The sequence below is a fragment of the Cynocephalus volans genome, chromosome 13 (assembly GCF_027409185.1).
Source record: "Cynocephalus volans isolate mCynVol1 chromosome 13, mCynVol1.pri, whole genome shotgun sequence".
Lineage (NCBI taxonomy): Eukaryota > Metazoa > Chordata > Mammalia > Dermoptera > Cynocephalidae > Cynocephalus > Cynocephalus volans.
The window spans coordinates 52,497,988-52,570,076 of record NC_084472.1 but is presented as its reverse complement, the minus strand read 5'-3'; the positions used below and the strand labels follow the sequence as shown (position 1 = coordinate 52,570,076).

Sequence of the window (72,089 nt, the reverse complement as noted above, 5' to 3'; positions counted from 1 at the left end):
GACAGCCAGAAAGAAAATGGGGACCTCAGTCCTGAAATCACAGAGAACCACATGAGCTTTGAAGAGGGCCCTGAGTTTCAAATGGAGCATAGCCTCGGCTGATACCTTGATTTCAGCCAAGTGAGACCCTAAGCAGAGGGTCCAGCTAAGCCATGCTCAGACTCTTGACTCAGGGACACAGCGGGATATAAACATATGCCATCTTAAGCTGCTAAGCTCGTGGTGATTTGTTATGCATGCACCCCAGATCCGCAGATGACCAGTCGCATTCCAACAGGGGCGTGGGAGGGAGCAGGGCTGAGCAGGATGGGGGATGGGTGGCCTGCACCCTGATGACTGGGAGTGTGAGTATGTAAAGAGGAGGTCACCCCTTTGATAATCTTGTCTGTTGTTTCACAGTTTGCTTTCACACAGCTTCCTTTAACATCTGCTCATCATTGTCTGCCATCATATCAACCTATTACCTTTAAAAAAACTGTTGCGAAGGGACCAGGTCTAGAGGATGTGCTCCAGAACAGCAGCTGTTCCCCAGGTTCTCGCTGCCCTCTGTGCCCTTCTCTTCTTTTCTCCCCGCCCCACAGCTATGCCTCCCAGACCTGGGCGGCCTCAAATGCTCAGGGCCGTCAGCCTTTGTTCCATTTTGAACCCCCTTCCTGTGTAGCGAGGTCACAGTTTTGATTCAGTTTGCATCTTAGATATCTAAAGAGAATGGAGTCTCTTAATATTTTGTTTCTGATCTTCAAAAATCCCATCCAGCTGTGTTAAGGGACAGGATAGAAACATAGTTTTATCATTTCCTGATCTCTTGGTCTCTTGCTGTTTAAACAACTTGTTTTGGGGAAATAGCTGCTCTTTTGAATTTCCTCCCCTCTTGTTCTTCCTCCTCAAGTCAGTGTCTGCTTTTTTGGAGGATGGGAGTGAGTTGAGTAGGGGAGGCATATAAGGAAGTGTTTCAGGTCAGGTTCTCTGGGAAACAGACTCGGAGACACCAAAATCTACATGCAGGAGATTTATTGGGAAGTGCTCTTGGAGTAACCCTCTGTGAGGGGTCAGGAAAAAGTCGGCCTGCAGTTTAGGGGGAAGTTTAGCTCAGGAAGAATATGTTAGGAAGACAATTTAGTCACAAATCCAATCCATATTCTCCAATACAGCCCTACCAATAAAACTGATTTTAAAAAAGAGTTTGTTTCATTTTTGTGCCTTATTTCTCTTTTAGTTCTAAACTCAGTAGGAGAAAACAGGAGTGTTATTTATTGGTCTCCTGAAAATCCAGCCAGAGTGGTTGGGTGAAGACAGTGATGACAATAACAATAAGAATGATGGTAGGAAGACCATTTACAGCTCGGAGGGCTTACTCCAAAGTGCTTCTGTTAGGGGACATATTTGTGCCACTCGTTGATACTAATACCAAGCTCTTCCTTTATGGTTTCAATTTGGCAGCTCTTAGTGTCCTTTAAAAATTCATTTTCACAGGCACCTTGAGTACACACAGCCAACGGTGAGATCTTACCTGCACTTCTATATGCCTCTGCGTGGTTTAGGAAGTCCCAAATCACTGGTTGTCAGCTTAATGGAGTTCCCCACATGTGTCCTAGATGGAGTTCCCCAAGGGTGCAATGGAGACTTAGAAATACAAGCATGTTCTGAGAGGCCATAAACTACAGCATCTCAGCTGGGAATGTGTTTAGTGGAGACGTTGGAAGGGCATTTGAACTGGATCCCTTCGCTTCTACCCAACGTGGGCTTCTTAGCAATTAGGACTTCTGTCGAAAGAACACAAGAGTGGGAGTCCCAACCGGTGAGTACTAGTCTAAGCTCTACCATCGACTGAAGAAAATGCCCTGGATCTTGCCCCTGGAGACAACCTGAGGAGTGTGTGACCTGTGTGACCAGCAGCAGGTTACTTGATCTCTCCAAACACCAGCTCCTTCATCTGTAATGTGGGGGTGATTCTAGCACTTGCCTCATAAGGTAATTGGAAGAACAAGATGAGATACACCAATGAAAAGTGCTTAGCATATATTCCTGGCATATCATGTACACTTATTATTATTTAATTAATTAATTAATTTTTTGGCCGCTAGCCAGTATAAGAATCCAAACCCTTGATGCTGGTGTTATCAGCACCATGCTCTCCCAAGTGAGCTAACCGGCTGGCCCTCAGCTGTTATTAGATGAGTTAGCAGATTTTAAACTCTTAGCATTTAATTACTCAATGTGAGTAACAATGATAATAATAATACCTGTGCTACAGGTCACAGGGAAAAATGAGATGAATAAATGAATAAATGGAAGAGTGTTTTTAAAGTGCAAATGTAAAGTATCACTGCTGCTATTGAAATGAACATATGTGTTTCAAGCTTTTCTAATATAGGACCTGCATAAAAATGAACTTCTGTTGCATGACTGTGACTTATTTTATTTTTTTATTTCACTGTTTTTGTTTTATTTTGTTTACTTTGTTCTCCATTATTCTATTTGGCTCTTCTTTCTTAAAAAATTTTTTTATTGAAACATAAAGGATTATACGTATTTGTGAGGTACAGTGTTGAATATCAATACCTGTGTACAGTATGTGATGATCAAATCAGGATAATTAGTATATTCATCATTACTAAATGTATTCATTCTTTGTGACCCTTAACCAATTACTCACTAGCCACCTTCCCCCTCCCCTTTTCCCACCTCTAGTAACCACGGTTCTGGTCTTTCCTTTTGAAAGTTCAATGTATTATTGTGGTTGTTGTATCTTTCTTTCTTTCTCTTTTATTTATTTATTTTTTAGCTCCCACTTATGAGTGAGACCTTGTGGTATTTCTCTTTTTGTGCCTGGCTTATTTCACTTAACATAATTTTCTCCAAGTTCATCCATGTTGCTGCTAATGGCAGAATTTCATTCTTTTTTATGGCTGAGTAGTGTTCCATTGTGTATATATATCACATTTTCCGTATCCAATCGGACTGTGACTTATTTTAACAGACAACAGCACAGATGGTTTGGTGTTACTCATGTGTCTTTTTGCTCAAGCTCCAATCTGGGGGCAGTAGCTCTTTCTAATCGAGAACAACTGGTTTAAGGAAAATGTGGTGTATACACAATCACAACGATGCATTGAACTTTCAGAAGGAAAGAGCAGAACTGTGGTTACTAGAGGTGGGAAAGGGGGAGTGGGAGGAGGGTTAGCAAGAAACTGGTTGATGGACACAAGGAATGATTACGTTTTGTAATGATGAACATGCTAATTATCCTGATCTGATCATCATACATTGTACACAGGTACTGATATTATACTCTACTCCACAAATATGTATAATTATTAAAAAAACAAACAAGAGAAAGAATGTGCACCTCTGGGGAGCTGCTTAACATCATTCCAGAAGGGTCTCACTCAGGGGCAGTGGCTGATAGCATTTCAGCCATCAACATCTCAATATTGAGGCTCTGCTAATTAGCATACTGAGTACCAGCAGTGGTTTTAATGGGGAAAATAGTAGCCTGTTATTATAAGAAGTGTTAAAAACAGACTCTGGTGACTGGTAAAATTGAAGATATTTAAGATAGATGGGTCGCAAAAGTCCTACCCTGTTCCCTTGCATCTGAAGGTTATAAGACTCCAGTAACCCCTTTTGCCTGCCCCATAGGGGAATGCACAGGAGGCTTGATCCCTAAAAGTTCCTATGTTCAGTCCTTGGTCTAAGAGGTTACTTGTTGTCTGATGCTGCCCAAATCTGCCTCTGGAATGTTGCTGGGTTTATCTGGAATGTGATTAGAACACCCGATAACAGAGACCTCAGACTTCATTGAATGTACACAGCAGGTGGTATGTGTGGTTCTGTGCCTGATTTACTACATAAAACATGTTAAATAAATATTTATATGTGGCAGTATGTGGTCTTGGACTAACTTTCTTTAAAATCTGGCAGGGAGTTGTGAGGAAGTAGGTAACTCTTGCCGTTTTCAAAACCTTTGAGTCCTAGAGTAAATAAAATGCACTTAAATCATTTATAATAATAGAAATAAAAAACCCCCAAAAACCCTTTGAGTGGCTACCATTAAATTCCAAAAAAACCCTAAGTGCTGTGCATGACCAAATTGGCTTAGTTAGTTTATGACAATTTTTATGAATAATTATTTCAGGGCAGAACATGCAAGTTTACAAATTCTACTCATTACACTTCTATTGTCAAGGCTAATTGTTAAGTACTGGCTTATGACTTGGTATTCACTGGCATGCAATGCCACAAGTACCATGATAGTCTCTCTCCTTTCACTCGGGAATCCAAGTTTAATAGACACTTTCATGTACTTTCGGGTGGCCTTTGAGGCTGACGGTCCTGAACTCAAATCCTAGCTCCACTATTCTGTTATCTAGGGCAAGTTACCTAACCTCTCTGAGCTTCACATTTCTTTTATAAAATGTGCTATGGTTTGAGTGTCCCCCAAGCTCATGTTGGAACTTAACACCCAATATGGTGGAAGGTAGTGCCTTTAAGAGATGATTAGATTGCAAGAACTGTACCTTCGTGAATAGATTGATCTGTTCGTGGTGTAATGTATTGATGGTTTAATGGGTTATCATGGGTGTGTTTCTGATGGCTTTATAAGGAGAGCAAGTGAGGTGGTGAGCTCTGTGGCTCTTACCATTCTCGCCATGTGATACCTTGGTTGTCATGGGACTCTGTAGACATTTCCTACCCAGAAGCAGACCTTCACTAGATGTACCCCCTGGATCATAGACTTCCCAGCCTCCATAATTGCAAGAAATAAATTTTGGGTTTTTTTATAAATTACTCAGTTTCAGATTTTCTGTTATAAGCAACAGAAACAGTAATAGAAAATGGTAGTTATCTTTAATAGCTCACATCCATTTATTTCAAGCTGCTTGATACTCACAATAACTTTGTAAACTAGCAGGGCAGTAATATATTCTTATATTCTTATCCCCAATTTATAGATGGGAAAACTGAAGTTCAGAGAATTTAAGTGACTTTCCCAGAGCCACATATTAGTAAGAGGTGAACCTAGAGCATAAATTAAAATCTTCTGACTTGAACTCTTGGTATCTCTCCCAAACCAGTACTAGAAGTATAAATGAAAATATGATTCAGACATCCAAATATTAACATTCTGAAAAACATACTGTACATTGGAGATCAGCTGCCTAGGGGCAGGGATGTAATCTACTCCCACAAATCTAGATTACTTGGCCATGCATTGAGTTGTGCTCAGCAGGGTTTAGTAATAAAAATGTGGTACTTGGAAATCTTAATGAAATGAGAGAAGCCTTTTTTGACCAGTCCAGTTTGGCATGATCCCCATTTCCTTTGAATTCTTGGCATTTTTTTGTTTGTGTCACTTATTTGGAATATAGCTCATATGGCTTCACAGCAGAAGTGATTTGGTGGAATACAGTTTGCCACTCCCGCCAGAGGAAGCACACCTTACCAATCTCTAGGTCTCCATGGTGCAACACTGAGTGACCAGTTGCATGGGATCCACTCTGATGGATCTGGGTCTGAATGCCAGTTCTACCACTTAGTCCTTATGTTGGTGTGCCCCAGCTTTCATATTTGTGAGGAGGGCATAATGGTCCTGCTAATGTACATGCCCTGCACAGCAACTGTTCAGGCAAGGACGGATGATTCGGAAGGTGACAGCACAGTGACCCTCCTAGGTTGGCTCTCACCATCGTTATTAATTCCAGAAATAATTGCTTAGTGAACCGTGTGAACTGACCAATGCTTCCTCATGCTTGATGGGTCTGCGTGGATTTATTTCTGCTTTTAGTTTTCTTTTTGCAGGTGATTCACCCTCTTTGAAATAGCTCCATTTTAAGGGAGGCAGAGTCCAGGGAGGATATAAAAGCAAGAGAAAGAATTTGCAAGGGCTGTGGCAATAACTTAGGGCATTTTGACTAAAAGATACTCCACACCCTCAAATGGCTTTAACCAAAGGCTGGAAAATGGCCTCATGTCAACGAGTTCCCAAAGCGAGGAAGAATTTTCCTTCAGTAAGCCCAATCTGTCATTCACAGAGACTATGAAATTTCTCTTGTTTCAGCTATCCTGATGAGACTCAATTGGAATCAGAGATCCTCAGCCTTGACATTTGCTGGCTTTAGCCACTGTTTCACTGATTCTTCCATAGGATGACAATAACATGATCCTCCTTTTGACTCATGCATGTGACCTCATAGGGAATCTGTACAAAGATGAGGTTAGGGTGGGTTATCTCCAAAGTTTTAATGAGTTAAGAATAAGGTAGTCTTTATGGGGCATCCCTAACCTTTTGTGATTTATAGCAAGGATGACAGATTTGTTGATTATAAAATGTACCTTGCATCCTGTCACAGATAGAAGGTACAGTCTCACTAAATGCAGCAAATTTACTGTTCTTTATGAAACCATGAGATGCAGTAAGGAAAAGTGTGCTTAATTCTTTACATGAAAAGAGAAAGAAGGCAACTGAGCCAAGGTCAATGAATTAAAGCAGTTTATTTGACATTAATTGCAGAATTTACAGCACTACCATTTAATGATAGGAATAAAAATAGAAAGAATCCAGTGTAAGCGATGTTGCAGACAAAACATCAGGACGGGAAATGAGCAAAATTGAAAATGCAATTAACATTCAAAGAAATCTTCCAAAGGACTGGGAGTGTACCAAGGGGTGAGCATCCCCTTGATGAAGTGTGATCCTCATTCCCACCAGGATCTCAGGGCAGACACCGAACATAGACCCTGTTGACCATCCCTGGAAAATCTTTCAGCACGTCTGACAACGTGTCTGAAATGGGTCAAGATTTGGGTAATAATATGCTTTGGAATATAGCTCAGGGTGGAAGGAAAATAAGAATGTGGATTAGTGTGTGAGTTTTCTTTTTCCAAACAGAAAGGAGTGCAAAATTTAGGGGTCTGTTCTTCTGATTTTAAACATGAGAGGTGATGTCAAAGGGATTGACTAAAAATAACAGTTTAAAGTCTCCTTTGATTTTCTTGGAGAAAATACCTGTAAAAGCAAGGAAACAGAACAGGAGATGTGCACGTGACTCTTTGATCCCTCGCCCTCTTGGAATCTGGGTAGAGACATGTGATAGGTAGTTGGGTTTCTACTAAAGCACTGGGTTTCTGCAGCAGCCACCTAGAAAGCAGATGGAAGATCACGATCTTTGACAAGGAGGCTCACACTCTATAGCCATCTTCCAATGGTTTAATGGGTCTCTTTTCCATTTTGAAACTTTAAACAGAGTTGGGGCAAATTTTTCTCTCTTTTCCTCCTCTTCCCTTCCCTCATTATAGTCACCTTTAAATACCATAAAGCAACCAACAGATGAGAAGAAAGAATTCAGGCCCCGCCGGCCAGCATGTAAAATTAAAAGGTGTTTTTAATATCAAAAATTAACACATCTGATGCCAGGGTCTAAACTGAGAAAATAGCCAGGACTGATTTAGATCCTGAGAAGAAAACTGAATGAAAGAGAAGACACTGGAACGTGTCTTCACTTGCTTTGGTAGAAGGATAGTTTCTCGTGTAAGAATTCACTGACCAAAAAAGAATCCACAATACCTGTGCTAATGATATATTCATTCGGGTGGAAATATTTGAATAGGAAACATGAAGCAATTGGCCAGGCTCTTTCTCTATGGTCCAGGAAAACACCTTCTTCAAGGAAAGTAAAGGATGAAGAAAAAACTTCTTGAAATATTGGTTAATCCCTAATTATCTTTGCCCATGAAGTTCTTTGGCATCCTAGACCTATGGAGAAAAGACTGAACTGCTCTAGAATTGAGGGGAAGAAAAAAAAGATTTGGTGATTGGAGATATGAATCAAAAGAGAAACCAACACCAAGCTTATGCCTGTATCATCTCAGTCCCTGCCTCTAAACTTCAGTGGTTCTTTAGTAATTTGTGCATGAAGTTCATCTTGTTTCAGAAATTTCAATATGCCAGGTGTTTTACAACCTTTCGTGATAAGAGGTTTGCTGGCACCATTTGAACTGGTGTTACACAAAACACAGTAAAGAAAAAAAAAAACTTTTATCTTCAAAAAGTACCAGTTAACAATATGACTACCTATCCAATAGCTAGTCTTAGGATACTTAACATTTCTTCTTAGGTAGCAGGTTCCCTCTCATAATATGGGGGGAAAAAAAGAAAAGAAAAAGAAAACTTTCCTAGACAGTAAACTGACTCTTAAGCAAAATGCCAAATTGAGCCAAAGAGAGGAGATGGGGAAAAAAACCCAACTTCTACAAATTTTTGAATAGGACTTTCAAGCAGAGATAAAGTAGGCATTGACAGGCTTTGTTCTTGGTTGGTTCAAGCACTGTGGTTCAGCTTGTTACCTAAGAAACATCAATAGCATGAGCAATGTGCATAGCCCCCGGAGATGGGAGCAAGGCATGGAGAGACTGTGGGGTCTTTTTCCTCTTGAATTTTTCCAGATCAAAGAATTGGGAAATAGGTAAAATATAACTTAGAAACAAAACAATAAAAAACCCCATTCCATACCTTTCTTTGTTTTCCAAATAATCATCTCCAAAAGTTATAGATAGGATAGCTAAAGGGGATGCAAAAGATGGGAGGGAAAGGGGCGTCTGATTTGGAAGAGGCCACTGGACTGACTGGACCTGGACCCTTCAAAGCAGTTGGGCTGAACGAAGACATCCCAGGTAAAGCCAACTGGATATGCCAACAGAGCCTTGGCTGGTGGAGCTCAACCTGGGGAAAGGTGAGTGCCTGGAGGGTCCCAGAAGATTTGAGTTTGCTATTTTCGCTTCCCGGCCTTTCCTATGTGGGTTAGGGTCTGCCTTCATGCCGGCATGTGCTCAAGGCCAAGAGAAGTGTTGGGGTCCAGAGTGAGTGAGGTCAGAGAGTTTTGGCCCAGCTCTCTTTAAAGCTGACAGATAAGGAGATCTCTTCCTAGTGCCAAAATATTCTTTCTAGCCCATGACCTTCAACTTCCCAAGCCAGGCACATGTTCTCCCTTAAGGCCATGAGAGAAAACCAGGCCGAAGTGAGGTGTTTCCATAGTTCTGTGTTTCCAAGGAAAAGGACATCCACTGGCACAAAGCAGTGAGTATAAACCCTTTAATAACAAAATAACATTCACGATGCAGCTACTTCAGTTGTCTGGAAAACTCAGCTTACACTTGATTCAACATATCACTTTCCACAAAGTTAAAAAAAAAAAGGACATAAAATGGCATAACAAAATATACCTCAAATTTCATAAGAGAAGTCTTCTCGGCAAATCCTGGTGAGCCAGACCCAGATGTTGCCTGTAATGAAAAAGGCTGGGCACGCTTATGTCTCAGACACTCCTGTTTTCTTAGGATCAAAAATGCATTTCAACTTTGTAGATACTACAATATCTGCATCAGGAGGAATACTTTGTGGGTATGTGAGTGTAAGGAAAATTTTACTGAAACAAATATCGATTTGATTTATTGCAGAAGAACATATAAAGCTTTCTGGGAGATTAAACACTATTACAATCATCAACTGTCTTACAAAAGCCGATTTGAAAATTCTTGTATCCATTCCCATCTTTGGCAGATTAATGAGGGGGAAAATAAAGACTATATTACAAAGCTTTCATTATTACAATCTATAAAGCCAAATAAAAATGTTTTTTGTATTATTAATGAACACACACTCCCGATATATTCTCATTGACAGATAATGTGAATACTTTACTTTCAGTGATTTCCAGTATTTTGCATAGCAGACTGCTGCTTTCCCACAATTATTTCATAAGCTGCCCTCTCTTATGCAAAATAGTGTGCTTGGCAGTTAATTTGGCTTTATGTCAAGCATATAGTTTTGGAAAATAGGTATGAAACTTGATTATGGTTCTCAGAACCCCAAAATAAGAAAAAACAAGTTTGCCCAATCCACTGCAACTGAAAAATACTTTTTGAGATACAGAGACCTCAGATAATTGGTAGAAGTTAAAGCAAGATGGTTTTCTCCTAAACTGGGTTTCAAAATTTCTTACACTCTCCTTTAGAAGACAGATGTAGCACTGTGGGCAGGTAAAGACTAAGTTAGAGTCACCTCTGACTCTAGGTAGTAAGAGCCATGACACAGCTGCACAGGTGAAATTTGGGGGAATGGCCATGTATTTTTTTCTCAAATCACTGGAACAGCTGATGAGGATGTGCAGGAGAGTGCACAAAAAAGCCAGAGAAGAATTATTGATACTGATGCCTTTTGAGTTTTTGTTGGGAACTGACCTGACAACAAAATGCTATAAAAAATTACACACAGTCAAAAATAGCCATTCCCAAGCTGGGATCCAAGAGGACTAGAGCTAGATGAATTAGCATCTCCATATACATGGCCAGTTAGGTCTGGGGTCATGAACATAAAGCCAGAATAACTCCTTTTAGTGGAAATTAAAAATGCAGTGGTGAGTTGTTTTCAAATCCTTATCGGATACAGTGATATATCTGGGTTGTAAGGATCCCAATTTGTGGAATGCAAGTTGGCTAACTCAAACTTGAATGATCTTTCTCATTATAAAATTTGAACCCGATTCAATCTGACTCATTTTGAAATCCCAACAGAAGTAAAGGTATTTTCGAGGTGAGACATCTCCCAGTAAAACCAATATTACCACTGTCTGAGGCTGAACTGTGTACATTTTCACAGTTTAATGTATACACAACTGTTCCACAACTGCTAATAAACGATAGGCGCCCATGCATAAATAAAGTCCATTGAACCAAAGGGAAGATCTATTTCAAAATGAAAAATGTCACTATTAAGACCACAATGCATCACACTGCTAAATTTTTAGCCTCATGCATAAAATTATAGCACTGATTGGCAGTTGCTAATTATAATACTACACTGTTAACACAGAACAATTAATTGTTCAGACCAAGTAGCACGAATGTAGAAAATAATTATTTTTTCAACAGAGCAAATGAACACAGATTGTTTCTTCAGCAAAATATGAAACTGTAAACTTTGGGCTCATTCTGCAACTTTCCCCAATCCAGAATAAATAAAATCCAAAGGGGGGAAAAAAAAGGACATACATTTCTTTTAAGCGCACCTTTTTGTCTATTACAAAAGCACAACCTAAAACGTATAAAGCTTTTTTTTTCTTTTTTCTTTTTTTAAATCACAGTTACCAAAAGAAACAGTGAATAATTTATTACATACACTATAATAACATTACTCTAAACACTATTATCTATGAGGTATATCTGAGAAAATTCAGTAAGGAATTGCGCGGTCTGCATTGCCAACATGCCCAGGTTCATAGTAAAGCTTTGGAACCATGAAGAATTAGAAAAGGGGGAAGAATGGGGGAGGCAGAAGGAGGAGACACAGAGAAAGAACCTTTGGTATTAGTACAAATCTTGTTCTTTGCAGGGTTGCATTGCAAAGCACCACAGTACAATAAGCCCACCAATTGACTGTATGGAGGCCCAGTTGAAGCTGAGGTATTCACAGGAAGGATTAAAAAATGCACAGAGAGGTCCAGACTGGCTAAATCGTTGCTTTGGTTCAAGCAAGGCACTCGTCCCGTGGTTATGTCACACTTTGCAAGTGAAGCATGAGGCTGAGGGGGGATTGCTGAGGAGGGGTCTGCCAATTGGGGATGTTTGCTGTGTTCAGGCTGCCATTGCTCTTTCTAGGTTCTCTCTTGTAGGGGACTGGGGAGAGGAAGCCTGGGGAAGGTGGTTTGCTTAGAAAGGAGCACTCTGCTGCTCAATAGATTAGGTAATCTTTGTTGTGGCTCTCAGGTATTCTGAGAATTCTATTTCCAATAGGAATTTGGGAAGAAAACCAAAGCAATTTGCAGTTTTGAAGGAAGGCCTTAGAGGTTTGCCTTTGTAGGGAGACAATGGAGCTTTGAGCTTGTTTGGACAGGAGGGAAATTTCAAGTATGTTAGGATGGTGCTTGGAAACTTCAGAAAAGGATTACTGAGGGTTTCCTATAGTTTGTCAATCTGTTTCTAAATTCCTCTAGTAACTATGCTCTGCTGATGCGTGGAACTGATAAGATGATTGGTCTCTTTGCTAGTTTCTTTGTCTGTTAAAAAGCTCATCCCTGTACCAGCTAGCTATGAAAAGAAATAAAATAAAATAAATAAAAAGCTCAAAGACAACTACATTTTGTGGAATGCAAAATATGAGTACTGAATGAAGAGCCATATGGACTAGAGGTGCATCTTTGCATATGTCTAAAACCTACTTGGTCAAAAGCTGAGAAACCTTCATTGGCTAACACACAAATCATTTTGATGAGTGATTTAATCATTTAATGGAATGAAAGGAAACTTAAAGAAGGCAAATTCATTTCATAAGAAAGGAAAAGAGAGAAGCAAATTTAAGTAACCATTTCTTAAACTGGCATATCCAGTCCTCAGAAATTTTGGGATCATTTTTCATTTACAGTGAATAACCCTTTAGCATCAAATGATGTCAGGCTTAAACTTCTCTTATAAATATAGAATTGGCTTAGAAATGAAACGTAAAAACCTGCAAGTGAGAAGGAAAAGGAAAAAGCTGAACAGCTTCAATGTCCTATGTGCAAATGATAATCCAGATTCCCTTTCTTGATAAACACTGACTTAAAAATGTCCATGATTAAACTCGACAGGCCAAGGATCAACTTTCTCCACCCACCGAATTAAAAGCTTATGAATACAACTCTTCTTTATGGGGAGGTTCAAAGCGATCATACTGTTCGGATCCATATGTACCTCCCAGGGCAAAAACTCCTGTATGAGCCCTAATATTTGAAAGCTTCTCTGTTAAACCACCTTTATGAAGCAACTGATCACATGTGATTATGTTGACACACTAACTAGATAGGCACTGAAAATGTCTGGAACTATTCTTACAGGATGAAAATGTTACGTGATAACCTCCAGTCCCTGCTTATTGCTAAAGGATTGCCACTTTCTATTTGCCAATGTGTAATTATCTCAGGCAGAGGCAGCACCGCATGATGGGCAGATCATTGGTTCAGAAGCCAGGAGGCTCGTAAACCTTTGCCTCTAGATAGTTACTTGACTGGGATAAATATTTCACTAGGCCACAGGGAGTTGGACTAAAAGATTCCTAAGGTCCCTTCCAGCTCTCCTATTCAATGGTTAGAGTTTCTACGGTCCAGTATTTGCAAATCTTTACTGTTTAGCTCCAAAACAGGGACAGAGCTCATGGCTAGGACTGGAGGCCATTTCCAACCAGTTTTCTTCAATTTGGAATCAGAATTTAAGAAATCCAATTACAGCAGCATCTGAACTTGCATCTTGAACATATGGAGGTGACAGCAAACAAATGAGAGAAACACAGAAAATATCCCTTTCCAAATTAGCAGCCGCCGTCGCATAGATAATTACTTCTTTGGGGTATCTGAGCTGTGGCTGTACATACCATACGTCAGAGAGAATAGTTCAAATTATAAAAGAGCACAAGCAAAATGCAGACCGCACAGAGAAAGAAATCTTTGGTATCTTTGGTGTCATCAACACGATTAAAATTACAAATGGAAAAAGTCAGTGAGGTAGCCTTCTTTGGTTCTCACTAGAAATAGAAAGTTTTTCCTTTTTTTTCTTTTTTCTGCTTTTTTTTTCTCCTTTTTTGTTTTGTTGCTTTACACACACAGAGAGTTCATTCTTGGAAGCAGCTAGTGTAAGGGGTTCCTTCTTTTTGTTTATGATTTTTTAAAAATTTCTTTTTCCAGTTTCCATACAGAAGCCCTGAAATTCAGGTTGGTGAAGCAGGATCTTAGTTTGTTTTCTGAATACACAGGTTCAGGTTGAACGGTCATTGCTTGTCCACAAAATTTGCTCTGTTGTTCTGACAGCAAACAAACTGTAGTGCTTTCTGTTATTTTAAATAAAAAATATAAACTATACAGTGCACCTTTCACAGACGCTGAATAAGTTAAATAAATAAGTTACAATATAAAGGCTCTAAGGGCCCCAATAATTAAGAGGTGAAGTTTACCTGGTACCAGGTTGGGGCTGTGAACTAAAATTAAATAATTTAATAATTGTTAAACTATTTTAAAAGTTAATTCAAGAAGGAAAATTACCCCAAATTCTTTTTTTTATTTTTTGTAACCTGTATTCCTTCCCTGCCTGTAACAGAATTTCACTGCTTTATAAAGCACACTAAACTTCAAGAGTACTCTAAATAGGATCTTGCATCTCTGATGCACCATTGGTCTAGATTTTGATAAATAAGTACAAGGAGAAAAAACAAAGTAAGTAAGAATAGTTAAATAATTACCCACATCCTATACATTTGTGTAGTAGAAACTAATTTAAATAAATTAATTACATTAATGGTACTCAGCTTGTTGGGTCCTAACCCAAAGAGACAAGATTAAAAAAAAATAATATTTGGGGGGTTGTCTTCACTTTCTGACTGACAAAATGTATAACCTCTTTTGATAGTCTCAATGAAAATAATGTACAAAATTATAACCTCTAAAGCTTTCTCATGTTAAAGACCATTTAGATGTGACAAGCATGAAATAAAATCATCACACCCCACTGGCTAGCACAGCCTCCATAAGACCACATCACCATTGTCTCAACCCTGGAAACCAGAGCCCATATTCTCCCCATTGGATTGCGCTTTAATTTGCTATTTTTTCTTTCTTTTTCTTTGTTTTTCCTTTTTTTCCCTGTGTCCTTTTTCAGGTCTTTGGATTTAGCTTTAGTTATGAGAGATCCAGAATAAAGCTATTCAACCGAAGTCATCAAGCATAGGTGTCATTCTAACACAGGTAATTAAATAATATCCAAGGTTTCTTGAAAGTTGAGTTTATCTTAGGTGTGCCCAAATGAAAGTAATTCCACGAGTACACAGTGAAGATGCTGGGATACTTTTTTTTTCTTTTTCCTGCACTTTGGTTTACAACGAAACAATAAATAATGAAAAAAAATGTACATTGTAGAAGTACCACATACATGTTAAATGATGATTTAAAATTGATTTATTGTAGCTGATTACAGTATATATGTACCAAGCATCTGTACACACTTGTATGTACACAGTCTAGACACATATAGGTAAAGTGTGTTGCTGTAAAGACATCTATGAGAATATGTGTCAAAATACAAGTGTATTTCAAAAAGTTCGTGGAAAGATTTGTATTATCTTTTAATTCTATTTTTCCATGGACTTTTTGAAGTACTCTCTTATGTATCCAAATCTGTATACATTCAAGCTGACAGACTGTATAAGCAAACTTATCTACCAAGGTTTATGCTATGTGAAATTGCCTGCTGCTAAAAATGGAGCAGAATGGAAGACTTCTGTGGAAGGAACAAACCTGTAGCAATGTGTATTTTCTTATACACATTTTCCTCCACTAAAAAGGTATTAACTGGTTAATTCCAATCAACCTAACTCAAAAACCTATAAGAAAAGCTTGGACTTGACTCAGACTGTCAGAGTCATTCTGGTATCTGAGAACAAGGAGCAGTTAAAGTCCCGTGAGATCCACACAATAGCCCATCAGCCTCAATTATAAATTTTCTAGCTAAGTGAGATTCTGTATTATTTTAATAATTATTTTTATATTTTATAAGTATTCTGGGACTTTCTAAAACAAATAAGCAAACCCTTCCCCTGACTCCACAACCTTGGAAAGAAACAAATCATAGATAATTGGCATTGGGACAGCCATACTTAAAGCCAATGTCATTATCTTAATGAATTTATACAATCAACTGGGATGCTGTTCTTCCTTTAGTAAAGGTTTTTGTGGCCTTATTTTAAAACAAGAATCTCCTGCTGTTTCAGAGGTGCCTTGGTCTTAAAGGTACAACACTACTAAGCTATCCAGGTTTGCAGATAAATATAATGAAGTTATAGGTATACCAGCTCTATCCCTTCTTTCTCTACCATTTCCACTTACTCTTTCTGGTTAGGCTAACAAGTCTGAATCACACAGCATCAGCAACAACAACAACAGAAAGTCAGCTCTGATCTGTTAGGAGTCTAGAGATTATCATCAATGTATTTGCATCTGAGTCTTGTGGTCAACCCTGACCACATGCCTCATCTCCTTTTCTACACTTTTTAATTGAGTCCATTATCCTTCCACAACACTGGAACCCAGCCTGTTCTTCTTAGATTTAAAAAAAAATTCCAACTATACAACCTCCTGAAAATCCAAGTTCATCACAAAGGCATATACTGTCATGACACTTTGGTAATGATAATCAAACATACTCCTATAATTCTACCAACATTTTCAAAAGTGGAAAAGTTCCCCCCTTTACCCAGGTAAAAGTGTCACTGGTTTTTTAAAAAATCTGTTCAACTTTAATTTATTGGCACTAATAGGTAGGCACCCAGCATAGACAAGACAAAGTGGTTGATTACCTAAAAGGTGTTTATATTTGGTTTTGAAATACATGATTTAGAAAAATGTGTGTGTGTGTGTGTGTCTATCAGATTTACCTTCCTAATTTTGATTTTATTTTAGCTCAAAATGGAAATTAGCTTGGATTTCCTAATCCCACAATTGCCAAGAGCCTGTGGGAAAAGAGGAGCTATAGAGGCAGCTCTCTAATTCCTCCAGAGAAAGCACCATGCTGGGTCTTTCCTGGCTCCTGGCACACCACTGCCTGGTTCTAACTTGTACCTTTATGTGATGCAACCTAAACCCTCTCTTACCTTTTAGAAAAGCTTCTAAATATTGATGTTGAGTTTTTGTTGTTGTTGCTATTTTCCTTTAAAAAAGAAATGTACTGGCTCTGGTTTTTTTCTTTTTAAAAAATTTCCTGGAATGAAAAAATTATGTCCCCAGTACCAAAATCACATTGAAAACAAAAATAAAGCAAAACCTATTTATGGAGAGGAACGAAGAAAAATATCTTTCCACTAAATAGCTGTGAGCATCCAGATTTCTGTTGCCTCAAGAATGGGAAATTTGGTTGGGAATCATTCTTCATACTGTTCTTTCATACTGGTCCTTTCATTGTGGATGCTGAGGCATGCCTGGAATTTCTCTTGGATTTAGGAAATGGATTCTAAACTATAACCAAGTCCAAATGGTTATGTTCTCTGAAATTATTAACTTAAAATTTTAAAATCCTTGAGGAAACTCACTGAGTTAAATTCTATTACATTTCACTGTAGCACATTTTTTTCTTTCAGACTCCTAACAATTTGAAATTCTGCAGGGCTTAAAATTTTGATACATAAATGTATAGATACACATATGTATTTATAGATGCATGGAAATTTTTCTAAAGCAAGCACTTCTCTCTGGTATGACATCATCTGGTATGAGACATTTATTACAAGTCCTTGGAGAGAAATTCTTGTCTGTTTTTACTTAATGACATCTTTCTCTGATCACCAGAGGACTGGTTTGACCAGTGTTGAAATGTCGGGCCACAGAGGCAGCCTCTTTTGGGCTAGACATCTTCAGAGAATGCCAGAGACCCGAATGCTGAGATAAGTGTGTCAAAGAATGCCTAACCAAACCAAGCAGGCTCAGTTCCTTAATCTAATCTTGAGAAGAGCAACCATTTCTGTTGGCCACAAGTCACAAGGACTCATTTAGAAGTGTCCAAGTTGAGATTCATCTTTATCAATCCGTATGGGAATAATCCCCTGGTAAAATATGCTCTTTTCTCAGTCCTTTGACAAAAGACATATGGAGTAAGAATGAGGGACAAGGACACAAGGGAAAAGTCAAGGAACAATCCCCCAGGCAGGATGAATTACAAAAACCATGGAGAGCCACCCTCTTTCACGGCTCTGTGACTGCTGCCCTGCAAAGGGAGACCCACACAGTGGGTGCAAGCAGACGGCACAACAGACAGTGGGGCTCTCCAGGGGCAGGACTCTAGGATTCTCCCCAAAACCTGCTTTATATTTTCTCTCCAGGATTGAGACACTCCCCCCACCCCCCCAACAACACCACTGCCCCACCCCAATGTCAGCTGTGTTTGCACACAGGCTTGTCAATACAAATTGGTAATTACCACCCTGAGGAAACCTGATCAACCCATTGCAACAGGAGCTGTACTTCCCCTCTGAGAAGTCCTTTTGGTGGATCTACTCATGGAGGGGGATCTGGAACACCCTGATGGGACAGGGCAGCTCCTAGAGAACAGGTTTTGGGCTGGCCTCATATCCCATGGTGGGAATGGACCACTGTGCCTTCCCAGCAGTTACAGTAGATGAGTGCCCCACTGTCAGGCCCAGTTCTGGGCCGTGTCTGGTGGACATACCTACTCACCATCTCGATCATGGTTGAGGCATAGAATAGAGATGATTCTAAATACAATTAAAACTCATTTACAGCATGGATCCATTTATCAACACATTAAATGTTGAAATGCTTGAACTTGACTTTAAACCTTTCCCAGAAATTTTCATAGAAATCTGAATACTCCAAATCATTCACAGTGGCAAATTAACTCTGGAATGGGATGAGAAATTAGCAAAATTCTGATCTGAATGAATACTTAGCATGTGAAGCACTTGATAAAAACAAGACATGAATTTGGACAGCAATAATTTTGGGTTATCACCAATGTCAAGTTGATCTATATATGTATACATATATTATATATATCTTTCTTTAGAAATGCAACTTTACAGCTGACTTTTAAAAAGCTAATAGAAAAGTAGAAACTGGCAATTATTTTTACACGTGTTCCCCCTACCCTCAAATGAAGCCCTGTTAGGACATAGCAATCACATGAAGACGAGGCTGTCAATTCCTCTACAAACTCTTTGGTTCTGTGGCTCGGGAGAGGATATGTCACCAAGACCCCTACCCCTGACCCTCACTCCCCTTCCCTCCCCTGGTGGTGAGACTCTGAACATAAAAGGAACCAAGTCTAAGGGTTAAGCAAAGAACATTCAAGTGACAATATCATTCCCCACACTCTGCTGAGAGAGAAGAGAATCATTCAGTATCCCAGCATCTTAAACTTGGAATCCATGGAAGCTTTTGAGAGATTCCATGTTGGGGTAAGAAGCCATGAAGCAAAATTAAAGGGAAACAATAAAATCAAATAAATGACCCTTTCCTTTTGTTGTTCAGAGAAACAAAATTGATTACCTTTATACAGATCAATGGCGCTATTAGTATGTTAGCCAGGCAAGAGGAGATAACGAACTGAAACAAAAGGTGTGAGAAATCCTCATCTTTGGTATTGTAGCTGTTGAGGTTTCTGTTGCTCTGTTCCGTGTTCTTTTGAAAAACTGCATAGGCACAAATTAAAGACAATCTTCGACTTTAGGATTACATGAGTTGTCAATGAAGCAGCAGCCACTAGGCTCTTCCTTCTTTCTATTCTTGTCTCAACCCTTTCTTTAAATCTGCTTCCAAAAAATGTCCCAAGAGGTCTGTTTGAACACAGTGTGTCTTGCTGTTTGTTTGTTTGGTTTTTTTTCCTGGCGTGCTTCCTTCTTGTTGGTGGTGATTTCCATTGATTTACTGATGAATTTATTCATTTTAATGGGACAGTTTCATTTGTTGCAGAAGTAGGTGCAGAAAAAGTTTCTTTGGTTTCAATTAAGTGATTCATAAAAAAGTCAGTCTCAAGTGTCTGTAAAGAATCATTGCAGCGTTTGGCTTGCTTTGAACACCCCTATGGTGCCCACCTGGGGCCATTCACTGGTAAATATGCACATCATGACCTTTGCAATCTCCCAGACTTCTGTGGGCGCTCTTTCACTTGCTATGGGAAGGTGACAGCCAGGAACCAGAGCTGGCATGACAAAGCCACTCCCTGGGTGGCTTGGCTAATGTCCTTGGTATAGCTGGTCCGCTCAGCCCGACAGTGAGCCAAATGCAAGAACTGAATGCTATTCGGAGTTGCAGAGGTTTTCTGATTTCTAAAAGTAATCACAGTATTTTTAGGCTAGAAAATGGTAAGTAATACATGTCTTTGGTTTGCAGTATTCTGCTTCTTTGGTGTGCTGTGTTTTCTCCAGATTTATTCAGCTGTTTTGCAAGGATGATTCAACAATGGAAGAGATTTAGGATTAGATGACAGTCAAGAGTAACATGTATGATGCTTTGATTGATTTTTTTCATGCTAGAAAACACTGAGAACATCCCTACGAATGGGATGGATGAGGGAACAACCTAAATCAGAAAGAGAGAGAATGAATTATGTGGTGGTCATAATGCACAATAGGAGGAACCTGATGACCAAGAAACCAAGAAGGATACATCAATGATCTAAAAAAATCTAGATCTTTAAAATGCTGCACTTGCTCCATGTACCGTAACAGTTAAATTGGCCTCCTGAGTGTGCGTCTGCATTACGTACAAACAGAATTTGTAGCCAACTGCAAAATGTGCTTGAAGCCATATTCCCAACGATTCCCTAATGACTTCACAATAGGCTTCTTAAAAATCCAGATGCAGTGAATCCAGAACCTTCTTTATTTCTGTTTAACTTTGTTGTGCTTGATAATTTGAGCTCAAGTGAACTGATTTGGTTTTTGACGGATCCAAGACCATGTGAGATTTCCAGGAGGTAAAGAAAAGAAAATTGTAAACTGGATCAACTTAAAGCTTTCTAAACCATTCAATGAAAAGATGCCTGAGTTGGAAAAACAGGTCCTTGGATTTTTTTTTTTTTAAACTTCCATATTTAAAACTTGTGCTCAGTAATTACTGTTCTGATGTTTTTGATGTTATGGCTGTGAACTTTGGCGTACTGTGGTATAATGAGGCTAAGCACTTGGAAAGTAAATGAGGTCGTTCTTGTTGCTAGATTCTTCTCTTATTGAAGCATCTTGGAAGCCTAAACTCAGAGTCCTTACACTGGCCAAATTCCCACTCTTATTCATGGGAACTCTGACTACAAGAGGTTGACAGGAACCTAAGTTGGACTGTTGACATTTTAAGCAATCCTGAACTTGGTTGACACTATTCTGGAATTAACTCACTCCAGGAAGGCCCCATTTGGGTTTCTGGGATGCTTAGCATGCTCGGAGAACAGTGTCTGATTCAATGAGATTAATTTTCAGCTTACACTTGGACTCCATAGCCATTAAAAACAAACAAAGAACACCTGGCCTATGATTACAGCTAGAATAGAAGTTTCTTTTCAAGAGAATTGTGCTTTCAAATCACCAGTGAAGGGCCCCAGCTAAGAATCCGGTGTCTTTTTCCTTTGTGTTTTCTTTTGGTATTTGTTGTCCTCATGTGGAGGTGACTTGTGCCCAAGGGAGAGTCTTCCGTCATGCTTTGGTGCAAGTGCTGGAAGTGGCCGAGGAGCCCCCTGTGCTCAGATCGTCCTGCCACTTCTCCAGGCTGCGGCGCCGGGCATTCATGAAGAAGTTGCTGACAGTTGTGAGCTCCAGGCCCAGCTGCTGGGAAATGGTGATCTGCATCTCCTTTGACGGGCGTTTGTTCTCCTTGAAGATGGCGAAGAGCGTTCGGCGCTGGAGGTCGGTAAACACCAGGCGGGATTTCTTCTGCGAGTTGTTCCTGTCTTTGTTGGGTTCTTGCTCTTTGCGCTTGCATGCTTTAAGGGAAAGAGAAGGAACGGAGTTAGTGGGAGTGTGAGACCAGCCCTCAGAAGGTGATCCACGACAAACATCGACAGATTTGTACAATGAGATGCAAACCATTAAACTTTATTGTGCAAATTGCCCAGCTGCCAATAACCAGCCCTCCCAGTTCATCTCCAGGTGATGGAATGCAGCAGTGCAGCAGTGGGGGATGGGAGAAAGGAGAAAAAAGGGCTGTTCTACATCGTCTGGTTTTGAACCAACTGCGGTTGTCTCTCTCTTTTATCCCCCTGCCCCCTCACCCACTCTTAAAATTCTTTATCTCTGCAATCAGGTGCCATGATGGAAGGGAAGGCTCTGGGTCCTCAGGTGGAAGCCTGCAGAGGCACCTCCTCTTTCCTGTGTGCCCTCTACAATCGTTTACAGCTGAGTTGCAATTACCTTCTAAAACTTAAAAGTGCCCAGTTTTTCAAAATCAAAGCTTTACCCATGTGACTCTAAAAATTGTTAAAAGAATGAAATCAGGAGTGACAGAATGATGGTATCATCCTGACCTAAATCCCCTCTGTCCAGACTTTCAAAAAATTAAAACAAAACAAATAATCCAGGGAGGGAACAACTATGAAAAAATTGGTGCACCCAATTCTTATCTGGCTAGTTTGAAATGAAGCCAGAACAAGGAGATGGGGGTGAGGGTGGGGGAAGAAGCCCAAAGTTACAATGACAGGACTTTAGGATGCTGGATTGGTCAGTTAGTGTGTGTAGAGTCTCTTTAGTATAGTAGGAATGTGTACCTAGGCCTGGATTGACATATGTAGCCAGGACATTAATCTACTTGTCACCACCTTCCCGTTAACCTAGGAGGCAGTGACCAGGTCTGTGTAATATTCCCAACTGACTCTTTTTGTAGGCGTGGACACCAGAGATGCTTGGGGCGGTGATGACAAATGCATCTTTGCCCTTTCAGGGGATTTGTACATGTCACAGGCAGATTTGGTCTCTCAGAAAAGTGACCCATGAGGGTTAAATAATATAGTACATACAAATTACAACATGAAAAACATGAGAACATGTTAAAATCACTTGAAAGAGACCCCAGCTCCCCCAGGGATGTGTACAGCTTCCACAGAGCTAATGGGGAAAGGAAGGAAGGAAGAGAGGACCAGATTGGGCATTCTCCTCCAGAATCAAATGCCACTGGATGTTCTGGCCTTCAGGCTGAGAGTCTCTTCTGAACTGATATCCCCCCAGGCTAGCATTCAGGATGCTGCTTGGATGCTTTCCCATACTTCTCAAAGCCCTGGTTTGTACATTTTGCTTGCTAGTCTTTGATCAGGGCATTTCCTACTCATTGTATTCTGCATCAGCATCATGTGCAGAGGATCTGCTTCAGAATCACTCTCAGGGGACACCCTTCCAAATTTAGGTCTTAGGATCTGCTGTGATCAGAAAGATTGCATCCTCTTAAAATTCACATGTTGAAATCCTACCCCCCAAGGTGATGGTATTAGGAGGTGGGGCCTTTGGGAAGTGATCAGGTCATAAGGACAAATCCCTTACAAATGGAATTAGTGCCTTTATAATGAAGCCTGAGAGAGACCCTCGCTCCTTCCACCATGTGACACAGTGAGAAGGTGTCATCTATGAACCAGGAAACAGGCCCTCACCAGATACTGAATCTGCTAGCCTCCAGAACCATGAGAAATAAATTTCTGTTGTTTATGAACTTGAGCTTATGGTATTTTGTTGGCTACAGCAGCCTGAATGGACTAAGACAGGATTTAATCTGAGGACGAACAATCATAAAAAAGTTATCCTGGAAACTGAATACCCCCCCTGCCCAACTGGCATGTCCCCTGGTGGATGCTATGCTGTGCCCCATGAAGACATGTAAAGTAACTGCTCCTGAAATAAGCAAAGACACTCAAAGGCAGGAAGAGGATCACCTTCGATGGGAAAACCGCTGGGCTGTGTCAGCCTCGTTAAACTTTCTTCCTGATTTTTCCTTCTTTCATTTCAAAAAATAAAAGTATAAAAGTAATCACATTACCTTCAAAAATTAAACACACACACACATCCACATCCACACAAAAACAATTTGTTTCCATCTTAAAGCCTGTTCCCTTGGGGGTTGGACTTTCTCTGATGACGAGAGCTTCCCTGCAATGGGAGCTCAGACAGAAAGGCCTGACACCGGTTACTGCCGTGCCTCTCACAAGTTTCCCGGGAATGATTCCTTCTTGGCTCATCCTTGTGAGGATCTCCATTTGTGCTGGATTATGAGGACTGCTGTATGGTAACCATAACCTCATCTTGAGACCCAGTCTCTCTTGCCTGATCTCAAGACTTCCACAGCAGCAATTCTAACTTTAAGGTGCACAGGAATGAATCACCTGGAGAGCGCATCAAAATGCAAATTGTGATGCGGTCAGCCTGGGGTGGGGCCTGAGAGTCTGCATTTCCCATGAGTTCCCATGTGATTTCAATGCTGCTGCTCCACATGGCTCCTTTTGAGTAGCAAGGGTCTGCCTGATTTCTAAAATCTTGGAGGAGCACGGTGATGCGATGGGAAGCTCTGGAGCCAGATGTGCTTGGAGTCCAATCTGAGCTCCTCCACCTTCAAGTCTTGGGACCCCACAAGTTTCTTAGTCTCTTAGTGCCTGCCTTCCTCATCTGAGTAAGGAAATCATGATGCTCACCTCTGCAGAGGTTTAGGTGGGACCACGCAGGTAAATGTTCACTTCCTGCCTTCCCTTTCATTGGCTTACCCCAGTAACCCTGAGGTAGGTAAACCAGGCAGAATTATTTTCATTTTAAAAGAAAATACACAGAGACTCAGAACATGTAAGTGATGAACCTGAGGCCACATGACAGGTTTGCTGCAGACCCTGGGCAAGGATCCACCCTTCTTCTGTGCAGTGGCACCCATGCCCAACTGCATGCTAGAGGGACCTCCCTGCAGGGAAGCCTCTGGGGCTTCTCCCCAAGAGATTCTGATTTTCACTATGTGGGGCCGGATTCTGCAGTCTGTGCTTTTACAAACCTCCTCAGGCCCTTCTGAGATATGGGAACTAGTGTGCTTGACCACACTGCCATTTCAGGTCCCTACACCACCATCCTGCACCAGTCTTCTGTGATACAAGGTGCCAAGGCTTCATCTGGAGGATTCTGAATAAACAGTGGTGCACGATGATCTCTTGGTAACAAAAGCTGAGCACATATCTTCTGCAAACATTGTCTGAGATCTTCTGTCAATTCATGCTCTTTTGGATTAACCATACAGCCCTCAATTTTCATACCAATATTGATTATTCTTCAGATGATGCTGTATTTGTGCTTTCAATAGGGTGATGGTCCACAGTACAGGTCCACACTGGATTGTCAGATTGTATTTGGTGAGATATACATATATTTTAAATAAGATAAATTTTTCAAGCCACTGGGTTCCCAGGGCGAAATAATAAGGGGGTGGGGAGGGATCTAGTCTCAGGTACAAGCTCCTCTCTGAGCTCTTGAAACACCAACTTGCCTTTTCCCGGTGGTCAGTATATTTGTCTCCGTCAGGGAGTCAGAAACAGGATAAAGAAAATGCATCTCCAGGGATGTGCTACGTCCCTGCAACTGACCCTTCCAAACCAGAAGAGAGGACTTGTCCATACTATTGATCCTTTCTCCACGCCTCTCCAACCCCAACCCCCTACATGGCCAGGTCCAACGTGCCTTAAGAGTGGCTGTTCCTGGGCACTCCAGGAACTCAGCTGTCCTCTGACACCCAAGCTAACTGGCTCTGCACTCTGTCCACTGCCCACCCGAAGGCAGCACAAAGGTGTGTGATCAGAGACACGTGGGAAAGTTTATCAAGCCAGGGATGATTCACCTCCAGAGGGGACCCACGAGAGGTGGGACAGACTGAAGGATGGTTGGAGAGAATGGAGAAAAATACTGAGGAGGGCAGGAAAAGCGAAGCATCTTCCTGTGCTTTCCTTTCTCTCTTGGCTTGGGAAGGGGCCTTGGTGCCGACTGCAGAGGTCAGTAACCAAGTGGTTTCTCTTACAGAAAAGGCTGGTTTTCACCCACCACGAATGTTTGTCCCAGTGACAAAGGTCTTTGGACATCTGCATGCTGAAGGACGAAGTGCTGCTGGAAGCCAGGGCCTCTGTGCTGGTGGGGAGGGGAAGGAAGGAGAGTGTGCTGGTAGGAACAGGGCCGCCTCTGCCTGTTGACTGCCCTGGTTCTCTGCGCTTCCCTGAGAAGGCCCGTGTCCAGACCGTGTGACCTCAGGGGTATATGTGTGTAAGGGTGAAGAGGGTAGTATCTGGATGGTTCGCCGACAGATATGGGTTGGTGGGGGAGGGCCATCCTGGAGCCACAGTTCACCTTGACACCTGGTCCCAGAGGGGCAGTGGCTTTAGTTCTTCAACACATCTGAACATCTTTTACCTCCCAAAACATGGTCCTCATCACAGACTCATAAAACTTTAGGGTTTCTTGCCGTGTCTTGGGGCTGTCAGTTTCACGTGGGGAACTGGAGGCCCAGTGAGGTGAGTCACAGCTGAAGCCAAGGTCTGGATCTCCCATCAGGACTTTCTTTCCCCAACATTTTTGCTCAGGGCAGGGCAGGGAGTGGGGGATGCAGACTTGTGGATTCTCACTTACAGTTGATGAAGGTTCAGCGATACAGGTTTTTTAGGGTGACGCAGTGTTGAAGCCTGGATTCGGACTAGGAAAAGCCCTTCCCAGCCTCCCTAGTTACTGGGGAGCTTGTGAAGTAAGAGAGCTCCAATGCCGGGTCAGGATTCTCTGATCCCCCCTGCTCTGGAGATGAAACTCCCCACAGTACTTGAATTTTGCACCACGAGTTCAGATCCTCGCTGAACAATCTTTTCTGTATTGGGCCGGGACCTTTCCATTTGTTTTTGGAGGGCTCAGCCTGATGATTTGCTACAGAATTATTAGTACTGGAATTATTGGGGCTCCTGCACAATAGCCCTGATAGACAGGAAAGGAAAATAGCTAATACAAATGAATTATAACCCTAAGACTGGAAAGCTATGGTCCTTATTTATAGTTTTATTTTTCTTGAGGCAACTAATGGAGAGGGAAGACTAAAATGGATAAGTATGAAGCAGTTCCTCATCAGACCTTAGTTCAGAGCCCAGTTTTGCCATTAACTAGATACATGAACATGGTAAGGTCACTTTGCTCCCGGGGCATCCATTTCCCTGGTGGTGGCAATACCGAAAATGATTGCCCAGTCCTTCCCATCTTTGTGTTGGATTTGTCTTCCATGGTCTTCCCCAACTGTATGGTGCAATTTTACTTATTTTCTGAAACCAAAGTGAATGAGGTCTTTCTTGACACCCACTCTCACCTCTCCTCCATTGCTCAGAAGAATTATGTAAACTGTAGGCTGTAACATGCAAGCCGTTATAACACTGCTATATGTTAAATGAGTCCCTAAAAGTTCATGTACTGGAAACTTAATCCCCATTGTAACAATGTTAAGCGGGTGGGAAATCCAATTATGGTATTTGAAAGGGGGGTCCTGTAAGAGCGATTAGCATGTGAAGATTGTGCTCTCTGAATCAACGGATCCACTCATGGAGCAATGGGTGTGGTTCTGATGCCTTTATAAGGAGAGCCAGTGAGGAGTTAACTCTCTCTTGCTCAGCCCGTTCTCCCCATGTGACACCCTGGTTGCCACAGGAAGGCCCTCACCAGATGTGTTCTTGGACTTCCTCGTCTCCAACACTGTAAGAAATAAAGGTCAGTTCTTTATAAATTACCCACTTCCAGGTATTGTGGTATAAGCAACAGAAAGGGTCTGATACAAACACAATCCATTCTGCCTCTGAAGGGCCCTCTTGGTCAGGCACCTCTTTTAGGCTACTTACCCCATGTACCGAGTCGAGAATGGAATCAGGAGGTGGATTCTCTTCCCTCCCAGACTAGAAGCTGCAGGGCTTGGGGAGTAGCATGTTTCATGGTTTGGTCCACCTAGTAGCAGTCCTAGCGGGTGCTCACGAATTACTGGCTGGGGAAGACAGGCTGAGCAAGCCCTGAGTTGAGTCAGCAGCAGGGCAAGTGTGGTCTGATTTGGTCTCCAGTGTCTGGAGACGCTAGCTTGGCTTCTCATCTCTGATCTTTCACATTTAGTTTTTAAACTCACATCTCTCCTTTTTCCTCTCAACTCTTGCTTATTTCTTTTCCATGAGCTTTCTGGCACATCCCTGTCCTCCCAGGATCCAGCTGCCCTCCCTCTGCCCTCAGCACTTTTGTTTCCCTCCTCCCCACCCACCTCCCAGCCACTCCCACTTGGCATGTCCCCCACACAGCCAACCTCACTTCCTGTGTGGACCCTGTTAGCACAGGGAGTCCTGCAGCAATGACTCTTCCTTTCACCCTCCTCCCTGAAACTACAAGCTTGGGGGCCAAAGACAGGTCCTTACAGAGAGCCGTGGGGAAGGGAGCGGGATCTGGCTCCTCAAGCAAAACACAGCATGGGAAAGATGCTCGGGGCTGGGCAAGGGGAAAGCCAGTCCTGAAGGGGAAATCTCGAAGCAGCCCCTTCTCACTGCTGGCTGGTGCTGGAGGCCCGCTGCTTTAGCTTCATCAGGCTGGTCGAAGGCTTAACCCTGCCAGACTGAAACACTGCCCCCTTTCCCCTGGGAAAAAGGCCACTCTACCCTCCACCCCTACCCCAGCCCACCCCACAGTCATTCTGCCCCTCCATATGAATGAGAAACAGGATCCTCAAATAGGCTTTGAGAGGAAGGAGCGGAGGGAATGGAGACTTATGGGAAAGAGGTGCCACCAAAGGGGCAAAGCAACCCCACAGAGGGTGTGAGGCAGACCAACCGCAAAAATGGCCCCAGTTCTTCCCCTCCCAATATCTACATGTCTTGCAATGTAACTGCAGCTCCTCTAGCAAGAGGTGGAGCTTATTCTCCTTTCTTGTGGATCTGGCTGGCCTGATGACTTGCTTTGGCACGAAGTGACAGTAATGTGGTAGAAGTGACAGTGTGGCAGTTCTGTGGTAGTTAAGATGCTGTGTGCTTCGTTCATGCTCTTGGAACTCTGCCTTGCTGCAGAGTGAAGAAGCCCAGGCCAGCCTGCTGGAGGAGATGGGCTGCCCCAGCCCAGGTCGGGCAACACGGCTGCCAATTGCAGATGCACAAGGGAGTCCAGCTGAGACCCACTGCGGGTGTCCTGGGTCAGCAGAACTGCCCAGCCAACCCACATAATCCTGAGCAAAAACACTCGTTCCTTGTTTTATGTCCCTCATCCTGTGGCTGTGTGTCATGCAGCACTACTGTGGCAATAGATAACTGACATAAAAGCCAAGAGCAACGCTTGCCTTCCTGCCCAGAGGGTGAGTTGAATGTAGAGTAAGAAGCCTCAGCTGGAAGTGGACACCTGGTTTGCAATTTCATGCTGGCCCTTTCCTAGCTGTATGACTTTGAGCTTCATCTTCATCTATAAAGTGAGATACTAACGCCCACCACTCTAGGACACCAAGAGGCTAGCTGTAACACTTGGCATACAGTAGGTACTCAGTAAATGTGAACATTCTTTCTTCTTTCATAGAGAAAGAAGAAAGAAGGTGTTTAAAAAGGTGAGGTTAAGAATTCACAATTTGGGCCGAGCCCGTGGCGCACTCGGTAGAGTGCTGCGCTGGGAGCGCGGCGACGCTCCCGCCGCGGGTTCGGATCCTATATAGGAATGACCGGTGCACTCACTGGCTGAGTGCCGGTCACGAAAAAAATGACCAAAAAAAAAAAAAAAAAAAAAAAAAAAGAATTCACAATTTGAAATAATTTTCCAGGTCTGATTCAACAGTAGATGAACTGCCCAAAGGGCTAATGCAAATAAAAGGTAAAATAAAGATTTTTGTTTTCCTTGTAAAGTTGTCTCATAGCCAACTCCCAGCCTCATACAAGAGATAAGACTCTGATGAGTTTTTACATACATGTCAGAGATCTTAATAGGTTTTGGACCACTGGTGTTTCTATAACATCACTAATTTATGTTCAAATACATTCTACATATGATAGGTATTGTTAGCCCATAATAAATAATGCACAAGTGCTCTGTTCTCCTTGCATTCAGTAAATACTTTCCTTGAATAGTTCAATATGATCTTGCCAGGGCATCGGGTGGGGGTGGGGAAGGAAATATCCAGGGTGTGCATTTGTCAGCAGACACTTAACCTCCAAGTATATGGGTTTGAAAACTATGCCTACAGGAGAATCCTTTTCATCTTTTAGCTGGAGAGCCCACAGCTGCCCCTCTTGAAGGGCTGTGCAAAGGGGGAGTGTAGCCCTCTCCAGCAAGGAGGGCACACTCCAGGGAGAACCCAAGGGCTACAGTTGTGTTGGGAAGGTCAATGGAGGCAAACAACTGGGGTTGCTCTGGAAAAATCAACTACAAAAGTAAGTTCACATTTGTACATCCTGCCTTGTTTCCCAAGGGGGAAAAAAAAAAAACCCTATGGGTTTTTGAGGTAAGAAGAAGGAAAATAAACTCCCTTACTTTCTGCTCTGAAGAGGTGGCTCTTGGTACTGACAGAATCCAGGCCTCTGGGAGAGGCAATGGTGTCCAGGAAAGCACTCTTCCTCTGGAACTAATTTGCATATTCGAGAGACTTTAAAACAAGAATAGGATCCCTTGCATTCAAACAAGGAAGCAAGAAAACAGAAGGATTACATACTCTGACAGTACACATTTAATGCTCAGCAAACCATCAGTGCTGGTAAATCTCGGGGCCAGCAAAGGTACAGGTGCCAGCACATTGAACAGGGACCTGAGAGGAGAGGTGCTGATCACTCACCTGGGAGGAGGGAGGAATTGAAGAGGGGCAGGGGCTATTCAAAAATCACTACTTGATTATTTTGTGCTCCCCAAATTTTGGACACTATAAATAGTTCAGTTAGACACCTTGAAGCTTTCCTTGCTTCTCTGTGGTTCCTGCCTATCACCAAAGGCCACCTTGGTCCAGATAACCATGGAGCCAGAACCGTGAACTTGGCCCCAAGAGCTAAACTCTAATTTCACCCTCATTTCTCCAAATGTCCCTGGCCTGAATCAGATGGAAAACTTAATGGCTTTGTCTCAAGGTTGAGAGCTGGCTTTCCTCAGAAACTCAGTCTTCACGTACCACGTGCCAACCCACTCAGGCAGTGGAGTCCGTGACATCCAGACCAACATCCTCTTGGGAGGCCAAGAGCAGAGACAGGCAGAACGCTGCACAAATGGACTTGGAGTCATTCCTGGTTGTTGGATTTCTCTCCCTTCCTTTTATTCCCTTCTAACTGTGGGTGTGGGCAAAGCCCTGGCAAGACAAACTGCTAAACCATTTGGCATATTATCCTGGACAGCCAAGGTACTCTGGGGTGAACAACCTCCATGCTAATCAGAGCACTGCTGATTAGAGAAAGTATCATCTGCGGGAGGATGGGGGAGCCACAGGGAAAGAGGAGACAAAGGAGAGAGGAGGGAGAAGGAAAAAGAGAGCAGGAGGGGCCCTGTACACACGAGCATGCGCACTCCCCTCATTCTGGAGTCTCTGGAGGGAGGAGGTCATGTCCCCAAGTTCAGAGATGCCCAGGAGTCTCGGTGCCATGCATGAATGTCTGAGCCGTGCCTCAGGCTTCACCTCTGACATGGGGCAAATTTCTGACCACGTGGGAATTTTCTGCAGTATCCTCCTCCTCTCATTTGGAAAATGTGGATGATAAATGATAAACCTCGGCTCTTTCTCCACATTGTCACCCCTCTTTCTCTTGGGTTTTGGGAGGGTGCTATGGTTTGAATGTGTCCCCCAAAGTTCATGTGTTAGAAACTATCTCCAATGCAACAGTGTTTAGGGGTGGGACCTTTAAGAGGTGATAAGCTCATAAATGTATTGATGTCACTATTTTGAAAGTGGATTTGACGTAAAAGCAAGTTTGGCCCTCTCTTGGTCTCTCTCGCTTGCTCTCTAGCCATTTGATACCTTCTCCCATGTTACGACACAACAAAAGGCCCTCACCAGATTCTGGCACCTGATCTTGAACTTCCCAGACTCCAGAAGTATGAGAAATAAATTTCTTTTCTTTATAAGTTACCCAGCTTGTTACAGCAGCACAAAATGGACTAAGACAGAGGGTTATAAGCAAGTTGGTCTTGACAAGCATTATAGCAACTCCCCAATGTCCACTTACTGTCAAAGGAAAGGCAGACAGCAAGCAACCAGTCTCAGTTCCTGTGTCTCAAAGACATTCTCTGGAGAAAACAGGTGTTATTTCTGTCCCTATTTTTACTTTCAGTGCAAAGTCACTGAAGGGTACTCAGAAAATGAGGGCTCTTAGATGTCTAACAACTTGCTTATACAGAAACAGGGCCTCACAAAGGTGGCCCCAGTGGGCAAATCTCCCAAAGGAAGGTGCAGGCGGCCGCGGCCTGAGTTGCCCCAGGGCTCCCCCTGCTGGCTCACCCCTGCAGGTGCTGCCTGTGGGAGTACCCTGGCTGGAATGCTGGAGCTTGCACAGAGTTGGGGTGCACTTCTTGCCTCCACTTCCCTTCAGATGAAGCTCTGAGAGCAAAAGTAAGGAGCCCCATCTTCTAACAGCAGATGGTCCAGGACTGCTGGTAAAACCACAGAGTCCTAGAATGGCAGAACTTTAGAGATCATTTGGTCCAATCCCCTATTATAGAGATAAGGAAACCAGAACTCCCACAAGTGACATAATTTGCCCAACACTGACCACAGCTAGACAGTAATAGAGCCCTGAGAACCCAGGTGCCCTCCTGTCTAGTCCAGTGGGGCCTTTATTTCTCACCCACCTATTAGAATAACTCGGGGTACTCAGCCTTCAAAATCATAATTCCTGGTCAACTATTCTGCCTGTACAGAAGCCTGGCAAAGCTCTGCCGCATAGCAGCAGTCCTCTGAGCCATCAGGGAGTCTTCAATTGCTAAAACAAATATTTAATTCTGGATGGAAACATCTGGCTTAAAACGGCTAGAAGAGCCTAGGGCAGCCTCTCCAACTTCCCACTACAATAGTCTCAAAGACCTAGAATAAACGAAAAACTTACCGCACTGAAAATTAGGTCTGCAGTCGACCTGTCTTGGGCATTTCTGAGGAATTTTCATCTAAACACAAGGTCAATGGAACTGTACTGAAAAATAGCATCTGGTTTGAAAAAATAACATGCAAGTCCTCCAACTGTTCAGAAATTTAAATTTAGCAGCCATCAATTCTACTTGGTAGGTGCTGCCTTTTGAAACAGCTAGAGTGCTATTCATTCCCCTCCACTTGCCAATTGAGAACTGCAACTCTCAGAAAACAACCGGAGAGAAGAAATCTAGGCAATTAGAGGGTGGAGGGGGAGGGAATGGGGGAAGGGGAGAGGCTGGACAAGGGGCATAGAGAATAATTATGATTTGTAACAATATATATGCTAATAATACTGATTTAATTCAACATATCTCAATGTTCAACCCCCCAAATATGTATAATCGATTTTGATTCAATAAATAAAATTAATTATTTTAAGAAAAGAAAAGAAAAAAAGAAAACAACTGGGCTAAAAACCTGGGGGGTGGAGGGACACCACCCTCTGTGAGGTGTAATTTGCAGAGTGCTCTGGGTGAGCATAAGGGCAAGCAGAGCACTCACATGCAGTATGTTGGGGACTCTGAACATACTCCATTTAATCAGGTTGTCAGCACCCCAGGAGTAGATGCAGGAGATAAATCCATGTCAGTCCTAGGGTCAAATGACAAGAAACCTGGTTAGATGGTAGGAGCTTGGTTAGGTGGATCAATTGGCAATTTAGTACAGGTCTTAGGGAATGAGACCAGAAAGCAGGTCATGAACAAAACACTCACCCTTTCAATTGACCTGGATGAGTCAATCCTGGATGAGTTTTTTCTCATTTGAGAATGAATAAACAGGGCCAAAGAGACAGATGAAAAAATAGTGGAAAACAGAAAAAGGGACCATCATCTGAAAATCAAAGAAAATTCATCTGAAAATGTCTTCCAGAAACTTAAAGAACACTTTGGAGAATAACTTGATATCACAATATGATGCAAAAGAGGTGGCTCTTGTGAAAGAAGAATACAAAATGATTAAATGATAAGAAGAAAATAGAAACCTATAAGTAACAGTATGTAATGAAAAGGCAGTCGGATGAAAGATTAGTAAGATAAAAAGTTTGCAGGAAAATGAGAAATACAGTGGTAGCATTGTAGAAAATGAAGAGCATCTCTGACACTGCGGTTGTAATGCTAGAATTTTATGCAGGTCATGTGTTTTTTCCTGTAGGAAGACATGCTCAGTTACTTAATGTTTCAAAAACTATATACTCTTTATAAAAAGAAAAATAACTTGAAGACATACTTCATTCAGCTTACTATGAATTTAATCAAGCTTAAAAGCTCAAGAATGCAATATTGTCCTAAAAAGAGGATTGGCCAACAGCCCTATGTGGCTATGAATACCCCTGAGCTCATCTCAAACATCCTAGAGTTTCATTCCATTAACAAAGAGTGTCTCTTTGGAAAGGCTAATGAGACTTCAGGAAGGAGATAGGTCAGTGTCTTCTTTTACAACAGGATCTCAATGATGTTTAAAAACAAATAATTGTATTGTTAATATTTTTCATCTTTATGTAAATAACAGAGTTTGAAGAACAAGAAAAAAATTCTTTTGGAAAAGTATCTCTTTCTTGCAGACTAACACTAGATTCAGAAGTTCAGTTAAAGATGATTTCAGAATTTTAAACATGAAAAACAAAACAACTATGCTTATAAAAAAATGAGAAGAAATGCTTCAAGGTGTTAAAGTTGCAGATGACGTCTGCAAGCACCACTACTATTCAATATTACATTGGAAAAGTCGACAATACAATAAAATAAGAAAAACAAATAAGTACAAATTTAGAAAGGAATGAAACTGATAAAATGGCAAAAGCTGACATAAGCTTACTGCTCATTATTTGACAGGCACTGTTCTAAGTATATGAACTCATTTCTAATTTCTGATGAGTCAGTTTCTAATTAATGATACAGTGGTACAGAGGATAAAGCAAATTAATGTTACATAGTAGTTATAAAGCTGAGATTCAAAATCAGGTAGTGTGACTCCAGACCCTTGTACTCAATGGCTACCCTATACTGCTTCTCTAGGCAGAAACACAACTCTTATAATTATAAGTGAACATGATTTTTTTGTGTGCCTAGAAAACCCAAGAGCCCCACAGGCAAATTATTAGAACTAATAAAAAATTTCAATTAGGTGGTCAGTGAACATAGAAATCAATATTGATTGTGTGTACATAAAAAATCCAAGAGAATACATAGATAAACTGTGCGAATTAACACGAAAATTTAGCAAGGTTCCTAGACTCAAAATTAGTAGACATAAATTAAATGTATTTCTATATAATACAACAAACAGAAAATGAAAAAGATACCATTTATAACAGGATCAAAATATCAAGTACGTAGAATAAATCTAACAGTAGGTAAGTAAGACTTTGAGAGAGAGAACTACAAAACTTTGTTAGAGAAATTAAAGAAAATGTAAATAAATAGATTGGAAGACTTAACACTACAGAGTTCAATTCTTTCCATATTGATCTATAGATACAATGCAATTGCCAGTCAAAATCCCTGCAGATCTCTCTCCCTCCCTTCCTTTTTTCTTTCTTTCCTTTCAATCTTTGAAATTTGACAAGCTGATTTTTAAATTTACATGGGAATGCAAAAATCAAAGAATAGTCAAACCATTCTTGATGAAGAAGATGGGAGGATATGCTCTATCAATGATCAGGATCTTTAATAAGGCTACAATGATACACAGCTCTAGACCAGGGGAACAGAACAGAAAGCTCAGAAACAGACCATGAAATTTTATTTAATGGCAGTGCAGAACATGGGAAAAGTGTGTTCTTTCCATTAATGGAGCTGGGGTAACTGGATAAGCATTGGGGCACAGTGTAATTCTTGACCCCTACTTTATGTCATACACAAAAAATAAGCTCTGCATAGATCACAGACCTTAGTGTGAATGGCAAAACAATAAAGCTTTCAGAAAATAACATAGGGTAATATCTTCATAATCATGGGAAAGATTTCTTAAGACTCAAAAAGTACCAACCAAGAGGAAAAAGATTTATATATCAGGGCCCATTAAAATTAAGAACTTCTGTTTATTGAAAGACACTAATGAGAGTAAAAAGAAGAGCCATGGATATTGGCAATATATGTGATTGACAAAGGTCCTGAATTCAGAATACAAAAAATCTTTTGGAAATCAATAAGAAAGGAACCCAGACACCCCAATATGAAAACAGGCAAAAGATTTGAACAGGCACTTCACAGAAGAAGAAATCCAAATTTATAGTAATTACATAAAAAGATGCTCAAAATTTTTAGTAACCCAAGAATTACAAATTAAAACAACATCACACACCCACCAAAATGGCTTAAATGTAACAGTGTCTCAATACCAAGAGCTGGCAAGGATAGGGCCCTATGAAAACTCTCCTAGGCTGCTGGTGGGAATGTATCTTGGTACAATTGATTGGAAAACTGCCTGAAAGTATCAATAGTTGAATAAATATGTGCCCTACGACCCAGAAATTCTGCTCCTAGATAGACTCCCTTGCAGCAGATTCTGCCACGTGCTGGCACAGTGCAGTGCACACCAGCCCAACTTCCAACCACCAGGACCTTCATCTGTTCCCCTGAGGACTTTCTCTGCCTGCCAGACCCTGCCCTGCCCATATGCAGGGGAGGCCAGAAGGGCTGGTGAATTAGTGCCTCTCCAGTAGCTTCCGGCAATCAGTGAGTAATTGGAGCTGCCAGATACATATCCCAGCACCCTGTTCTTCAGCGGCAACAACTCTGAGGTGTGTTTTCTACGGAGTTTCGTAGATTTACTCAGTAGGATTAAGCTCCAGTTGCTCATGCTGGAAATGTATTTGATAAAGCAACGCTTACTGGGCTTCTTCCCTTCTTTGTCTTGCTTCACTATTCTTCTACTAGTGTTTTCTGGAATCACTTTTCAAATAAACTATCTGTACTTGAATCCTTGTTTCAGGATCTGCTTCTGAAGGAACCCAAACTAAGAAAACCCCACAGAAATGTAGGCTCGTGTACTTTAGAATACATGTACAAGAATATTCAGAGGAGCTCTGTAATAAAACTGGAAACAACCCAAGTGCCCATCAATAGGAGAACAGATTGATTGTGGCATGAGTTTAAAGGAACTTACATGGCTATGAAAGAGAAGGAATTAGTGCTACCACTACATGCAACAACGTGTAACAGCATAAACATAATATAGGGGAAAAGTAGCAAGACAAAAAAAATATATACTAAGTGAGTCTATTTATTCAGAGCTAAAAAACCTCATAAAAACTAAACTATAGTGATCAGGGATATATACTTGAGTGTTAGGAACGATGAAGCAAAGACGTATTTGATAAGAATATTTGATAAGAATATCTTTTGATAGGAAATATTGCTTATTCCTTCTGGAGTGCTAGAAATATTCAATTAGCATTACAATAACTCATTAAGCTATACATTTATGTTTTATGAACTTCCTGAATCCATGTTTTCTTTTATACCAATACATCTAAAAATGCTATAGCTTTCCGATACACCAGAGATAATGTATTCAAAGATGCAGCAGAAAAAAACCTTCACAATAGTACCAAACAACTAGAAATAACTCTAACCAGAAAAGGAAAAGACTAAAACTAAAACTTTTCTTTCCTTACAGAGGACATAAATAAAAATTTGAATAAATGGAATTCTGTGCTCTATGTAAAACTGGGAAGATCAAACCGATATATAGACTCAAGCTGATTCTATAATTTCTATAGAATAGTGAAAATGCAAGGAAAGCTAAGAAATTTAGAAATAAAAAACAAGGAGGGAATATATGCTCTACCAGAGCTCAAGACATATTATAAAGCAAAAGTAATTTAAATAGTGTGATGTTGACAGGGAAATTAACAGACTCACAGAACACAATGGAATCCAGAAACAGACCCAAGTATGTAAGAAAATTTAATATATGATAAAGTACTGTATTTCAAATGGTAAGTGAGGGACAAATTATTTAGACACTAGTGTTGGATTAAGTGGCTATCCATTTAAGAAAAAAAATGTTAGATCCCAACCTCACATCATTTACAAAAAGGCATTCCAGACAGATTAAAGAATAGATTAAACATCCAAGAGTTTAAAAACGACCCAAGAAGCAAAACACGTAAAATAAAACAACAGCAACAAGATTAATTTGACTGTCTCAAAGTTAAAAGAAGCCTTATCAAGTTTCAAAAAGTAGCATGGGAGAAAATATTTGTAATATATAAAAAACAAAGGATTTGTATCGAGAATATACAAAGAAATATCAAAAAAATTAAAAATGAAAAAAGATAGAAAAGAGAAAAAACTCAATGAAAAAATAGACAAACGATATGAATAGGACATTCTCAGAAAAGGAAATACAAATGCCAGTAAGTATATAAATATATCCAGGCTCATTAGGAATCATGAACATACAACAAGTCAAATAAAGCAACCACAAAATGCCATTTTTAATCCATCAACTATGCGAAAAAAAATTAAAATGGATAATATATTAACTTTTGGCAAGTGTGGGGGAAATAGGGGTTCTTCTCCTGCATTGCTGATGGGGAGTCAATTTGGAAGACAGTTTGGTAACATCTATCAAAATTAAAACACGTACTTCTCCACGATCAAGCATCACACTTCTCCGTGTCTACCCCCTGAAGCACTAGCACAGGTGAGCAGGGAGGTGCCTACAAGGATGTTCACTCAACATTGATTAGCAAATAAGGCAAATAGCCCAAAAGGGTAAACTGCTTAACCGCCCATCAATACAGGGATGACTAGGTAAGTAAACATGCCCATAGCATGGGATCCTGTGCAGCAGATTCGGATCAGGGAAGCCTCAATTATATGTAGAAGCTGGGAAGGCATTCTACTGAACGAAAGAAAGCTTCAGAATGACATATGCTGCATGATGCCACTCTATCAGTCCATTTTCTGTTGCTTTTAGCAGAATACCTGAAAATGGGTAATTTATAAACAAACAGTTTATTTCTTACAGTTTTGGAGGCTGGGAAATCCAAAGCCAAGGGGGTACATCAGGTGAGGGCCTTCTAAGTGGGGACTCTACAGAATTCTGTGATGATGCAGAGTATCATGTAGCGAGGGCTGAGCAAGAGTGTTTCCACATGTTTTCTTCCTCTCTTTAAAAAGCCTCTAGTCTACTCCCTGATAACTCATTAAACCATTAATCATGAATGGGTTAACCCATTCATGAAGGCATAGTTCTCATGATTCAATCACCTCTTAAAGACCCTGCCTTTCAGAAACATGTTGGGGATTAAGTTCCAACATGAGCTTTGGAGGGGACAAACATTCAAACCACAGCAGCCACTTATGTTAAAACAATGCATAAACCTATGATATGTATAACATTTTTTGAATACATATGTAGGTAAACAAATGCATTGGAAATGCCTGGATTGGCAGACACCTTTGTAGCCATAAGAGTGGTTACTGCTGGGAAGCAATAAAGGAAATTGGTATTAAAGGAGGTGGACAAAGGGGACTTTATCCTAATCACTAATGTTTTAATTTTTATAAGGAGAATGTTTTAATGCATTATTGAAGTAAATAAAAATAATTTTACTAAATGCAAAATATTAATGTGGTTGTCTTTGAGTGACAGAACCTTTTGTTTTTTTTATTTTTCTATTTTCCAATTTTTTGAATGGAGCAAACATTACAATATAAATGACAAATAACCTATTAAAAAATTGTGGTAAAATACACATAACAAAAAATTTGCCATCTTAACCATTTTTAAGTGTCTAGCTCCATAGTGTTAAGTATATTCACATTGTTGCACAATCTCCAGGACTTTTTCATCTTGTAAAACTGTAACTCTATACCCATTAAACAATGACTCCACATTTCTCTCCTCCCCAGCCCCAGCAGCCACCACTCTACTTCCCATTTCTATGAGTTTGACTACTCTAGACACCTCATGTAAGTGAAATCACGCAGTATTTGTTTTTTGGCGACTGGCTTATTTCACTTAGCATAATGTCCTTAGACTCATCTATATTGTAGCATGTGTCAGAATTTCCTTCCTTTTTAAGGCTCAGTGATATTCTAACATATGTACATACCACATTTTGTTTATCCATTCATCTGTCAATGGATACGTGAGTTGTTTCCACCTTTTGACTATTGTGAATAATGCTGCAATGAACGTGAATGTACAAATATCTTTTTGAGACCATGCTTTCAGTTCTTTTGGAGTTTATACCCAAAAGTGGTATTTCTGAGACATATGGTAATTTGATTTTTAAAATTTTGAGGAACTGCCATACTGTTTCCATAGTAGCTGCACCATTTTACATTCCCACCAACAGCATACACACTTCCAATTTCTCCTTGCCAACACTTCTTATTTTCTGGGGTTTTTATTGTTTGTTTGTTTGGTTTTTTTGTTTGTTTGTTTGTTAGCAGCCATCCTAATGTATGTAAGGTCAAATAAACTTTTAATTAAAAGAACTGGCTTCCAAAGTCTTAGCTCAGTTCCTGGCCACATATCCACTGAAACTGCAGAGAATTCACCTTCTTTACTCTCTCCTACACACAAGTTGTCAGGGCAGATTTCACTCTATCCTGTCCTTACCCCAGGTTCCAGAAGATGTTAAAGTGATCTTCACATTCCAAAGCTCCTCCCCCCCCCCTCTGACTTTCTTCTCTCTAAGATGTCCCTCCCCTCTGCTGCCCAGGACCCTTTCTGAGGACCAGTCCTCATGCAGGCTTCCTTCCCTCCCTGCATCCAAAGGGCAGAGCCAAGGGTGCAGCTGTAACCAGAGCCCATCAGAGCTGCCAAGACGTGCCTGTGGATCAGAACTAATGGCATTAGGCAATCATTTGGGGAATAGAGCTGCAATTACCCCTTGGATGCTTTCTCCAGGATGACCACATGCAGAACACCAAGAGGGGAGAGAGTAATGAATCACCAAATGAATTAACTGGAAACCACTCTAATTAGTGTTATAATTTTTCATGAAAACACTAATGAATATGAAATAATGTGGCCATGAAACCACGAGGACAATTAATGCTTGGGAGTAATTTGGGGTCAGGAAAGAATACTAGAGACTGTTTAAACAGACTCGCTTGTTGAGAACTCAGAGACCCATGGCTTCAAAATCTGATATTAGCAAATAAGCTGCCACTTCAGGAAAAGCAACAGCTGGGTGCCTGTGGGCTTGCTTTCTTTTTTTCTCTTTTTGTTAGGAGATGTGAACCAAAACAGTAGCCCCTGAGGAAATCAGACAAGAACCCAAGTGAATGGATTAGGGGAATGTGTTAAAGAGGCTGAGGCCAGACACTGTGAAGCCAGAAAAGATGTTAAAGAGGAAACCATTCTCCTTAGCACTTGAAGCCTCACGACCACCTGATAAGACTCCCAAAACCTGTGATCTTTATGAAGATAGATGAGTTGAGCCTTGTTGGCTCAGCTGCAATTTTTATACACAAAATTCTATCAAATGTAGAATGTTTGCTTAACATGTACCACACTTGCCGAATGGACTTTATCCCAACACAAGTCTGTAAGGCTTCAGTTCGAAGCCACTGTGTGCACAGTAGACTTCTGGGTTCTAAGCACAAGCTTAGCAAAATGCCCAAAATTGTTAAGGGAGACTTAAAAGAACACTATGGGGTGGGGAGCATACAGTCCTGCTACATGTTTGACCAGTTTGCAAAGAGCATATCCAGTGACGAGTGTAGAGTCTGGCAATCTTGGTCATCATAAATTCCACCAGTGAAAATGACACACAAATTAGGCTGAAGGACAGATACCTCCATGTGTAACAGGGTGTCATCTGTAGCACTGAGGAAACCAGAGGTGCATGTGCCGGTGCCATGCACCCTTGTGGTAGCATTTAATCTGCATACAAATACACGCTTTTGGCATCAACCTTACCCTCAGTCTACAGAGAAGGGAACTGGGGCTCTCTGAGGTTAGTCACTTGCCTGAGGTCACACAGCTAGTGGATCTGTCTGACTCCAAAGCTCATGCTGTCAATGATAGTGCCAAGCAATACTCTCTCTCTGTCTTTTTTTTTTTTTTTTTTTTGGCCTCTGGCCAGTACAGGGATTGAACCCTGGACCTTGATGTTATCAGTACCACACTCTAAAAGCTGAGCTAAACAGCTAGCCCAGTAATACTCTTAATATATAAAAACTATGGGAGAATCAGTGACTCAGGCCAAATCTCCTGCTGATATACAGAGAAGTTACAAAAGGTAATATTAATCAATAATAATAATAATAGCAGCTAAATTAACGAGTGTTCATTACGTACCAGTTGTTCTAAGAATCCGTATGTATTAGCTCATTTAAGGCTCACAATAACCTTACCATGTACCTGTGGTTACTTGAGGTACATGGTAAACCTTGAAGGCCTTGACTGATCTTGATGATGCTAATAAATTCAGAAATGTTCAAAGGCTAATTAGCAATGCAACAAAAAGCAGTTCTTTGCGACTAATTTTTAAAATATTAAAGCAGTACCTATGGAATACCAACTATCCAATTACATGTCTATCACCACGGGTTTCTTGCCATAATGGAAGGGCTGTCTCAGCAAAAGCCAGGATAAAAGATGAGGAGGGTCTGTTTTCTGTCCTCAGTAGCAGGGTGGGTATTGCTGAGATAAGACTTTACTCCTACTCTTGCTTCCAAAGATGCAAAACATTGGGAATAACATCTCTTTCACTGGGGAATGAACCTTACCCTATTTGCTTTCAAATCCAAACTGGAATTCTACCCCCTTGGCTGTGCAAATAAGACTTCTATATGCCCCAAAGAACACTAGCTGCTCTGAGCAGGTCTGTGAGCTTGTGAATAGGAGTCTCCGGGCTCCAGCTAATCTGTGAAAGAAGTTATATATTTTCTTCACAATACTCAGCATCCAAATAGATCAGCCTGCCAAATCAGGCACAAAAACACAAGGACTTTTTGGAATTACAGGGTAAACAAGTTCAGTAACTAGGGACAGCTTGTTATGACTAACAGGAGACTACATCTGCCTACGAACAATGTCATTTCTTCATATCTATGGGAAGTATAAGTACGGTATTGATTCATAGGATGCCATTTCATATGTATGCAGAAAAAATCCAAATAAACAAAGTTATCTGCCCAATGGAAGTCAAGAATATTTCTCAATTTAATTTTAAACAGACTTTGAAGTGAAGGAAATTTAATTATGTAAGTAATATAGAACACAATGAAATGTCCATCAAAATTGCTTCCAAAGGTTTAAGATATTTTTCTTTTTAGACAATGTAGTTAGAGCAGCTAAAATATCTATGTTAGCACAATGTCTTGGAAAGTAGTGCTTGGAAATCAATGTGATCACCTCTCTGAATTAAGTATGCACAAATGAAAGTAACCAAGATCCATATAAATCAGCTCAAGTAGCCCTCTGTGTACCAGACCATTAGGGGACAGGCAGAGACAAAGGAAGATGCAAATAAACACGTTATCTGGAGCATGCTCACTAATGGAAGGCATCCCTTAACAGACACATTAAGAATCAAGACAAGACTGTCAAGTATTTTTTAACACTGCTTTTGATTAAAAGAGAAAAAAGTATGTCCCAGATGTAAAACCTAAGGTTAAAAAAAAAAAAAGTAGATATTCTTAAAGTCACAAATGAGTAAATTTTTCGACCTTTTTGTAGCACCTCGAAACTGCTTCTATATTCATTGGCAAACCTTAAGCAAAGCATTTGCATTGTCTGGATTTTGTGGACACTGAATAACTGAGATTTGAATTGGATGCCTTAACTTCTGCAGGTGAAAAACCTGGACTTTTCCTCAGATATTTGATGATTATTTTAGCAGAAGAAAATTTTAGAAGTTTAAAACAAAATCTTAATTTAAAATACATGTCAAGCTACATGCAATCAGTTGGTGAGGCAAGAGGGGACCTCCCTTCAGGACACTAGAGGTGTGTGGCCCTGAGGATCATTTAGGCTTCTGCATTTACTGAGTACCAGCTCTGTGTTAGGCACTATATTAGGGCTAAAGGGAAGATGAAGGAGAGCAAAGTTCAGGGACCCTCCGTCATTGCCACGATCTGGTAGAGGTCAGGCGTGTCTGCAAACAGTCACAGTACAAAAAGACATAAAGACATGGCTTCTGTCATGTTCCTATAGGCATACATTTGTTACTTCTGAATGTGAAACACTTGCACATTTATCTTCTACTCATATTTCGTGCCAAAATTAGTCCTGCCCTTTTAGAGATCTGTTGATGTTTACATATCACCATGGGAGTGGCTGCCTGCAAGAATAAATGAGCTAAACTATGTAGCATGAGGTAGCGTGAGGAAAAAAAAAAAAACACGTCAATTCTCCATCCTTTTCTTCACCTGTGCTTCTTGGCATATAACCTTGTGGTGCCCTCGCATTGCATCTCTGGGCTCAGCCCTGTGACTGCTTTCACCAATGGGATGTCACAGAGTGTGTTACTGTTTGTGCTTTGACACTGCCATGCGATGGACATGCCCAGGCTAACCTGGTGCTTCCAGAAGAGAATGGGAAACATGTGGAGCACAGGCACCCATAGACACATGGGCTGAGCCACAGATGCATGGGCAAACCCAGCTGGAACCAGCCTAGATTAGCTGAGTCCTGCCGATACATGAGAAATAAATATTTATTGTTGAATGCCATCCATGAGTTTTGGGGTGGCGCATTATTCAGCATTATTACAGCAATAGATGACTGATACATAGCACATAACAGATGTTCAATAAAACCTGTACTTTATACCCTTTCTCTTCCACTTCCCAACATCCAAAGCCCTATCCCTCAGTTTACCACTCTAGGCAAAAAATTCTGTGAAGAAATCCTGAAGACGGTTTGTAACATCCTGTTACCTGACAATTACTTTATATGGATCATCTCTAACACTTATATTTGCTCTCCATGATGAACACATTACTCCCATTTTACAGAGGAGGAAATTGAGGCTCTGAGAGGTTGCATTAGAGCTAGTCAATGGCAGAGTTCGAATTAATACACAAGCCTGACTCCGAGGCCAAAGAACATTTATTCCACTGTGCTAACTTGCTGCTAGCACTGTGTCTTACTAAGATTGAGTGTTCCCCAAAACTTGACCTCCACTGTGAGTGTTAAGAGGGTAGGAAATCCTATTATGGTAATATAAAGGTAAGGCCTTGAAGAGGTGATTGGATTGTACGACCATGATGTACTGAATGTATTAAAAATGGTGGTCGGGGGTGTGGTTCTGATTGATTTAAAAGAACAGCATGTGAGACGTTAGTCTCTCTCTGCTTCCACCATCTCACAATATGAGACTCCCGGGATGTGTTCTCTGGACTTTCCAGCCTCTGAAACTGTAAGCAATAAATTTTGTTTTCTTTATAAATTACCCAGTTCCAAGTATTTTGTTATAAGTGTCAGAGATGGACATTAATACACACTTCCTCTGAAAAATCAGTTCTGAGAGGGAGAGAAGAGGAGAGGAGGGGAAAGGGGTGCTTGCTGCCTCTAGTCCCTTCCCCACAGCCTGGACGAGAGGGATCTGGGTCACACAGACACTGTCCTCAGGACAACTCCTGTCGTCTTAGCTTTGGGCTCCTCCCCCACTTCAGATAGGGACTTTCATATCCCAGGGATTTCCAGAGCTCTAAGGAGGCAGAATTCTTGGGTTCCTGGGTTGATCTGGCTAAAAGTAGAAAAGCCCACCTATCTCTACTGTGGGTTTTCCTCCCAATCCAATCACCTACCTGCTCCCCACACTGCCCTCCTAATCGCCTTTCCAGAATCTGCCTATAGAAGCCTGAGACTGAGGCTCTACATGCAGAACTGGTCAGGGAAGAGTGGGCCCAGCCATGCTGACCCTCCTGGTCCCATCTGAGTCCTTGCAAGGATGGCGGAGGAGGAGGCTGAGGCATCAGGGAGAAGAGAAAAAGGAAGTGTATGGCCTTTGGTGCCAGCCATGTTCGGGCTACACAGCCCCAGCCAGGGAAGAGGGTGACTTCTGACACTCCCTCAGTTGGAGTCTAAGGCCCTTCTGACAGGCTGCAGAGCTGCTTCCTGTTCCACTTGACCCTACCTTTCTCTGCCTCAGTGTCAAAGGAAGCTTGGTTTGTCTATGCAAGGCACACAAATGACAGTCACTTAAGTCAATTGTTTACCTGATTATCATGTAGCACAGCAATGCATTCAGTTAAAGGCATCAGAAATTAAAAGGCCTGGAATGTTTTAATTTTAACACTAAATTCTGTTTGTATATGCTCAGTCTTCACAGTTTGTTACTCATATCAATATAAATGTCGAAACATAACTGTAAAAAAGATAAAATATCACAAGGCAATATGTAATTTCCACACAACATGTACAGAAAACAAATTAGTTTCAGTTTCTCATTAAAGTTGCGATAGTAATAAAATCTATTCTCATGCAATCCCATATGGACATTGTAAAGGCAAATGAGGATTTTTCCACTCAAATCTTAAAAATTTAGTCAACTCTGGGATGGCCAGTTAGCTCAGTTGGTTAGAATGCCACCTTGTAACACCAAGGTCAAGGGTTCAGAGCCCTGAATCAGCCAGCTGCCAAAACAACAACAACAACAACAATTAGTAAACTTAAAGGGGAAAAAAATCTAGTCAATTTTTTCCCACTCTTAGTTCACTACAGTGTAGGAAGAATTGTATTCATTCCTGAAAATGTTTGAAATACTAGGTCTCAAAGATCTCTAGTAACTTTATGTATGTACTTTTTGGCCAAAAGATACGGAAATGAAAAAAGAAAAGAATAAACTTTTAAATATAAAAATGTTGACCTCTGGTTTTCTTTCCAGGTAAATCTAAGTCAATAACAATCTAAGAATTTGCAGTTTATCAAGTAATGGTCATTTAAATGCAAATCTAGTTTGCTAAGGATTAAAACGACTTAAAAGAGGAAACCAGTCCCTCTGATTTGCTGATGTGATTGCTGGCTCAATTGCTCTGAGATGGGTAACATTTTCATCTTTGTGTAGAAGCAGAACGACCTTTGCTGTTAACCAAGCCATCAGGAGCATTGTTTTTTTGTGTGTGTGTTTTTTTTTCCATATTAAACTTACATCTCATTTTGGGTTAATATAGGATTCCATTTTTGATTTTGTAAGCAAATACTTCTGTCAATGGCCAAAATATTTATAAAAAAGTGTATACCCTTTTAAAGAGGAGAAGCTAGAAAAGAATGACAGATATAAGTAAACATACGATGTAAACCTATTCCCCCAGAGTGACTGAAATTAGAGGATACTATAAAGATAGGCAGGAGTCCATCAAATGACTCACTTGAAAAAAATGCCTACTATGGGTTCAGCCATGGATCAGCAGCTGTGGGAAGCAAAAAGATGTATCTTCCCTCTAGAGCCACAGGAAAGGGAGACACAGAAAAGACCTAGAGAGCAGTGTAAGACCAGAGCTAAGAAGCCGTCATATAGTTTGGAAAAAATGATTGCAGCTGGAGTTCAGGAAAGGAAGAGAAAAGAATGGGCTGCTGTCAGCTGGAAAGATTTAAGGGGAAAAGAAGGGTCGGAGGTTGCCAGGAAGGATAGAGAGGACCTGGAGAGAGAGAGATGAGATAATGCATTCTAGGCAGGTGAAACAGAGTATGCAAAGATGGGGACATGACAAAGAGGACAATGTAGGGCCAGAAGAGCAAGGAGAACTGCCTGAATGGAGTGGGTTAGCTTGGGGGACTAGAACTACCTGGTAAAATGGTTCCGGGCCGAGCCCGTGGCGCACTCGGGAGAGTGCGGCTCTGGGAGCGCGGTGACACTCCCGCCGCGGGTTCGGATCCTATATGGGAATGGCCGGTGCACTCACTGGCTGAGTGCCAGTCACGAAAAAGACAAAAAATAAAAACAAATAAATAAAATCGTTCCCTATTCTAACGTCTACTGATCATCATTTCACATCCCTTGCCTCATTGTTGACAATCTGAAGCTTTGGATGAGACAACCCCATTTCAAGATTCTCTTTAAAATTAATACATAGTTGGAGTATCTTAGCTTGGGAGGAAAATGACATTGATGAGAATTTGATATTGTGAAATATGAAATACTTTTCCTAAGTGATGCACCAGTGCTGATGATTCTCTTTCAAATGCCATCTACAATAATTTGGGGAATATAATGGGCAGAAATAGTGTCATATAAAATAATTTACTAATTTATTCACAGATATTTATTGATTGCCTACTGTATGCTATATTCAACCTCCACTCTTGCGGAACTCAATCTAATGGGGTGACACTGACAAGCCAGCAGGTTATACCTACCTGTGTTCTAAGTGTAGTGGGAGAGGTAGTCCAAACAGATCCCAATGTAGGAGGCCAGAGAAGACAGAGGCAGGGATGTCTAAGCCAAGATCTAAAATTGAGTTCGAGTTAGTTGAGTGAGGAAAGAAGTGTTCTAGGCCAAAAGAAGGGCCTGATGTGTTTGAGGAGCTGGAGGTGTGCAGCATGTATGGAGGACAGAGTGAGTGGGTGGTGTGAGAGGAGGTGATCACTGGTTAGTGCACACAGGGGTTGGATATGGGCTCTGGAAAAATCACTCTAGCTTAAGGATGAAAAATGGATGAGAGAAGGCAAGACTGGAGACAGGGAGACCAGTCAGGAGTCTGCTGAAGTTGGTGATAGCTCCAATTAGGGCAGCAGCAGAGGGGACAGAGAGACATAGGCAGATATTTAGGAAGTGCAATTCACATGGCTAGTATGGCCAACTGAAAGGGGAAGGGGGAAAGGAAAGAGTCTGAGTTGACTTTCTAATTTCTGGCTGGAGGTTCTGTGTACATGATGATACTACTCAAAGAGGAAATAAAAGAAGAGACTCATATTTGGTGGTGGTGGTGAGCAGAGCTGGAGGGGAGGAAAATGAGTTTACTTTGAGATAGACTGAGTTTGACGGCATTCAGGCAAAAATGCCCAAATGCAGAAGGAACTAGAAACCTGGTGCTCAGGAGAGATGTTAGGACTGGAGAATGACCTAGAAGTCCTCAGCATGGAGAGATGTAAGCACATACGTGAGATCTTCCAGGGTAAGTATGTAAAGTGAAAAAATAAAACAACCTAGACCAGAAGACTAAGCTAGATAGATAGAGCAAGAGGATCCCAGGAAGGAGTCTGCGAAAGAGTGGCCAGAATACTAAAAAGAAAAATAAGAGAGATAGTATTTCGGAAGTCAAGAGAAGTAAGGTTTAGAGGAGAGAGTGGTCAGCAGTGTGTCAACTAGTGCAGAGAGGCTGAGTTAAAACGAGAATAATAAGAACTGAGAAGTGTCCATTGGACTTAGCCACAAGGACATCAATAAGACATTGGCAAGAGCAGGTCTGGTACATAGGAGCGGCTGGAACCAGAACACAAAGGACTGAGGCTGAGTGGGGAGGCAAGAAACAGACACTGGATTCTAGCTCCCACTCCAGAAATGACGGAAGGGAAGAGGTAAAGCTAGAACAGGTATTGGGGGAGTATTTTCAAAAGATAGGAGAGAGTGGGACACAAACATGATGATAGGAATTAAGCCAATGAAGAGGAAGACGTGATAGGTACAAGAAAGGATGGGATCCAGAGAAGGCAGGAGAGGCAGGGGCCCAGAACAAGGTGAAGGACTTGGCCTTCGACAAGAAGAATGAAAGAAAGGATGAGAGGGATTAGATGTTGAAAGTGAATAAAGAATTCCCTCTTGTGCCTTGAACATGAACCAAAGTGAATTCTGGTATACATTAGAAGGCAATTGCATCCAAGAAGATATTCGCCACCTATGTCTTGGATTTGGGGATCTGTGGCACTGATTCAGAAAAGCATACAGTTATTTTACTCTACACATTTTTTAGTATTTGGAGTCAACAAAGACTGTAGAAAAGGTCCTGTTGAAATATCTTTTAAAAACCATATGAGTTCATTAGAAATGGAATGCATTCAGTACAAATCCTTGCAGAGTGTAATGCCTTATTTTAATACGATGCAGTGATGTATATAAAATACACTTTAAAAAAGGCTATGCTTACTGTCAAACGCATGTTTTATTGAAAAAGGTTTTGATAGTGTAACCCACCTACTAAGAAATGCCTGTCTGCAAATGCAAAGATTATATGGCTTAAATAAACTGCTTTAGTCAGACCTTATCAAATAGATTTGAAACCAGTTTTTAGATCCTACTCATATATGTTCTTGCTCATTTTTAGAGCAAAATTTTAGGTATTTAGACACACAGAAAATTATTTCTTCAACATTGGGATTGAATGCTCTGCCAGATTTGTTTTGTATTGGGCTGGATTTTTCCCTCCCTTCACACAAGAGCCATTCAGAATTTAAAGATGAATTGTCACAGGGAAGACAATCTCATTTATCATACCCTTGACTTTCTTTTAAAGGAGACACACTTATCTGTTCCTATGCTCCACCTCTTTGAGAGCCACTTTAGCAATAAATTAGGCCTGAACTAAAGTTCCTTGAAATAATGCAAACATTTTACATTTTAATTAGCTTTGGGAAGTCAAGAGCCATTTTACTAGTAACCCAAAGAGATGTGAGTTGTGCCCAATCATTGACCAAAAGGACCCACCTGCCTCTTTCTCTGGAATGAAAACACAAATAAAGCAGAGCAACCGATTGAAAAGAGCCAGAGTCAGAGGTCAGTGCCTAATGTCAGCTCTCACCCTGGCCGGGGCCATATGACTCCATTGTGTGTCCTGCAGGAAGTGACTCAACATCCCTGGCCCTTTGTAGGGAGCAGCAGAAGAGGTGGTGAGGTTCTTCCTAAAGAGAACCCCACCACTGATGACGCTCAAGAAATCAAATCCAGTTTCTAGATTTACCTTGAGTAGTGATGTCCAGCAGTTGGCTTTTCCTGTGACATTACTGCTGATATAACGTGAGAATATTGTTTAATACAATGAAAACCATGTTTTCAAAAATCATGAGCACGCAGGTGGGGAAAACAAATCACCCATTTGTGTTTACCTGTGTGGGGGGCAACCAGACAGTAAACCTTGAAAGGAAATCCTAAGTATGAAATATAGTCTTGAGAGCAGCAATCAGTGTCTACAGAAAACAGTAACATGGAGGAAAAAAGTTCAACCCCCCCCCCGCCCCCTTCCCAGCAGAGGTACTGCTCTTCCTGTTCGGAAGGAAAGGTCATTCCACATCTTTTGTCTTCTCACCCCGCTGCTGCCTCCTCTCCCGTGATTATCGCTGACCTCACACAGAACTGAAGAAGCCACGGGGCGCGAGAGGAAAATCTGAGGCCCTGCTCTGTCTGGGGCGGCGAGATTTACAGAGCTGGAGCTACTGGTCAGGGCCCAATAGAGGGTCCATCTCCCTTTTTTACGTTGAGATGGAAACTCGCTCAGACGGCAGCCTGGAAATGCTGGGTCGTGGGGCGCTCCGTGGCGCTGTTCGTGGTGCTGAAGCCCGCCCCGGGGAGCGGAGGCAAAAACCCACCCCCGGGCGCTCGGCTGCCAGGGGCTTCGGGCTGGGATCCATGCGAGGCAAGTCTGGAAAGCACTGCCGTCCACAGAGCTAGCTCTGTGGCTCACTGAGCTCACTCCTTTGCAATTGCAAAACGGCTGGTTCACTTCTCTCCTCGGGCAATGTCACAGAGCCCACTTTAAGCTTGCTGATTCGGCATATCTCTTTCTCGATGTCGTCTCTGCCGATACTCACTCTCCCATTCTCTCTTCTTTGTACACGATTTTACCTTTGTAGAGCACCTTACATTGCCACACCCCTCACTGGCATCATCCACGGAACCGTTTCTCTTTCACACATACTACTCCTCTTCTCCCCCACAGATATTTTTGGCTGGCTCTGCCTCTCCTCCCCCAAGCACTTTCGAACTAAGCTGGAGACTACTATCTCAATGTGCAGGGTGGGCACCTCACTATAACAGCAGAATTCTTGATTTCTCCTTGGCAATGAATTAGAAGAGGCAGAAATGGACCCAATGGACCAGGAAATAGCCCCTTAACATATTTCTAGGAAGATAATATTTGCATGGATGGCAATCTGGAGTGTAGGGAATAAGGACACACATACTAAGAACAAAGTGAAGACAGGGGTTTGGACCTTGTGGGAGGTGCCAGGCTTATCAGTTAGAAGGCTCCAGCAGGTGGCGCTCTAGTTCCCGGTGCTGGCGGTGGGAGCTCCACTCCACTCCCTGCTCCACTCTAAACCCTTCTGCCAAATAACCCCTCAGACATGCTTGGAGGTCTGTCTTCCTCTAGATCCAAGCACTTATCCAGACTATATTCCTCTAAAAGTACCATTTGCACAATTCTGTTTACTGTAATGCACAGTAAAAAGGGGAACATAAATAGAGAGAAGAGAGGGTTAGTGGTAGGATTTTTTTTTTTTTTCTTTTTTTGGTGTGATTGATGGTACTCAGATGAAAACAGTTTAATCATCAATAACATGATTCAGCAGTTGGGAAATGTAAACAAGTTGTGCAACTGCTTGCTTTGGTCAAAGCTCTGGATGGGGCCCAGAAGGCTGGGCCAAGCCCCAGTAGGGCACTGCCAGCAGGATGCCCCTCCCTCCCACCAGGGCAGAACTGGCTGTGCCTACAGACTGACTGGCGTGACCTTTGGCTTTTGCAGCCCACAAGCAGTTAGGCTGGGGTTAATGGCACTTTGCAGGGAGCTCCAATTGAGTAAACAAAAAATGCCTTGCCCTTTTCTAATGGAGCACATTATTCTGAAGCCTAAGCCTTCATCCAGGCCCCTGCAGCTGCTCTGCAGGTCAGTGCTACCAATAAAGCAATTAGCCAATGAGAAAACTCTTCTTCCCTGAGGGGGACTCAAGGGTTTTGTTGCAGTTGCTTTGCTTTGCTCTGGGTTTTTAAACAGGCAATCCAAGTTGATCTGAGCCTCTTACATCAGACTCCAGAATGAAGACAGTGAAATTGTGTGTTTGCTGAGTGTGATATTTTAAGGGACTGGCCCCCTTGTTTGACACAGCCTGGAGATCTCACTGCTTCCTGTTCAATTAACCTGAACCATAGCTGAACTCTGCCCTTTGAACTCACTCAGCAGATAAATACATTAGCTCACCTAAGGAATCATTAATATTTTTCAATCACATAAAACAAACATGAATGTCCAAAAATAACCCAAGGGATAGACAATTAGAAATAGCTCATGTACAACGTTGAGAAAAAAAAAAATCAAGAATGGATGTTATTTACAGAGCAAAAAAAAGTCAAAGAAGAAATGAAATGGATCATGACAACAGTTCTGGAGACAAAGGGGACTTTCATTTTCATATCTGCAAGAGGTGCTGAGCAATATTTAGCAATTCCTACTCCATCTACACTGCTCCAGAACAAAAACTGTACCTTGCTCTTGGACTAGCTTCTACCCACTTCCATCAAAACACACAACTCCAAGCCCCCTCTCTCCCTAAGTGACTTCAGTGTCCATATTCATATACAGTCCAAAATAATTGCATTCCTGGGGGGCAATTCTATTCCTAATTTGCTGTAAATGAACCAAAATAATTATCGTGGCAGTACCACTGTTTTTAAGTGAACCAGCTTAAATAAACCAAGCTAGTGGCTTGACTGAAATAATTTTACAGTAGAAAATGATGTTCCTGAGATATTGCTACTCTATACATATAAACTGATTTCTTTTTGTTGGGGAAAAAAAAAGAGAGATGCTGAATGCATCTATTTTGTCTTTATCCCTGCATGTCATCTTAGAAGAATGAGAAAAACACCCCCAACTGGGTCATTACACATTTCAGTTTGATTTAATTTCACTTCCCACAATTCTGCCTTGTGACCCCCCTCCCCTCCTAACCTCTTTTCATTTTTGTTTGGTTTGGAGTGTGGGCTTAATGCCCAGCTATCCTAGATGAGAACACTTAAAGGAATATCACAAGCACGAAGGGTAAATCTATTGAACGAGGGTCTTTAACTATGTGGTTTCCTTAAAGGGAAAGGTTGGATCAATAGGATCAATATGAAAGGTTTCCCTGGCCCTGCATAAAAGGGTAAGGGCTTCTCTTTTCACTGGTTTAACTTTACTCTCTGACAAATGCAAATCAATGGATCTGTGTTTACAACAGATTCCCTAACAGACTCAACTTGGGCAAAGCCCAGAGCCTCACCCTGGGGAATGTGGGGGTTGGGAAGCCCAAGCTTGCTTTAAGGGGACATTCTAGGGCACAGACTCATGCTCAAGGCCCTGGGGTAGAGGGGGGGGAGCAAGCTGGCATGGCTACCAATCACCCTTAAAAGAAGGGGCTTGCTGCCCACCTAGATCCTGCTGGAACTCAAGGAGCTGTTACTGCTTGTGGCTTCTCTAAAGAGGACAAAAATGAAATACCGAACAGGTTCCTTCAAGGATGTCAATGCAACATAAATATAAAGCCTATATTCTTGGATCTGGCGAGGCTGGTTTCCTATCAATATAGATGTTGGAGGCTGACTGGACAGAGGAGGCTACAATGAAATATGTACAATTGGAGCAACATGAGTATTTGAGCTCTAGGAATGCCCTTTCTTAGGTGGTAACTGGCTCTTCTTAGTAATGACAAGGCAAACCACTAAAACTGTGGATTCTTTTCTCCTTAATTTTACCTTTCCCTTTAAAAAGGTGATGCTTTCCAGAGATTACATGACTTCAAGTCAATACCAGTTACAGAGAAATTATTTTTCTTCCTGCAGGAGAAAGTATATGTATATTTGATTACATGAGCCAAAGTCCAATGCTGATTAAATTATGTTGGAGGTGTGCTTCTAACCCAAACAAAGTCTGCTTTCTACGGAAGAGTAATGGATCCTCAAATGGTGAGAGAGGCGCCAAGGTAGAATGCAGAGCCATCCTGCCCTCTGGGACAATTTGTGTGGGACAGTTTTTCACAATAAATGTCCACAGCTTCTAGGACTCCTGCTCCCCAAGCGAGACTACCTCCATCCCCACAGCCCACAGCGTGACTCTGTGCCTTGCCCATCAGATGGGCTGCATTACCCAAGAACTTCCCTACCTCCTCCCTCTCTACCCCTAGAAAAACCTATACATATTTTGCAGCCACTGCCTTGCATCAGACTTGGAAATAAAAAAGCCTTTCCCCCAAAGGCACTTAATTTGGTTACAGGGAAAGACTGGGTGATCAGGGGTAGTGATGGGCCCCCCTGAAATGAGCCAGCTCAAGCAGGCTCTGCTCCTGACAGAATAAATGAACCCATAGGGCCCCATAATGAACTGTCTCCACCAAGAAGAGTGATCTTCCTGGAGGAAGGGACTTCCCCCAGGTCAGGAAAAATAAGGGTCCCTAAAAAGGTCTGGGGTAAGCAGAGCCCAGAGAGTCTGCAAATGAAGTGTAAGGCACAGGGTGCCTCCATCTTCACCCTCTTCCCCAGGGCCCTTTATCCAGGCAATTATTTCTATTTATTCCTTCTTCATTTCCCTTCCATTGGCAGGAACCCAGAAACTAAATCTCTCTGCTTCTCCTTTGAGGTTTTCTTTCCTCCAGGGATCCCACTACATGATACCACTTTTCATGAAGACAGTTTCTGCCAACTCCAGCCACCAGCTGTGGTATAGAGGAGCCCACTTCTTTCTTCCTGAGAACTCTTCAACCCCATTCCTCTGGTCTTCCTTTAGAAATGGGTGTCTAAAGGCCAGAAAACCTGGGGGACTCTCCAACACATCAAGAGATGATCCTAAAATGAAGTCTTGGTTTGAAGACAGCAGGAGAGGCAGGTTCTCCTTCCCTCAGGGCTCATGTCTAGAGCTCAGAAAGGTAAAACTAGCCCAGGATCCTGTTGCTTCTGGGAAGACCTGGCTCAAGAGGAGAGTGGAGCAGCTGCTGGGTCCTTGCAGGGACACAGAAAGAATTTAGGTTAATCAGTTCGACTTCTGCCCTACCCTCACCATTTACCAGTAATCCTGACCTGTCTTGGGATTCTAGGTTGGGGATGGGGGAGATTCTAAGACCCTCCCCTCCTAAGACCTGCTCAACCATCCCAGAGCCTAGAAGTCATGCATGTGGGAAGGGGGCCAGTTGTCTTCCAGACCAAAAAGAAGCCATCCACCCTCCCTAGTTTTTGCATCTGACCACCTCACTTAGCTCATTATAGATTTTAGGAGAAAAGTAATGCACTTTCAAACTAGGAAACAAGGTGGTGTATCAAAGCTCTCCTCTTTAAGGGAGGCCACTGGTGAGAAGATGAAAAACAAATACCTGCTCACCCTCTACTTCATCTCAAAGCAGAACAAAAGATGTGTTTTTTTTCTCTCTCTCTCCTTTCCTTCCTTTTTCTCATTGTTCTTGGAGAAAGAAGGAAAACACTCCTTTCTCTCCAGATTGATACCTTGTCTTGAAGGAAAAGCTTAGCTTTCTCCAAATGGGACGATTTATAATTTCAAAAAAACAGGACAATTTAGTTCTTATCCCACCCCCACTCTGGTCCTAGCTTTTTCATTCGTTCCATAAAATTCACCTTAGCGTTCCTTCTGGAAGAACAAGCCACCACTGGCAAGGGAGTGGTTGGCAGAGTGGAACGGTGTCCCCCACCAACGGGAAGCAAGAGCTTAACAGTTTTCTTTTCCAGTCAATGCAGGTGTCTCAGGGAAAACCTCCCACTCGGATGGGCCCATGACTCCAGCCTGAGAGCAGAGAAGGTTCTCTCCAAACGGTGGGAGGGTTTGGGTGGGGGTTCTCCAGTCTGCTTTTTCTATCTTCCTGCCCCAGCCGAGGTGGGAAACAAGATTCTTCCCTGGTTGACCCCTACAAGCCCAGAGCAGAGCTGACCATTCTGAGGGATGAAGTCCAGGCTTTTGTTACTGGGGCCACGTTTGACTGTCCAACTAATGCATCCGAGTAAAAAGTCTGCGAGTGGGCGCCTTCGCGGACCCAGCCATCTGGTGGGTGCGCGCGGAGGCTGAGGAGGAGGGCAGGGAGGCCGGCTAGAGAAGCAGAAAACCTCCGGGAGAAAGGGGCGGGCTGGGGCCTCTCTGGGGAGGAGCTGCGGTCAGACCCGAGAACCCGCCCCCGCCCCGAGCTGGGGGAGCAGGAGAGGGACGCGGCTGGAGCGCCGGGGAGCCTGGGCGCTGGCGAGCGCTCTGCTGGGAAGAGCGCGCCGTCGGGCTTACTGGAAGCTCGCCGGATCAGATTCCAGATCAATGAAATCTGGGTCCACACGTTTACGTTATTGTTGCTAGCATTAATGCTCTTTTAATCTTCTAAACATTATCAGCATCGATCTCCCTCCATATACACATTTGTTTGAGAAAGTGACATAACCACGCGGTGGAAAGCTTGGAATAAAAATAAATGCGCAGCCTCTCGCGTCAAGGGCGCCAGGAGGCCCAAGCTACTTCTGCAGCTCGGGTTCACTCCCCTCCCTCGCGTCCCGCCTCCTCGGCCCGCTCCCGCCCACGCTAATGCGTGTTAGGAAGGTGTTCTCCCGGCTCCCGGGCCTTGACGAAGCAAGGACTGTAGCGGGCTTTTCAATTATTCATACGACCAGCCAGCAGGCGAACAAATCGTCTGTTCCGTACCGGCGTGGGTTGCGTTCGGTCTCTCGGGTTCGGATCCCTAACTAAGCCGCCGGAAGAGGTTGGCTGGACCGGGAGCCGGAGCAGCGGGAGGGGAGACAGAGGTGAGGGGTGGGGGGCCGCTGCGAAGGAGGTCCCTTTTCCGCCCCTCGGCTTGGAGACTCCCAGCGGTCCGCGTCACCCAAGGACGTCCCCGGCGCAGCAGGAAACACATACGCACGTGGTGCCCCGACAGTGCCCAGCCGCTACAGGCGTCAGGTGGCCCAGGCGACATCTTGGCGGGTTGGCTAAGGGCCCTCGGCCGCCTGAACAGAGTTGGCTCCAGACTGGCCGCTGGGAGCTGCTGCCTGGAGAGGCTCGTGCGTCTACCCGCGACGGGGACTGGAGGCAGGCCTCGGGCAGGGCGCGAGGGGAGCCGGGCTCACGGGAGGCGGAAACCTCGGCAGAGAATGTAGCCGGGGACTCCGCTGTCTTCCGGGCGTTGGAAGAAACCACACCCCGCCACGGAGGACTCGCTTTTCCTCCGAGGGCCGCCCGATCGGGTTCCTGCTTGAGTTCTCTTAGTCCCTCCTTTTTCGTGTTTGTGCTTGGTTCAGAGGCCTGGTGGGCTCAAAGTGGGAGAATGTGTGTGCTCGAACCCGCAGGAATTCGTCCTTGCTGCCTCTGGCCAGGGTAGTAAACCCCTCACCCCCACCCCTGCGGGGGCCGGCCTTGTGAACCACCGCGGAGGCCCGGCTGCGCGGGGTTACAGCCACTAGCTGCCCTGCCACCCTTTTCGAACGCAACCGTGCATCTGGAGTCCCTTTCTCGTAAATCTAATGTCAGGGCAATCTGAGTTTCTTCCGTGTCTTCTCCCTTCCACTTTTAAGTGCCATCCCTAGCTGTAGGTAGCCGAAGCGGCCAGCAAGGAGGAAGAAAGGACCTGCCAGTGTTGTGACTGGTCGTACTTCGCCTGACGGTGAGTTTTGCAGGCGCTGGACAAATTAGACATCTTAATTGTGAAGCCCCCTCAACCCCCTGTCTGCTTAGGCCTTTGGCAGGACTCAGGGGTGCCCAGAATAAGAAAAAAGAAAGGAAAACTAAAAGGGGGGGGGAGGGAGGGAGGAAGGGATAGAAAAGAAGCCGGACCTGGGCTGGACGGGGGGGCCGTGTCGTCGAGGCGCAGGGCTGGGAGTCGGCCGAACTGCCCTGCGGAGCCGCTGGGCTTATTTAACCCGGTGGGCACAACGGCATAGGAACTCAGAGGCGTCCCGGCGGGGATTCCGATCGATTCTCTGGCGGAAAAGACCTCCGCTTTTCTTCTCCGTTTGCTCCTGTCCTCTAGCGCTCCTGAGCACATAATACCTACTTACCAGTCCCAGCTTCTGCGTCAGTGTCTGAAGAGACTGATCTACTGACCCCAAACTGAAAAGCCTCCTCTGTAATAATAACCACTCAACACACTTGTAGTTGCTGATAAAATGGCCAGATAAAAAGGCTAAAGCTCTTGTCCCTTTTCAACCAAGGGTAATAAAACAGACACACATTTGAATGCCTGAGCAAAGCGGGGTCCTCAGCAGGCATTTCCCACTGGCTGGAGGAGGCGTTCAGTCTCCTGCGGTGGCAGCTTCAGCGCTCCCCCGCCGAAAAGCCAGCGGCTTGGGCCATGCCCTCCAGTCCTACCCCTGGGGAGTTGACCCTGGGACTCCGTGGGCGTGGGTGAGGCTGAGGATCCCCACGATGTCACACTCTTCCTCATCCTAGCAATGCCTTGGGCGTTGTAAAAGCTGAGAAGCACAAATACAAGGATAGTTCAAAAAGTTCATAAAAAATATAAATTAAAAGATAATACGAACCTTTCCATGAACGTTTTGAAATACCATCCTAGGTGAAGCATTACTTTCCGCTACACTTTCAGACCTACATAGGCAGAAGGTGTGTGTTTTGTTTTTGTTTTTGTTTAAAGCTGTGTCCTTTGCAGGACAGGCGTGAGGGGGCGGCAGCGCTCTGAGATGGGCCAGAGCAGAATAGGTGTCATCCTGTCTCACTGTACCCCCAAGACTAGCTGCCAAGTTTCTTCAGGACCCCAATGCCCAGGAAACCAGCAGTGCTAGAGCCCCTCTTAGAGGACCCGGTGCATTTGGGGGCATCTAAGACAAAGGAGTACTGCAAGGTTAAGAACTGTCAATAAGCCTTGGATTTACTTCTCACCGCTACTCTCTACTCGCTGCTTTATTTTTGCCAGGAAACAAGAGCAAATTGTTGAAAATTGTAGTAGAGGATAAAGAGTAAACTAAAGGAGAAAGAAAAATAAAGGAAGTTTCTTAATCTATTCAAAAGTATCTGAAGTCCACCGACTTGGGGGAAGGTGTTTGGGGGGAAAGTGGTTTTCTTTACCTTCTTATATCAACACTTTGGGGCGATTACTAACCGGAGATCAGAATCTTCCAACGGCGGGGTAAAGGAAGAGGCTGTCAGAGCGAAAACGCCTCCTCCCCAAGCCCGGGCGACCACACTGCCTGTCACATCCTCCGACCCTGTCGGGCGTCGGAAAGTGCACCCTACAAGCTGGCCTCAGTGGTGCGAGCAAAGCCCCGGGGCGCGGGAGTGGGAGCCTGAGCTTGCAGCTCCGGAAGCGCGCTGTGTACGGCGGGTTCGGAACCGCGTCCCAGTATCTGCGTATTGTAAATCAGTGCCACCATGGAGTGTTCCCCCAGATTGCCCACTGATCCCCAGAGATCCTCCCAGTTCAAAAGAGGCCGCTCATCTCGGCTTGCAGTATTGTGTCTTCCCCAGTGGGGGGGGGTGCGGGGTGGGCCGGACACTTTGCTTCTCTGGGCGCGTGGCTGGGTCCTCCGGCAGCGCAGTCGCCACGCACGCCGCGCGGAATCTGTGCGCACAAAAGCGCGCAACTGCGTGCCAGTCGCAGTCACTGCTGCGTCCTTACCTCCAGCTCCCGCACCCACCGCCCACACAGGAGGTTGCTGTGCTCCTAGAACAATAGAGGGCTGTACCTCGCGGCTCGGCCGCTAGAGGAGGCACAAAGAGCCGAGCCGGCTCCAGAACAATGTAACTGGCGCGTCCACCGGTCCCCTCCCGCCGGCCGCCAGCCGCCAGCCCTCCCCGCTGCCGCGCTAGGCGCACAATCGGCTCCCGCTTAATGCAAAGGCGGAGCCTGCCGCTGGCGCCCGAGAAGCATTAACTAACCTGCATCTTAATTTCCGAGCAGTTCTTCCCGTGAGCTCCTAACCTCTCCCGGAGCCCCAGCAAACCTCGGCAAATCCCAGCAAACGCTGGGAGCAGGACAAGGGCGGCCGGCGAGTAAGGCAGGGCTCTCTCCGCTCTGTCTCTCCTCCTCCATCCTCCCAAAGTGGTGCATGTGACAGTCCCAACCTTCGTCCTTGCACCCTCCCCTCTCTGTAGGCAGTGACACCAGAGCTGGCCCGAGCCCGCTCTTTCAGTCAATCCCGGTCAGAAAGTCCGGCGCCAAAGCCAAGGTCGGACATGGGCTCCGAAGCAATGTTGTATTTTGGACGCCTGTTCCCCACGGGGGCAAGGCTGTGCCTCCTGCCAATGATCAAAGAAGTTTGCCCGATAGGGTGGGTAGGAGGAGAACGGAGAGTTTTTTCTCTTCTGAAGAGCAAAGCCCCTCGACTGCCTCCATATAGGGAGACTAGGCAGCCTGGAAAACTGAAATGTGTTGTCTCAAAATGATTTCAAGTGCACAAGGTTTTGAATATGGCAGTTCCCGGTTTCCTTGAGTCCTAAAAAGAGAGGGCTCCTAGCGGACACCGTGCACCCCCATCCCACCTCCCACTACTGGGGAATGTCGGAAGGAGAGGGCAAAGGTTGGCACATTGAGAGGAGGGCGAATGAAATGGGGGAAGGGGTTTCGGTCAAGCAAGCCTCAGGGACAAGGGGGGAGGAAGGAAGAAAAAAAAAAGAAAAGAAAAGGGAGAGAAAGAAGAGGAGGAGGAGAAAAAGAGGAAACGGAAGAAGAAATAAAGACTAGAAAAAAGAGGGAGCATGTAGGGGAGAGGAGGTGAGAACCAAGAGAAGTGACTGGGCTGGCAGTCCTGGGCCACAAGCCCCAGGGAGCCCTTTCCCCAGCAGCCTGACTACCCCCTGGGCTTACCTGCCAGGCGCAAGGCGGACATGCGCTGGAACTCGGGCTCCTGCAGCCACTTCCACATCCTGCGGAAGGTCTCTCTGCCAGATTTGAGTTTACTCCATGGTTTTGGATTCCGGAGCAGGTCAGAGAGAGTCCCCTGAGACCGGCACAGCACCCTCTGCGCGAAGATCGCCTGTGGGATGCTGTAGCGCTTCAGCTCAGCAGTGATACGCTGGGCCACCTCTTTGGTGTTGATCTCCTCCAGCTGGCCCGACGTGGCCACCTGCGAGCCTGATGAGGACGAGGGTGGCCGCTCGCGGCTGGGCGCCAGCACTGGGCCGTGGGACTGAGTGTGGCCCGGGTGGTGCAGGCCGTTGAGGTGCGACATCATGGCCGCGGGCGGGGTGCCCAGGCCTCGGGACAGGTGTTGCTCACCGCGAGTTAGCATGGCAGTGTGGTGCGCGTCGAAGTTGGGGCTGAGCATTTTGTCATGGCCCGGCGGACCGTAGTTGGGCAGGCTCTGCTGCGCGTTGTGGAGGCCGCTCAGCCCGTTGCCCAGCGGCGTGGCGGCCAGTGGGGACAGGCTTTGGCTCATGCCGGGCATCTCCTTGTAGGGACTGTAAAGGTTGTTCATGGCCGGGAGCCCGCGCTCGTCGCGCATGAGGGTAAAGCTGCCGCTGACGTTGCCCGACAGGCGCTGGTGGTGGTGGTGGTGGTGGTGGTGCGGGTGGTGGTGCGGATGCGGGTGGTGGAACTTGTCGGACACAGTGGAGATGGGTGGCAGCGGCTGGAGCGGCGTCAGCGTGGTGTAGGTGTTGCTCATGCCCATGCCGGGCGGGGACGAGTCGCAGGACATACTCATGGCGTGGTGCAGCGGGATGGAGAGCTCGGGCCGGTAGTCGTTGCCGTCCAGGATCGAGGCCATGCTGGTGACCATGGCCGAGCGCGACGCAGCCGCCGCCGCTGCCGCCGCCGTGCCCAGCTCTTGGTGTGCCGTTGGCGGCGGCGGCGGCGGGCCCCGCAGCGAGCCAGAGGCGCTGCGGCCCGCGTGGTGGGGGCTGGGGCTGGCCAGCAGCTCCTGCTCATGGCCCGGGCCCCCGCCGCCGCCCCCGCCGGCCCCGCCGCCGCCCCCGCCGCTGCCGCCGCCGGCCGGCCCGTGCAAAGTGCCCAGACTTTCCATTGTCAGCTCCGGGTTCATGGCGCAGCCTTCTAGGTCTTTGGTGAGGCATCGATAGGCGGTGTAGGCAGCCTTCATTCAGTCCATCGGGGCCCGGGGGCGGCGGGGGTGGCGGGGGCGGCCGGCGGGCTGGCCGGGAGCGCGTGGCGGGGCTCGGCCGCGGGAGCGGGGGCGGGCGCCGGAGTGCGGGAGTGTGTGCAGGGGGAACGTGCGTGCGGGTGTGCGCCCCGGGCTGCGGGCGGGCGGGCGCGCCCGGGGTGGGGGCGGGGTGGGGGCGGACCGGGCGTGCGTGCGGGAGACGGGAGGGGGCGGGGAGGGAGGGATCACCGGGCCCCGCCGCTCGGGCCGGCGCGCTGCCTCGCCATGTCCGAGCCCGCTCCGGCGCCGACGTCTTCTGTTTGGGTGAGCGGGAGCTGTCCAGAAGGGCTCTGCCGCTCGCCGGGGCGGCCAACCTACCCTCCCGCGCCTGGGGCGGGGCCGCGCCCGATGGGCGCTGCGAGTAGCCACTCCGAGGTCGCGGCTGCTCCGGGGGGCGGGTCTACTGCGCGCAACTACCAATCGACGTGGGGGAGGTGGGGCCGCCCGTTTCAAGTTTGGCTGACGGCTCGGTGCTTTTTTTTTTTTTCCTTTGCTGCTGGAATCAAACGTCAAGGAGAGGGAGGGAGGGAGGCAGGGAGGAGGAAGGGGTGGCGGGGAGAGAGAGGCCAGAGTGCGAGCGAGGGAGAGATGCCGCGCCGCGTCCCTCCTGGGCAGCTGCGGTCTTCAGTTCCCTTCGCCTCACCTCAAAGCTTTTCTCAAAGCTAGTAAGCCGGGAGGAGAAGACTCCGCTGTGCGCTGGTGTAAAAACAAACACGCGTCGCCTAGCAAGCCACTTCCCGAGAGTCCCGAGCTGGGAGCCAGTAGGTTAGCCGTTTAAAATGCAAGCGCTCATGTATTCTGATGAACGGTAAATTCCCGAGACTGGAGCGTGCATAAGGTACCCGGCCAAAGGAACTCCCCGCCTGCGAGCTGCGGCCGGCCGACCGCCCACGGGCGGCGCGGGCAGCCGTAATCATGCAAAGTTAACACAATAACATCATTTAATTACCCGGCGAGCCCATAAATCTCCCGGTTATGAGGCTTCAGAAGAACCCCGCTAGATTGCAAAGCAAAACCAGAATTCCGGGAGCTGCCGTTTCAAGGTGACCAAGTGCTTGCCCCACCAGCGAATGGGAAAGAAGGGGGAAGAGTGCAAACTGGTGGGGTGGGGTGAGGTTGTTGCCGGTGCCCACAGTGAGCAAACTTCTCCTGGGGGCAGGGAGTATGCAAGCCAGCTGGGACGACGCCCGCAGATCTTTCCCTAAACACACACACACACACACACACACACACACACACACACACACACACACACACACACACACACACACACACACACACACACACACACCACACACACACACACACACACACACACACACCACACACACACCACACACACACACACACCCGCTTTTCTGGAACCCGGGAGAGGAACACCGCGGGTTAAGGCTGGGGGGACGTGACCAGGAGCCTCGGCTGACATCTGCATATTCAAAACTTGTTTCTGAGAAGACCAGCGCCCCGGCCAGCTCACGAACGCTCGCAAGCCGTAGCTTTAGAAAGAGAACCTTCGTCTTCCTAGAATTTCCGTTGTTTAGCAATCCCAGGTCCGGAGGTGGGAGTGGGGCTGAGGGAAAGAGGAGGGGGAGATTTCCGCGGCCCGGGTGAGGGTGGAGGGGTGGGTGAAGACAGTCAGAGAGGCCAACACCCGGTATTGAAAGCCTTAAAAGTAACAGATTCTTCCAAAGCAGGTTGTGCTCTGTTTGCCTCCGAAGATTCAAGCTCGCTGAGGTCGCGCAGATGTTGCCTTTGTTTAAAGAGACAGTAATTAAGGACGGGGTGGACATAAGTTTGAGAAGCGTGACCTATTTTCTTTTGATCAGCTGTCAAAAGAAGAGCAGGGGGTCTCCTTAAGACAGCCCCCTCCAACCACCTCCAGCTGTTAGAGAAAACTTGATAAGAAAACAAGGACACAGCCTGGAGTACTGTATGTGCCATCTTGGCGCCAGAGAAAGGTTTAATTCATTTAGAAAACGGTTCTTATTTTCGGTGACCTTTTTTATTGCCCTCCTTTCTCTTCTAGCTACAGAGCAAAAATAAAATAAAATAAAATAAAATAAAATAAAATATCCCCCCTCCCCATCCTGTCATATGAATATACAGAGAGAGACGTTCTTCATAGATCAACTTTACTGAGCTCTGGCAATACGTTGCCAATTATTCTTTCAAGTAGCAACTTCTCTCTGATATCAAAGCCTGGGTAAGAAAACAGCGGATCCCCTGCTTTGCCAAACATACTTTTCTTGCTGCTCACTTCTTTAGTGTCACAATAGGAGACAGGTAAAATAACTCAGTTCTCTGTTTCTTTGGTTTCCTCTCCCCCTCGCCCCCTCCTACTCTCTCTTCCTACTCTCTACCTTAAATATGGTGATGGTGGCTGAACACTCGGGACCATTTGAATCAGCTCATGCTTGAAATACAGACCAAGTTGAACAAAAGTTCGCAAGAGTACAACCTGCTGTTGGTCCACAAGTGCTCAGTGACTGAAACATGGCAGGAGAGGAACTGGGAAAGAATCAGTCTGATATACCCAAGGGCTAAAAGTAGCGTCCTCTGCCCTGGCTGGCTTCAGGCTCAAGGAGTGGCCAGTGACCCCAGGCTGGTGCTGCCTCCATACGGAAACCTAAGTACATAAAATGCCATTTAAATAATTTTTCAAAATGGTTTACTCATTTGCCAGGCCACCAAGCTAAATCTGCTCCTGGGAATTGCATTTCGGTGTGCCTAGGAGTAGAAAGGTGAGCTGCATTTTCTTGCTGCCTAGCTTCCTTCCTCCCTCCCTCCACTCTCCGTCCCCCCTCCCTCCCTCTCCCCTCGATCAATATTGGCGATCTCAGAGAAATCATGAAATCGTATTGGCTTCTTTGTGTATAATTTCATTGGGCTAGATTAAAGCAGATTTTCCACGTTGTATTCCTAATGGTGGTTTGAGGTTTTATGTTTCAACGCAAACCCATTTGAAAGGCAGATGAAGTGCTTATTTAATCAGTGCCCTAATTTTTACTGAATTACGTTTGAATGCCCTTTTCGCTTTCTTCATAAAAAAGAAAAATATTTTTTCTACTTTAAGATAATTTTAAGATTATCAGTACTAATTGTATTTTCAAATATGTTTTGAAACATCTTTGATGTTTCTTTCTCTATAGTTCTTTAAGAAAATAAAAAGGAAGAGTTGCTTGCTAACTGCCCCCTTGTTTAGCTTTTATACTCTAACCTTCAGAAGTTCTGCTACTCAGAATTTTTTTTTTTTAGTTTGAGTTTATACTCCTTTTCTTCCCCCCCCCCGCCCCCATATTTGATTTACAAATAGACTGTATAGAAATGTGGTATCATAAGTGCTAGTTCATGACTGGGTCTGGACAAAGAGTTGTACCAAGCATTATATCAGGACCAGGATATCTGTCTCTTAGCACATCACATCCGCAGGTCCGATATTCTTTAGGATCAGGAATTTAAATGAGGCAAAAGAAGCATATAAATAAAAAGCAGCTTCGACAATAAATGTAGGCTATTCCACTGTAAAAGAAAAAAAATCTAATCTTGAGTTAGCAATTGCAGGAAAAGGCTGAAAATATTTATTGTCAGAGTTTTTCATATGTGCTTTTCACATTAAAATAGTTTTTAAGTAGGTAGAGAAAGAGAGGAACATTCAATTGAAATAGAGATTCTATAATTTATTCACACACAAAATAAGCAGACCACAAATAAATCCAATCTGGAAAAGGGACCCAACAGGTCTGTTTTAACTAAACAACAGTAACCACAGCCCAAATCTAGGGAACAGGGGGCCTCCTTATTTCTACCCAAGAGTTCAAAATCTCTTCAGGTTTTTTGTTGGGCAGAACACAGTTGTGCTTCAACTAGGTTAATCAGAGCAATACAAAAAGTCGTAATGGTGGGTTGATTTAGACTATTTTATTTTTGTCCTTCCCCAAACCATCTGGCGTGTGAGTGTAGGGGTATTGATCAGGATCTGTGAGCTGCAGACCCCATGCCAATCCATAGCGTTTCTGGCAATCAGCGTCGCCCATGAATTGCAGCTGTCTGTGCAGCTCCCGAGCAGAAATCTTCAAAAAAAAAAAAAAAAAAAAAAAAAAGTCTCCCCCTTATCAAACACATCATCCACTCGTGGGTAAGTCAGTATCATTTCTTTGTCATTCCGTGAGCGAGGATTATGCAAGAGAAAGTTTTTGTTGTCTGTCGTAGCTGCTACTGCGCACCCCCCCCCCCCTTTTTTAAAGGAAGGAGAGCAATTTTCTAGCCATTGAATGGTAATGGTTTTCCAGAAAGGCCTCAAGCGTTTGTATGAATCGGACCACAAATGATGTTTCAGTATTGTGGGGGAATTTTAAGCGGAGAAGGAAATTCTTATGTTGCTATACACTAATAATGGCAGTAATGATGCAGGGTGCGTTTTAACAACGGAGAATTTTCTCCCCTTTCCTCAGAGCTCCTGGTGATGGAGACACCGCAAGTGTGTGTCATTACACGTGCAGATGGACTGTGGTGCTCGTGGCGGAAAAGGCGGCTTCGGAATTGTGCCTCAGTTTGATATCTCCATTAGCTTCAATTTTCTTCTGTCTGAAAGCTCGGGCTGGTTGAGCACAGACAGAAGAAAACTAAAATCGAAGCCCAGCCCCACTATCTCCCCTTGGCTCAGAAATTCACTGGTACTTTTCAGATGCCCACTTGGATCTAGGAGAGTTAAACAAAAAAGTTATCTGGGTGGTGAGGCCGAAAGGATCCTTTCTCGTCCCCTTCCTCCTCCGCGTCGATCTTGTTCAAAACAAACAAGAAAGCAAACAAAACCCCGCCAGGATGGAGCTTGCAGAGGTCTCCCCTAACTTTTCGATTGACAAAGGACACTACGCGGGGGTGGGGAGAGATGTGGACTTTGTTAGTCTTCTCACCCTCGAATGGCCTCTTAGGAAAGGAAAAATGAAAATTTTCAGGAGCCCTGCCCTCTGGGGGGGTGGGGACGTTTCTTCCGGAGCGGGCAGGCTGGAGGGAAGAGAAGGCAGGGGCAGGAGACCCCACCGCAAAGAGCGCGGGCACCTGCTCCAGGGCCGGCCAGCCCGGAGTGGCCCGAGCTCCGCCGAGCGAAGCGGCTGGCGGGTCCTCCTGCCTAGGTTATAGAAAGCCAGGGTCTAGGTCGGCCGACCTCGATGGCCCTCGTTTACCCCCACAGAGAGGGGACTGTTTGAGTTTTGTGTCCTCGGGGACCGCTTGCTTCTCTGACACGCGTACACACACGCACACACACACGCACACGCACACACACACACACACACACACACACACACCCATAGAGAGGGGACTGTTTGAGTTTTGTGTCCTCGGGGACCGCTTGCTTCTCTGACACACACACACACACACACACGCACGCACGCGCGCGCGCGTTACTTTGCTTCCCCCCTCTCCCTGCCCTCTCTGGGTTCCCTTGGCCCCCTCGGAGAAGGAGTTTGCTTGGGAACGGATGCCCTGTCCCTGATGTGGATAAGCCGCAGTTGTCCCCGGGAATGGGTGCGGGGACTGTGATCCCTGCCAGGGCACTTTTTCTTCCCCCGAATTCGGGGCCCACCGCAGACCCTTTTGCCCCCCCCTCCCGTTTCCTGTTCTATTTTCGTGGCTTTAACACTGTGGAAGCTGGTGAGAGAAATGATTTTCCTCTTTGGGGAAAATGTAGTTCAGAAAAGTGAAAGGGAAGTTGAGAATTCGACCCTTTGACTACCAGAGGGCTTCGCTGGGAGGGAGAGAAGGGACAGAGGGGAGAGAACGGCTCTTCCTAGGACAGAGATTTCTGTCTCAAAGAACGTTGCAATTTAAATAAGGAACTCGTTAGCCTGAGAACCGGGACGAGTTTTCCCCTCACCGACTTTCGGTTCCCTTCCCACTAGTATTTGTCCCCTCTCTCCCAAAGCCCCATAGTCTCTATTTTTAAGTTATGTAGGTCTGCCGTCGCATTTTCTCTTTAAAGGGGGTTTCCAAAAGTACAACTCAAGTATGCTTAAAAATAAGTTTTCCTCTTCTCCATTTGTCACCCTACGGAAGAAGAACCGGCGTGAGGCCCCTTTGTTCAGGTCAGGTTGTGCGTGAAATCTTCCTGTTGTCCTTTCCAAAAACGACAAATTTAACTCCCTGAAAGTGGAGTTGTTTTCAAGTTGCTCTGAGACCCTAATCAGGGGGGGCGCCTTTTATTCATTACCCTCTAAAAACTATCATTTATTTGATCTAGAAATAAAGTTTTGATTGAGGATTCACTGTCACTTAGGCATTATTGCGAATACCTGGTACTTTCTCTCTCAATGAAAATGAGAGAGTTTAAAAATCTTTGTGTGTAATTTCCATTATCTAGCTACCATGGCCAAAAAAAAAAAAAAGAAAATTAATACAAAGTATGTATACATATGAAGAGTTGGACAGATTTTAAACTTGAGAAATATTATTTCCTATTTCAAAAGGTAATATTTCGATCTGAAAACGAATAAAACTAACCGCGGGGTTTAAAATGTTTATGCGACTGAGACCATTTTAAAAAATCACATGATGTATGTTTTAGATTCCTCGGGTATCAGCTCCCGACGAAATAAAAGGACCAAGTGAATCTGAGCCGATCTTTCGCGGTAACAGGATCAAAAGTAATAGACAACATTCGGATTGTTTTCGGAGCATTTTATTTTTGGAAAATCGTCTGGATGGTTTTAGGAATTTTGAATTGATTTGCTTGCAATCGCGTTAGAAAAAGCAACTCTGGAGGACCGCGGGGTTCAGAGGAGGCGGTTTCGCTGCGATGGGGCCTCTGTCGTTGAAGGGGCGGGACTCGGTCCCCGCGGCCCGCGGAACCAGCCCGGGCAGAGGCGCGCACAGTTGCTCTGGCTGCCGCTGCAGAACCCGAGCTCCGAGGGCGTCCGGCCGCCCGGGCTGGGAGAGCCAGGCGGGCGGCGCTGCGGGCCGGGAGGGCCGCGGGAGACCTGTTGGCCTCGAGGCAGGCAGCGGTGCGCGCACGGCCGGCGCGGCGTCGAGGCCGCGGGCGCGGGGTGGCGGCCCCGGGGTCCGCGCCGAGCCGCTTCCCGGGGAGGGGGCGGCGCGGCCCCGCGGCTCGGGAGGCGGAGGGAGCCGGCCAGGATTGATGTCTAAATCAATGCGGTTTCTAGGCGCTTCTCTCGGCTCCTCTCCATCTTCCTCAAAGGCGAATCGCCTCCGAGGGTGCATTTCCGCGCCCTTCGCCAGGTCGGCGCGACGAGTGCGTCTGCACAAACCGCGAGGCGCCCGAGCTGGGAGCGGGGCGCGGGCGGGAGCCCCTGCTGGTCCCCGTGCGCCCTGTCCCCGGCCTGCCCGGCCGGCTGCGTCCCCCCAGTCCTCGCTGTCCTCACACCCCGGGACTGGTGCCCGGTGCAGGCCACGCTGCCGGCCTCGGCGCAGAGCGAGGCCTGATCCCCGTGCCCCCTGCTCCCCACTGGTCCCCGATGTGATGGGATCTGGGCGGGGAGACCCCGGTCTCCGACGCCAGGCAGGCCCGGCAGCCTCTGATTTAATTATGCACTGATGAACCGGACAGCTGCAATTGTCGTGGAAAATCAGCGGCCACTATTGATTCGGGGCCGACGGGGGGCTGGGGAGGGTGCGGGGGAGGGAGGGGAGTCGGCCCGGGCCCGCGGGTGCCCTCGACCGGCCCAGCGCGGCGGCAGAGACTCGGGCTCCTGTCCTCGCACGAGGCCCGGCGGGGCCGCATCGGGCCGGGGGTGGCCGCAGGCCTGGCCGCCCTCCCGGGCCTGCTCTCCCGTGCTGGGGCGGGGACGCGGGGTGCAGAGACGCTTCCTCGGGGCCAGCCTGGGGGAAGGCCGGCTGCGGGTGCGTCCCCGGCCCGGCGCCCGCGTTCTGCAGGCGGAAGGCGGGCGGCGGGCGCTTCCGGTCCCCGCACGGCACGGCGCCCGGCTGCGGGAGGCTGCGGGAGGCTGCGGGAGGCTGCGGCCGGCCTGGAGGCCGCGCGGGCGAAGGTCAGCGGCTCGCGGGGCCTCGGCCGCACCGGCGACCACCGCGCCCCAGGCGGCGGCTCCCCGCCCTCGCCGCCCTCGTCGTGGGCAGGGCAGGGCGCGCCACTGTCGGTCGCCACGGCGAGTTCCTGCCCGAGCAACAAGTCCTGGTGTCGGGCGAGCCCGAGGGCAGCGGGCGGCCGATTTCCGTCTCCTCCGCCCCAGAACTGAGTCAGGAATGCTTGTCCGGAGGAGGGGCGTTACGTGTGTCCTCAGAACAAAGAGATGACACGTTTGTGTGGCGAATGCATGCTAACGAAGCCATTAGAGTTAGGGCCTCATAACGGACACAAAAAGGAGGAAGTATTTGACGTATTCAGTGTAACCATAAGCCTCTCCTCCCCCCCTTCCTTTTTTGGTATCTGCATCAGAAAAGAACTGGAAACCAGAAAGTAATCTTCTAGTATATACATTTCGTGTCCTCTTCATTGGTCATCTTAAAACCCTGTGGCTTCTCGTTACAGTTTTAGATCATTTCTTACACTACGTTTTATAGGAGTCACAAATTATGCAGGGAATATATATATAGGCTGTGTAGACCAAAAACATTAACGATTTAAGCACCTCATCCCCAGTGTTTGACATTTCTTTTTCTCCTTTTAATACTTCTCTTAAGTATTTAATACCTTCTTTGTGGGTGAAATGTGTTCTTCGAACTTTGTCATGGAAGGAGTTGAGCACTGGCTCCCTGGAGATCAGATACAGAGAGTGAAACAGGGATCTCAGCACTGCATCACCTGCTGCATGACCCATGGGGCTGACTAGAGGTCACTGAGCACAAAATGGCCTTTCCTCTCTTGCTTACAGAGACGTTTAATGGATTTTGTAACGGTTTTTCAACTATCAGTGTGAGGAAACCTGGTTTGGGGGCTGTATTCACATAAACCAAATACGATGCACTAGGTCAAATTCTTTACCTAAGTATAAATTGGCAGCATGATAGTTGAATGCTTAGGGCAATCCTGAAACATCAAGTTTTGAAACACCATTTGTAATTATAAATATGGAAAGTTCATTCAATTTCCCATTTATTTTGGGGAGGCGGGGGTGAGTTATGGTTGACTTCAACTTCTAGTAAAGTAGAGATGAGGTGGGTGGAGACATTTTTAAGGATTCACAAACCAGTAACCCCCCTTGGTTTGATAGAGCTGTGTGATTAAAGCAAAGATTTTCGTGTTTCAAGGAACATAGTTTTTGCCTTTGCAGATGCTGTTTCCTTGGTACCTGAACCGTTTCCACCCCAAGTGCACCTGATGAATGTCAACTCATATTTGCCATTTGGAGGCTTCCTGTTCAAGCTATTTGCATATCTTATTTGCTTTGAAAACTTGTTAAACCTTCTTTCACACTTCATGTTTTCCAGCTCTTACTCACCACCTTGTGTTCTCCATTTCTTTTTTTAGTGTTTTATTATTACGTAAATGAAACTACTCATAGTGACATCTCATACACACTTTGGGAAATGGTGTCTAAGCCTAGTTTATATTTTTAAAAAAAGTT

The 72,089-nt window shown here is 44.5% G+C and overlaps 1 protein-coding gene across 1 annotated transcript; it reads right to left on the bottom strand.

Annotated features, from left to right (window-relative positions):
• Positions 1 to 21,211: 21,211 nt before the first annotated feature.
• Positions 21,212 to 62,493, bottom strand: ONECUT2 (one cut homeobox 2). The gene is made up of 2 exons (XM_063077511.1): positions 61,263 to 62,493; positions 21,212 to 21,498 (listed from the first exon to the last, which is right to left on the bottom strand). The coding sequence occupies exons 1-2, from the start codon at positions 62,491 to 62,493 to the stop codon at positions 21,212 to 21,214; spliced, it is 1,518 nt and encodes a 505-aa protein (XP_062933581.1).
• Positions 62,494 to 72,089: the final 9,596 nt, after the last annotated feature.

Excerpts from the sequence above, each read along its gene's own strand:
- ONECUT2 (XM_063077511.1), bottom strand. The coding sequence starts at position 62,493 with ATGAAGGCTGCCTACACCGCCTATCGATGCCTCACCAAAGACCTAGAA. Across the intron at positions 21,499-61,262 it reads GTCCGCCTTGCGCCTGGCAG|CATGCAAGCGCAAAGAGCAA; the intron begins GTAAGCCCAGGG and ends TTTCCCTTAAAG.